This window comes from Phyllobates terribilis, unplaced genomic scaffold (genome assembly GCF_046119375.1).
Source record: "Phyllobates terribilis strain yellow unplaced genomic scaffold, ASM4611937v1 Scaffold_259__1_contigs__length_2703414, whole genome shotgun sequence".
Lineage (NCBI taxonomy): Eukaryota > Metazoa > Chordata > Amphibia > Anura > Dendrobatidae > Phyllobates > Phyllobates terribilis.
The window spans coordinates 666558-738646 of record NW_027363019.1 but is presented as its reverse complement, the minus strand read 5'-3'; the positions used below and the strand labels follow the sequence as shown (position 1 = coordinate 738646).

At 47.8% G+C, this 72089-nt stretch overlaps 2 protein-coding genes across 2 annotated transcripts; both read right to left on the bottom strand.

The window, feature by feature from the left end:
- Positions 1–16078: 16078 nt before the first annotated feature.
- On the bottom strand, positions 16079–64510 carry LOC141219287 (uncharacterized). Its single transcript, XM_073666059.1, has 3 exons — positions 64492–64510; positions 61744–63365; positions 16079–18447 (listed from the first exon to the last, which is right to left on the bottom strand). Exons 1-3 carry the CDS (start codon positions 64508–64510, stop codon positions 17098–17100), a joined length of 2991 nt encoding a protein of 996 aa, XP_073522160.1. The 3' UTR covers positions 16079–17097.
- LOC141219282 (uncharacterized) lies at positions 28388–42243 on the bottom strand. Its single transcript, XM_073666053.1, has 7 exons — positions 42127–42243; positions 34559–34686; positions 34057–34239; positions 33515–33638; positions 28797–28894; positions 28638–28716; positions 28388–28404 (listed from the first exon to the last, which is right to left on the bottom strand). Exons 1-7 carry the CDS (start codon positions 42206–42208, stop codon positions 28388–28390), a joined length of 711 nt encoding a protein of 236 aa, XP_073522154.1. The 5' UTR covers positions 42209–42243.
- Positions 64511–72089: the final 7579 nt, after the last annotated feature.

Below are 72089 nucleotides of genomic sequence, written 5' to 3'. Positions count from 1 at the left end.
GGGGACGGTCACCGTGGTAACTACACCTCCAGCGGGGGACGGTCACCGTGGTAACTACACCTCCAGCGGGGGACGGTCACCGTGGTAACTACACCTCCAGCGGGGGGCGGTCACCGTGGTAACTACACCTCCAGCAGAGGACGGTCACCGCGGTAACTCCACCGCCAGCGGAGGTCGGTCACCGCGGTAACTACACCTCCAGCGGAGGACGGTCACCGTGGTAACTACACCTCCAGCGGGGGACGGTCACCGTGGGAACTCCACCTCCAGCGGGGGACGGTCACCGTGGGAACTCCACCTCCAACGGGGGACGGTCACCGTGGGAACTCCACCTCCAGCGAAGGACGGTCACCGTGGTAACTACACCTCCAGCGAAGGACGGTCACCGTGGTAACTACACCTCCAGCGGAGGACGGTCACCGTGGTAACTACACCTCCAGCGAAGGACGGTCACCGTGGTAACTCCACCTCCAGCGGGGGACGATCACCGTGGCAACTACACCTCCAGCGAAGGACGGTCACCGTGGTAACTACACCTCCAGTGGAGGACGGTCACCGTGGTAACTACACCTCCAGCGGGGGGCGGTCACCGTGGTAACTCCACCTCCAGCGGGGGTCGGTCACCGTGGTAACTCCACCTCCAGCGGGGGACGGTCACCGTGGTAACTCCACCTCCAGCGGGGACGGTCACCGTGGTAACTACACCTCCAGCGGGGGGCGGTCACCGTGGTAACTACACCTCCAGCGGGGGACGGTCACCGTGGTAACTACACCTCCAGCGGGGGACGGTCACCATGGTAACTCCACCTCCAGCGGGGGACGGTCACCGTGGTAACTCCACCTCCAGCGAGGGGCGGTCACCGTGGTAACTCCACCTCCAGCGGGGGACGGTCACCTGGTAACTCCACCTCCAGTGGGGGACGGTCACCTGGTAACTCCACCTCCAGCGGGGGACGGTCACCGTGGTAACTCCACCTCCAGCGGGGGACGGTCACCGTGGTAACTCCACCTCCAGCGGGGGACGGTCACCGTGGTAACTCCACCTCCAGAGAGGGATGGTCATAATGGTAACTCCACCTCCATCGGGGGCGGTCACCGTGGTAACTCCACCTCCAGTGGAGGACGGCCACCGTGGTAACTACACCTCCAGCGGGGGGCGGTCACCATGGTAACTCCACTTCCAGCGGGGTCGGTCACCGTGGTAACTCCACCTCCAGCGGGGGCGGTCACCGTGGTAACTCCACCTCCAGTGGAGGACGGTCACCGTGGTAACTACACCTCCAGCGGGGGACGGTCACCGTGGTAACTCCACCTACAGCGGGGGACGGTCAACGTGGTAACTACACCTCCAGCGGGGGACGGTCAACGTGGTAACTACACCTCCAGCGGGGGACGGTCACCATGGGAACTCCACCTCCAGTGGGGGACGGTCACCGTGGTAACTCCACCTACAGCGGGGGACGGTCAACGTGGTAACTACAACTCCAGCGAAGGACGGTTACCGTGGTAACTACACCTCCAGCGGGGGACGGTCACCGTGGTAACTACACCTCCAGCGGGGGACGGTCACCGTGGTAACTACACCTCCAGCGGGGGACGGTCACCGTGGTAACTACACCTCCAGCGGGGGACGGTCACCGTGGTAACTACACCTCCAGCGGGGGGCGGTCACCGTGGTAACTACACCTCCAGCAGAGGACGGTCACCGCGGTAACTCCACCGCCAGCGGAGGTCGGTCACCGTGGTAACTACACCTCCAGCGGAGGACGGTCACCGTGGTAACTACACCTCCAGCGGAGGACGGTCACCGTGGTAACTACACCTCCAGCGGAGGACGGTCACCGTGGTAACTACACCTCCAGCGGAGGACGGTCACCGTGGTAACTCCACCTCCAGCGGGGGACGATCACCGTGGCAACTACACCTCCAGCGAAGGACGGTCACCGTGGTAACTACACCGCCCCCGGAGGTCGGTCACCATGGGAACTCCACCTCCAGCGGGGGACAGTCACCATGGTAACTCCACCTCCAGCGGGGGACGGTCACCGTGGTAACTACACCTCCAGTGGGGGGCGGTCACCGTGGTAACTCCACCTCCAGCGGGGGACGGTCACCGTGGTAACTACACCTTTAGCGGGGGACGGTCACCGTAGTAACTACACTGCCGGGGAGGGGATGGTCACTGTGGTAACTATACCGCCAGCGGGGGATGGTCACCGTGGTAACTCCACCTCCAGCGGGGGTCGGTCACCGTGGTAACTCCACCTCCAGCGGGGGACGGTCACCGTGGTAACTCCACCTCCAGCGGGGACGGTCACCGTGGTAACTACACCTCCAGCGGGGGGCGGTCACCGTGGTAACTCCACCTCCAGCGGGGGACGGTCACCGTGGTAACTACACCTCCAGCGGGGGACGGTCACCGTGGTAACTACACCTCCAGCGGGGGACGGTCACCGTGGTAACTCCACCTCCAGCGAGGGGCGGTCACCGTGGTAACTCCACCTCCAGCGGGGGACGGTCACCTGGTAACTCCACCTCCAGCGGGGGACGGTCACCGTGGTAACTCCACCTCCAGCGGGGGACGGTCACCGTGGTAACTCCACCTCCAGCGGGGGACGGTCACCGTGGTAACTCCACCTCCAGCGGGGGACGGTCACCGTGGTAACTCCACCTCCAGCGGGGGACGGTCACCGTGGTAACTTCACCTCCAGCGGGGGACGGTCACCGTGGTAACTCCACCTCCAGCGGAGGACGGTCACCGTGGTAACTCCACCTCCAGAGAGGGATGGTCATAATGGTAACTCCACCTCCATCGGGGGCGGTCACCGTGGTAACTCCACCTCCAGTGGAGGACGGTCACCGTGGTAACTACACCTCCAGCGGGGGGCGGTCACCATGGTAACTCCACTTCCAGCGGGGTCGGTCACCGTGGTAACTCCACCTCCAGCGGGGGCGGTCACCGTGGTAACTCCACCTCCAGTGGAGGACGGTCACCGTGGTAACTACACCTCCAGCGGGGGGCGGTCACCGTGGTAACTCCACCTCCAGCGGGGGTCGGTCACCGTGGTAACTCCACCTCCAGCAGGGGACGGTCACCGTGGTAACTCCACCTCCAGCGGGGACGGTCACCGTGGTAACTACACCTCCAGCGGGGGGCGGTCACCGTGGTAACTACACCTCCAGCGGGGGACGGTCACCGTGGTTACTCCACCTCCAGCGGGGGACGGTCACCGTGGGAACTCCACCTCCAGCGGGGGACGGTCATCGTGGTAACTACACCTCCAGCGGGGGACGGTCACCGTGGGAACTCCACCTCCAGCGGGGGACGGTCACCGTGGGAACTCCACCTCCAGCGGGGGATGGTCACCGTGGTAACTCCACCTCCAGCGGGGGCGGTCACCGTGGTAACTCCACCTCCAGCGGAGGACGGTCACCGTGGTAACTCCACCTCCAGCGGGGGACGGTCACCGTGGTAACTCCACCTCCAGCGGGGGACGGTCACCGTGGTAACTCCACCTCCAGCGGGGGACGGTCACCGTGGTAACTACAGCGCCAGCGGGGGCGGTGAGGTGAGGAGGAGCCGCTGCACATCCCCCATACAACACTGAGGAGCCGCAGTCACATGGAGCAGGAGCCTCCACAGGAACAGCTCTGATCTCACCCCACACTCTCCTCTCACAGATTCACCACAAACCCTCCCTGTAATCTCACCGGAATGGCGGGAAGCGGAAACCTGCTGCTGGCTGATACCAGAGAGCAAGAGCTGCGCACAGCCAGGACGGAGCTGCTGCACTGAGAGCGGGAGGACCTGTGGTGACGTCACCGCCATGTGCTCAGGGGCGGAGCTCAGGAGAGAAGTGGTGAAGGACCTATGGTGACGTCACCGCCATGTGATCAGGGGGCGGAGCTCAGGAGAGAGGTGGCATAGGACCTGTGGTGACGTCACGGCCATGTGATCAGGGGGCGGAGCTCAGGAGAGGTAGTGAAGGGCCTGTGGTGACGTCACCGCCATGTGATCAGGGGGCGGAGTTTAGGAGAGGGTGAAGGACGTGTGGTGACGTCACCACCATGTGATCAGGGGGCGGGGCTTCGGGTGGTGATTGGCTCCGCAGTGTTTCCTCACAGACTGTAATGATTCTATAAACTATAAAGTTATTATAATGGTGAAGGAGCTGTGATGAGGCTGCGGTCATGTGACAGTGATGACGTCACCGCAACTCCTCCCCCTCAGGGGTCATTGCCCCGCCCAGATCTGCAGATGATCCCGGCGCAGTCGCTCCTCCGGCTCCTCCTCCCTCTGACGTCACATAGTGGCCGCTTTCTCCAGTGATGAGGATTTCTCTGCTCCCGGAGGTTCTGTAAGTCCAGTAGTCTCATCAGGTCCACATCTATAGTAAGTTCACCTGTTTCCCCAGTCAGGGCTCGCTCTCACTTCAATCTGATAAAACCCCAGACTGCGTCCGGACCCAGTAATCCTCGGATTCTCTGCTCGGCAGCGTTTTGTTTTCCAGCTCCGATCGGATCGCACGCATCCATATAATCTACCATCGCAGAGGCAAGAACCCCCCGTTCCAGTGGGGTAAGGAGCAAGCTGAGTCCTTTAAGGTGATGAAAGAGATCCTGACTGGTGAAGAGATCCTGACTGGGGAAGAGATCCTGACTGGGGAAGAGATCCTGACTGGGGAAGAGATCCTGACCGGTTAAGAGATCCTGACCAGTGAAGAGATCCTGACTGGGGAAGAGATCCTGACTGGGGAAGAGATACTGACTGGTGAAGAGATCCTGACCGGTGAAGAGATCCTGACCGGTGAAGAGATCCTGACTGGGGAAGAGATCCTGACCGATGAAGAGATCCTGACCGGTGAAGAGATCCTGACCGGTGAAGAGATCCTGACCGGTGAAGAGATCCTGACTGGGGAAGAGATCCTGACCGATGAAGAGATCCTGACCGGTGAAGAGATCCTGACCGGTGAAGAGATCCTGACCGGTGAAGAGATCCTGACCGGTTAAGAGATCCTGACCAGTGAAGAGATCCTGACTGGGGAAGAGATCCTGACCGGTGAAGAGATCCTGGCCTACCCTGACTACAGCCAACCGTTCCTTTGTACACTGATGCCAGCAACGAGGGATTAGGAGCTGTGTTGAGTCAGAAGCAGAATGGCCGGGAGAAGGTGATCGCCTATGCCAGCAGGAAGCTCCGCCCGACCGAGAGGAACCCTGAGAACTATAGCTCCTTCAAGTTGGAGTTCCTGGCCCTGGTCTGGGCCATCACTGAACGAATCAAGCACTACCTGGCCTCCAGTAAGTCAGTACACTGACAACAACCCCCTGACACATCTAGAGACAGCCAAGTTGGGAGCCATGGAGCAACGTTGGATGGCCCGGCTGTCAAACTATCAGTTCACCATCAAGTACCGGGCAGGCCACAAGAACGCCAACGCCGATGCCCTATCCAGAATGCCTCACCAGTCGGACACCGAAGAAGAAGTGGATGACCTGGAGGAGATTGAGCTACCTGCTTTCCACAGAAATGGGATGGTCCACGAGCAGCGCACCTCCAGGAGGTATAGTGGTAAGACACTAAACCCTTTACCTCATCACAATTGGAAGGAGACCCAGGACAGCGACCCGGTTGTCAGCCGTATCAAAGAACTGATAACGCAGGAAGGTTCCTCCCTGGAGAAGGACACTTCTACACAAGCCAAGCAACTGTGGAATGAGAGAAGCCGGCTGTTCATCTATAGAGAGAAGCTGTGCCGAAGGTATGTTAACCCTAGGACCAATGAGATAGTATGGCAGATCGTAGTGCCCAGGACAGACATCCAGATGGTATTGGAGGCCTACCACGATCAAGCAGGGCACTTTGGCTGGAAGAAGCTGGAAACCCTCCTGAAGAGTCGGTTTTATTGGGTTGGAATGCGGAGTTCCATAGAGAGGTGGTGCCGGGATTGTGGACCCTGTAGCCTCAGAAGAAAAGACTACAGCAGCCAGAAAGCACCCCTGCAGTCCATCAAGACAACCCAGCCCCTGGAGATCGTCGTTCTGGACCATGTCAAGCTGTCACCTAGCAGGTCAGGCTACTCGTATGCCCTGACCATGGTAGATCACTACTCCCGGTTCCTGGCGGTTGCCCCGTCAAGGATCTGACGGCAGAAACTGCAGCAAGGACATTTCAAGAATACTTCTGCAGGCCCCATGGATACCCGGAAAAGGTGCTGACGGATCAAGGCCCTGCCTTTGAAGCCGAGCTGTTCAAAGAGTTTTGCCATCTGTATGGGTGTAAGAAGATCCGGACTACACCGTACCACTCCCAAACCAATGGGTTATGTGAAAAGATGAATAACATAGTCATCGACCTGTTGAAGACCTTACCTCTAGAAGAAAGAAACCAGTGGCCAGACAAAACTACCTGACCTGGTAGATCTGTACAATCACATACCTATGAGTTCCACCAATTGTACTCCAGCGTACCTCATGAGAGCAAGACCCGGAAAGTTGCCCATGGACCTGGAGCTTGGAGTGGTCGAGCCAGAAGCAGATATGTCCACTGAAGACTGGGATACGACCCGACAGGAGCAGTACAAGAGAGTACAGGCCTGTGTCGAAGACAGTCTAAGTAGAGTGAGAGATAAGCAGGAAGCACCGTACAGCAATAGTGCACCAGCCGAACGCTTGACACCTGGAGAAGTTGTGCTGAAACGCAAGAGAAGAAGCCACAAGCTTGACGACCAGTGGGAAAGGGAACCTTACACTGTGTTGAACTCCAGATTTGACAATAGGCAAACCTGTCTAATTAACAAAGATGGAGGAAGAACAACTGCAACGGTATCAAGAGACCATCTGAAGTTGTGTCCAAGTCCGCTGAAGCCCCAGGAGGAAGTGCCTCTCACCGAATCGGAGGAGCCTAAAGAAGAAGTACTCCATACTGACTTAGGAGATTTCCCCGGCAGATTGGCCTCAACTGGATGGAGCGGTAATAATACCTGTGCTACACTTCTACCAACAGCCATAAGACTCTCCACTGCAAGTAAGACCTGTAAGTGCCCCAGAAGAGCCTGCTCAGGAAGGATCACCAGCAGAAGCAGAGCCAGTAGGCCCAGTAAACAGTGTACTTGCCAGTCCCATAGAGAGGTTAAGACTGTCTTGTAGTCCACCAACACATAGAGCGGAAAATAGTACAAGCATCCACACTACACGCATCCCCGTACTACGTAGGTCATCGCGTAGCACAAAAGGCCAAACCCCTGTCAGGTATAAGGAGTAAATAGAAAAACACCTGCAGTATAAATAGTTACCCGTAAGGGTATATATATATATATATAAAGGACTCGGTGGCTGAGGACTGTGAGCAGCCCAAAAACTGTACATGTACATAGTTGCACTCCCTGGAGTGCCCCTTAGGTGACCACTGAACAAAAACCCGTTTGGCGTGGCAGAAGACGTAGTCTGACCCTGGATCACTTATGCCTTGTAGCCACGCCCAGGGCCTATGTTGAGGGTTTTCAGGCGGTTCCCTCATGCTGCTCACCTTCACCAGTGAGATGGACACCAGTTAATGGATCTCACTGAGACTTTAAGAAGAGTGTGTTGTATATAAGAAAATGTATTAATGTTATTATTGTATTATAATGTTACCTGTAATGTTCAAGAAAAGTGCCTCCCATAAAGGGAAGAAATGTTATTGTTTAACCTGTTTTTGCAAAAATGCTTCAGTCCAGGAGTACTGAGTTTTATTAGGGGGGGATGTGGCGCCCTGCTGCGCATTGGTGCCACAGAACCCAGAAGGGTGCATGGAAGGACTTCTCCACAAGAGGCCCTCACACATTCACACACCTCCACTTTACCACCTTAGACAAGCAGAGGGAGCCCGTTAGGGACATATATATAGAGAGGATGGAGCCAGGCAGCTCAGTTAGTTCAGAGTTGTTTAGAGATCAGTCAGACTGAGAGCGTGCTGACTCTCAGAGAGCAGTGAAAAGGCAGCAAGCTGGCTGCTGTGCTTAGGCGAGCCAAGGTCTACAGCACGTGTGAAGGCCTAGTGAGGCCGAAGGTAAGAGGAGAAGGAAGAAGTAGTGAGGGGGCAGAGGAGCATACCAGGCTCACCCCGAGATATATACCGTACACCTGGTCCGCGCCTACAGGGACTCTTAATACCCAGCAGGAACCACCGGAAGCCCTGGAGGACTACAGATCCCAGGTTCACCAAATGCTGATTGCAGTACCAGGGCTAGGAGTCACGGAGGCCCCAGCGTCCAGGGAGAGTGATCTCCAAAGAGAATGCCCTACCACCAGGTCAGCAAGTGCAAGAAGAGACAGTAACCAAGCTAGGTCTAGTTCCAGGCCGGCCAGAAGCTTAGAGAGTGAAGCCACGGATCAGGAGGCCCTATACCCACTCACTGGAGAGAGTCCAAAAGTGCGCCTTTCGTCCGGAGTACCCTGGATCGTGCCTGCAATATCACCAGTAAAGGTACTGAAGCTTATCCCCGTGTTAGTGTCCGTCTTTGCTCCGGGACCGTCCTGCCGTCTCTCCCCTGCACCACCATCCATTACACCCCACGCTGCCCTGGAGCTAGCTCTACCTGTGGAGAGCCACACCATCCCTTTTGCTCTATCACCAGCTTCAGAAGACTGCTCCGCAGCGGCGGCTCCCCTTAGCCGCATTTCACAGGTGACATCACGGACTTTCCAAATCCCCTATAAATCTATTCCCCTTTTTACTGACCGCCCAGGGTCACGGACCGGGCCAGCTACCGTGATATCCCCCAAGCAACCAGAGGCCCGACTGCCGAGTACCCCACGGCCCAGGGGGCGCGTCACATGCGACAGGATCAGAGCATGGAGCACTGATATTCAGCTCCCACTCACAGCAGAGCAGCAGCCGAGTGTCATTAGCATATCGCATTGGGTGCTCTCGCATCGCATACCGTACGCTAGTGGGACCCTGGCCTAAGAGATATTTTTGTGTCTTGCATAGCAGAGTTGTACAGATACCTGTCTTTACGTAGGCTCAGGTTCTCCCGGGTGCGACTCACCCTCAGCATCCTCCCGCGCCATCTCCTCCTCTCCATGTTGTTGTGTAGAGTTCTCGGCGCCATTTTGTGATGAGGGTCTGGCGAATTTTACATTTTTTTTTTCTCCTTTTTTTAATATTAAAATTTTTTCTTTAAATTTTCTATTGCTCATAATTTGGTCATCCATTCAAATATTAAAGTATTCACCCAATGACAAATGAAAGCAATTCTAAATCCATAACCCTTCTATGACCTGATCACTGTTAAATGGTACGATGATTATTATCTTACTTGTTTTAACTTCTGCTTTCTCACATCTCGCCTGCCCTTTAGCACATTCTGTGCACTCTCTCCATATCCACCCCTCCCTTCACGCCTCTCTCATGTATAACTCTGAGGCTCTACTGATATTTCTCACCCACTCCAAACCATCCACTACCTCCATACAGCACTCAAAATGTTCATACAAATCATTGCACCACCTGCTCTTTCTCTTTATTCTCCTTCTCCTAGTCGCTGGCGACATCTCCCCCAACCCTGGGCCTCCCTCCACTAGCATACCCCACTCTCCTCCAGCTGCATATAGAAACCCTGCTAATCTTATTAACATTCAGTGCATGCCCTCTCCTATTGCTTTCCACTATGCTCTCTGGAACGCACGGTCTGTGTGTAACAAACTATCTTACATTCACGATTTTTTCCTCTCTAATTCCCTTAACTTTTTGGCTATTACAGCATTCAGACACCACTGCAGCTGCTGCTCTCTCGTTTAGTGGGCTCAAATTTTTGCATACCGCCAGACCTGAGAACAGACAAGGTGGAGGTGTTGGTTTTCTCCTTTCACCACAATGTGCTTTCCAGGTCATCCCCCCAGTTCCCTCACTTATCTTTTCTTCCTTTGAAGTCCACACCATCAGACTCTTCAAACCCTTCTCCCTGTGAGTGGCGGTTGTGTATCGCCCTCCAGGCTCCTCCCACCAGTTCCTGGATCACTTTGCCAACTGGCTTCTTCACTTTCTATCCTGTGACATCCCCACGCTCATCACAGGAGACTTTAACATCCCCATCGATGATCCCCTCTTCCAATCTGCCTCTCATCTACTTTCTCTAACCTCCTCATTCAGCCTCTCACAGGTTACTAATTCTCCTACACATGAAGACGGGAATACTCTGGACCTGGTCTTCTCCCGTCTCTGCTCGCTGCATGACTTTACTAACTCCCCTCTCCTGCTCTCAGACCACAACCTTCTTTCCTTCTCTGTCAAGAACTGTCTCCTCACCCGGGACACCCCCAATTACCTCACTTCTAGGAATACACGTACCATTAATACCCAGCAGCTTATGGACAATCTCCACACATCTTTATCCCTCATCTCCTCCCTCTCTTGTCCAGACTTGGCATTGTCACACTACAATAATACACTGAAGAGCGCCCTAGATGAAGCAGCACCGTCTACACGCAGAAAGACCCGACACAGACAACGGCAGCCCTGGCACACAAAGCAAATATGTTTTCTTCAGCGTTGCTCAAGGTGTGCTGAGCATCAGTGGAGAAAATCTGTTTTAGCAGAGGACTTCATCCACTATGAATTCATGCTCAAAACCTATAACTCTGCCCTTCATCTGGCCAAACAATCCTACTTCACCACCCTCATCACTTCACTGTCCAACAATCCAAAATGACTTTTTGAAACCTTAAACTCCCTCCTGAAACCTAATGCACAGGCCCCCACCACCAACCTTAGCGGTGAGGATCTGGCCACTTATTTCCTAGAAAAAATCAACCACATCCATCAGGACATCTCAGCCCAATCTCCTCAGTGCCTGGATACCCTTCCCTGCCGCACTTCAAGCTCACTAGCCATCTTTGAGCCTGTTACAGAAGAAGAAGTTACCCAGCTCCTCACTTCTTCTCGACCTATAACCTGCAACAGTGACCCCATTCCTTCACATCTCCTGCAGTCTCTTTCACTGGTGGTCACCACTCACCTGACTAATATTTAACCTCTCTCTTTCTTCGGGTATCTTTCCTTCCTCATTTAAACATGCCATCATAACCCTTTTACTTAAAAAGCCATCCCTGGACCAGAACAGACCTGTCTCTAACCTTCCTTTCATCTCTAAACTCCTGGAACACCTGGTCCACTCCCGTCGAATCCGCTATCTCTCAGATAATTCTCTTCTTGACCCTCTACAATCTGGTTTTCGCTCCTTACACTCCACTGAAACTGCCCTCACTAAAGTCTCTAATGATCTTCTAACAGCTAAATCCAAAGGTCACTACTCCCTGCTGATTCTCCTGGATCTCTCTGCCGCATTTGACACTGTGGATCACCAGCTCCTCCTCACTATGCTCCGCTCTTTCGGGTTCAAGGAAACCGTTCTCTCCTGGTTCTCCTACCTCTCTGACCGCTCCTTCATTGTATCTTTTGCCGGCTCCTCTTCCTCTCCATTTCCCCTTACTATCGGGGTCCCGCAGGGCTCAGTCCTAGGCCCCCTCCTCTTCTCTCTATACACTGCCCCTATTGGACAATCAGCAGATTTGGGTTTCAGTATCATGTCTATGCTGACGACACCCAACTATACACCTCTTCACCTGACATCACCCCTAACCTAATAGAAAATACCAAGGATTGTCTGTCCACTGTCTCTAACATCATGTCCTCCCTCTATCTTAAACTGAATCTCTCCAAAACTGAACTTCTTGTGTTTCTCCCCTCTACTAACCCAACTCTAACATCGAAATTACCTTGGAGGGTTCAACCATAACTCCCAGCAGCACGGCCGCTGCCTTGGGGTCATATTCGACACTAACCTTTCCTTTACTGCCTATATCCGATCACTCACCCTCTCTTGTCACCTGCATCTTAAAAACTTCTCCAGAATCCGACCTTTTCTCACCTTTGAAACTGCGAAAGCTCTTACTGTCGCTCTTATGCACTCTCGTCTGGACTACTGCAACTCTCTTCTGATCGGTCTCCTTCTTACCAAACTTTCTCCTCTTCAATCCGTCCTGAATGCTGCAGCCAGGGTCGTATTTCTGTCCAGCCTCTTCACCGATGCCTCCATCTTGTGCCAGTCTTTACACTGGTTGCCGGTCTGCCTCAGGATCCATTATAAACTCATCGCACTCACCCACAAAGCTCTCCACAGTTCTGCGCCGCCTTATATCTCCTCTCTCTTCTCTATCGCCCTACACGTGCCCTCCGTTCTACAAATGACCTAAGACTAACATCCCTCATAATCCGAACCTCGCACCTCCTTCTCCAAAACTTCTCTTGTGCGGCACCAGTTCTCTGGAATGCTTTACCCCAGACAATCCGACTGATGCCTAGCCCCCATGTCTTCAAGCGCGCTTTGAAAACCCATCTCTTTAAACAAGCCGACCACCTCAACTACTCAGTAAAATAACTTTCCCCTGTCCCCTCATTCTAAATATTATTCAGAATCTGCTCCCTACTATTCATCTGTCTCCACACCCTCCATGCACACGATAACTGCACTCGATACTTGATTATTGCACTTATACATACGGGCTGATGACCGGATCATGCAGCTTTATATGAAAATCCCTATTATAATTGTCAGACCTGAAATAACAAGCACTTTGCACCTACTGTGTCCCCCCATTCCCTTGCAGAATGTAAGCGTGCGAGAGGCCGGACCCTCGCTCCTAATGTAACTGTTTAAACTGTCTTACCTTGTATTGAATTTATCGTCTGTACATGTCCCCGCTTAATTGTAAAGTGCTGCGGAATATGTTGGCACTATATAAATAAAACAATATGGGGTTTTTTTGCATTTCCTATATACGCCTATATATATTTGTGACAATGTGTATTGGTGTAAAATGAAGTATTTTATTTGATAGTCAATATATTTTTTTATGGACGTTTTTTAATTTTTGTGTATATACACTGCTCAAAAAAATAAAGGGAACACTGAAATAACCCATCCAAGATCTGAATGAATGAAATATTCTCGTTGAATACTTTGTTCTGTAGAAAGTTGAATGTGCTGACAACAAAATCACACAAAAATCATCAATGGAAATCACATTTACTAACCAATGGAGGCCTGGATTTGGAGTCACCTCCAAAATTAAAGTGGAAAACACACGACAGGCTGATCCAACTTTGATGTAATGTCCTTAAAACAAGTCAAAATGAGGTTCAGTATTGTGAGTGGCCTCCACATGCCTGTATGACCTCCCTACAACACCTGGGCATGCTCCTGATGAGGCTGAGTATTGTATGTGGCCTCCACGTGCCTGTATGACCTCCCTACAATGCCTGGGCATGCTCCTGATGAGGTTGGGGATGGTCTCCTGTGGGATCTCCTCCCAGACCTGGACTAAAGCATCCGCCAACTCGTGGACAGTCTGTGGTGCAACGTGACGTTGGTGGATGGAGCGAGACATGATGTCCCAGATGTGCTCAATCGGATTCAGGTCTGGGGAACGGGCGGGCCAGTCCATAGCTTTAATGCTTTCATCTTGCAGGAACTGCTGCCACACTCCAGCCACATGAGGTCTTGCATTGTCCTGCATTAGGAGGAACCCAGGGCCAACCACACCAGCATATGGTCTCTCAAGGGGTTTGAGGATCTCATCTCGGTACCTAATGGCAGTCAGGCTACCTCTGGCGAGCACATGGAGGGCTGTGTGGCCCTCCAAAGGAATGCCACCCCACACCATTACTGACCCAATGCTAAACTGGTCATGCTGAAGGATGTTGCAGGCAGCAGATCGCTCCACAGCGTCTCCAGACTCTGTCACGTCTGTCACATGTGCTCAGTGTGAACCTGCTTTCATCTGTGAAGAGCACAGGGCGCCAGTGTCGACTTTGCCAATCCTGGTGTTCTGTGGCAAATGCCAAGCGTCCTGCACGGTGTTGGGCTGTGAGCACAACCCCCATCTGTGGATGTCGGGCCCTCATACCACCCTCATGGGAGTCGGATTCTAACCGTTTGTGCAGACACATGCACATTTGTGGCCTGCTGGAGGTCATTTTGCAGGCCACCGGCAGTGCTCCTCCTGTTCCTCCTTGCACAAAGGCGGAGGTAGCGGTCCTGCTGCTGGGTTGTTGCCCTCCTACGGCCCACTCCACGTCTCCTGGTGTACTGGCATGTCTCCTGGTCGCGCCTCCAGCCTCTGGACACTACGCTGACAGACACAGCAAACCTTCTTGCCACAGCTCGCATTGATGTGCTATCCTGGATGAGCTGCACTACCTGAGCAACTTCTGTGGGTTGTAGAGTCCATCTCATGCTACCATGAGTGTGAAAGCACAACCAACATTCAAAAGTGACCTGAACAGCCAGAAAGCATTGGTACTGAGATGTGGTCTGTGGTCCCCACCTGCAGAACCACTCCTTTATTGAGGGTATCTTGATAATTGCCAATAATCTCCATCTATTGTCTATTCCATTTGCACAACAGCATGTGAAATTGATTGTCAATCAGTGTTGCTTCCTAAGTGGACAGTTTGATTTCACAGAAGTTTGATTCACTTGGAGTTATATTCTGTTGTGTAAGTGTTCCCTTTATTTTTTTGAGCAGTGTATATTTTATATAATGAGACTAATATGATTATATGAATGTTTGTAGTTTTCTTCATTTTTTATTTCATTGTGATGTCATTTCTTTGTTTTTGCTGGTTATCAAAAATAGGGAGGACTCCACATCTCTTTTTTCATTTATTAGCTAAACACAAGTACAGTAAACACCACACACAGGGCAGTAATTATATATCTCACGGATATCGATCATCTATCTCAATCTTTGCACATCTAACACCTAAATATCTGTCATTTCTATTCTGCGCTCTCTTCCGGCACGTGTCACACAGACGTGTGTGCGGATGTCACACTTTATGTCATCTGTGTGCAGGACGTACTGACGTCCGAGCTGCAGACAAAAAACGGACATGTCCGGTCCGTGTGACCATGTGCGCAGCCTATAGATTATAATGGGTGTACGTGTGTGTCTCCGGTACGTGTGAAGGGGGCCAAAAGGGTGTGAGCACTTTTAGTATGAATTACCAGTAGGGGGCGTGACCACTTAAAGTGCCTAGGGCAGCATGAATGCCAGATACGGCCCTGAGCACAGCCCTAATAAAGTCATTAGAGCTGCAGATAAAGGGGGCTCGATCACAGCTCTGGATAGTGGGTTGTATGAGCCGGAGGTTATGAACATGGGTGACGATACTAATATATGCCGCACTCTAGATGGAGATCCTACTAATTCATACAATACCCCCTTACATTGTCTTTTGGAGGAGGGTTTGGTATCGGCTGTACTTAATGCCAAACAAATACAACGATTAAAGGAAAATCACCCACAATGTCCAATATTTCATACATTACCGAAAACGCACAAAGAAGGAAACATCCATCAGTCTAGAGATACATTCAATACTGGCTGCAGAGAAGATTCCTATAATATAGTGAATATTACCAGAAAACATTTACCTATGTTATACACTGACAAGGATCCAGCAACAAGAAAGACAACTGACACGTGGAGGACAAACACCAAAGGTTTCATTGAATGTGGGAGAAATAAATGTGGTTTGTGCAAGTCTGTGCACAAAGCAAAAATGTCTGCATCTACTAACCATAATAAACCCTATAATATCCGACATCTCATTAGTTGTAGCTCCACACGTCAATGACACCATACAATGTGAAGCTTGTCTGCTGCAATATGTGGGGGGCACGGTCAGACCCTTACGTCACCGCATTGGGGGACACGTTAGGGACGTTCTTGGCCCCACAACACGTAATACATCTGCAGCATCACAACATCTCATACAACACAATAGGGATTAATCACTTTACAGTTGTGGGTATTGAATATGTCACCAGACCAGCTAAGGGGGAGATTGGTATAAAAAGTACACCCCCGAGAAGCCTTGTGGATTCTGGAATTGGACCCCAGATTCCCCAGTGATATGAAGCTTCGTTCAGACCTTGTATCCATTTACTGAATTGTGTTTTTTCCTCTTTTATAGTAATTATACATAATATACACATTATAGATGCAGACACTTCATTCTTCTATTGCACGGATGCTTTTTGTTGTGGACATATGATCATCCATAGGGGTAATGTAGACATACTTGCACATGTCCATTTGGGGCTGGGGGTCTCCGCTGTGCATTACACACTATGATGTGTATAAGAAGCCGGTTACTGGTGATTTATTATGCCATGAATAAGGACTGAACAGAATTGCCGGTTCAAAACGCGTAGATTTTTTGCTACTATTCCAGGATGTCCTGTTTTTTAATGTTTCTATGATTTTAATTTGGATGTTTCAATAAAAAAAATATTCACACTGGAAAACAAGTGCTGGATTATCAGTAACTTTCTTTGTCCCGTCCATTCCTTCCCAACTGTGATTTTTCATCCAAGCATTGAGAGATGAGCTGAAAGCAGACAATTTCTTCTATAGAGGAATGGCAGACATCGGTGTTGTCCACATAGAAAGCCTCTCCTAAATCCCCTGCACAAAAAAGCCGCCCTACAATCTGGGACTTTATACTCTGGAGTGATGAGACCAAGATAAATGTTTTTTTTTGGAACTGATGGCTTCAAAACTGTATGACATTGAAGAGGTGAGGAATACAATGAGAATGCATGGGGTCTACAGTGAGACCTGGTGGTGGCCGTGTCCTTATGTGCGGCTGCATGAGGAGCTACATTTCATTGATGGTATCGTGAATTCACAGATGTTCTGCTCTATAGTGACAGAAAAGATGCTGCCATCACTCTGTTCCCTTGGTAGGCCACTGTTGCATTTCTGAAGAACAGGGTGACAGTGATTCTAGAAAACTTGGTGCTGTCCTTTAAAATTATGGAGGCCATACAAAATAATAGATGTAGTAGCTTTTGAGATTTTGTAATGAGAGTTATATTATTACTTTCATGTTTTTATTACAAAAAAATGTTCTATGAAACTTAGTGTTGGCAAAATTGATCTTGTGTTCAGTGAGCTATTAAATAAAATCTTACTCATCAAAGGGGGTGTACTCATTTATGCTGAACAATGTTTATTAAACTTTATAAAACATAGTGAACATAATTACACTTTCTTTCCCGTATGTCTTCTCTCATGTTTTACAAGGTATGATTTATGTATAAAAGATTTCCCACATTCTGAACATGAATACGGCTTCTCTCCTGTGTGACTTCTCTCATGCTGCACAAGATAATTTTGTTTTGTAAAGCATTTCCCACAGAATGAACATGAATACGGCTTCTCTCCTGTGTGAATTCTTTGATGTATAACGAGCTCTGATTTATTTGCAAAGCATTTTCCACATGCTAAACATGAAAAAAGTTTTTCTCTTGTGTGAATTCTTTGATGTTTAACAAGATGCGATTTATATCTAAAACATTTCCCACATTCTGAACAAGAAAATGGCTTTTCTCCTGTATGAATTCTGTTATGTGCAGCAAGAATTGATTTATGAATAAAAGATTTCCCGCATTCTGAACATGAATACGGCTTTTCTCCTGTATGACTTCTTTCATGTTTTACAAGGTATGATTTATGTATAAAAGATTTCCCACATTCTGAACATGAATACGGCTTCTCTCCTGTGTGACTTCTCTCATGCTGCACAAGATAATTTTGTTTTGTAAAGCATTTCTCACAGAATGAACATGAATACGGCTTCTCTGCTGTGTGAATTCTTTGATGTATAACAAGCTCTGATTTATTTGCAAAGCATTTTCCACATGCTAAACATGAAAAAAGTTTTTCTCTTGTGTGAATTCTTTGATGTTTAACAAGATGCGATTTATATCTAAAACATTTCCCACATTCTGAACAAGAAAACGGCTTTTCTCCTGTATGAATTCTGTTATGTGCAGCAAGAATTGATTTACGAATAAAAGATTTCCCGCATTCTGAACATGAATACGGCTTTTCTCCTGTATGAATTCTGTTATGTGCAGCAAGAATTGATTTATGTATAAAAGATTTACCACATTCTGAACATGAATACGGTTTTTCTCCCATGTGAATTCTGTGATGTTTAACAAGATCTGATTTATAACTAAAACACTTCCCACATTCTGAGCATGAATATGGCGACTTTCCAGTATGAATGCTCTGATGTCTACTAAGATGCCATTTAGCTGTGAAGGTCTTCCCACATAGTGAACATGAAAATGGTTTTTCTCCTGTGTGATTTCTCTGATGTGTAATAAGATTCCCTTTATTTGTGAAGGACTTCCCACATTCTGAACATGAATATGGCTTCTCTCCTGTGTGAATTCTCTGATGTATAATAAGACTTCCTTTACCGGTGAAGGACTTTCCACATTTTGAACATGAATACGGCTTTTCTCCTGTGTGAATTCTCTCATGTCTAACAAATTGTGATTTATATGTAAAGAATTTCCCACATTCTGAACAGGAGTATGGCTTTTTTCCTTTGTTTTTTCTGTGTGTTAAAAAATCTGAGCTTTTTGTAAATTGCTTGTCACACTGAAATCTTGAATCCACTTTGCCACCTGGACTTTTGGTAATAATGTGAGATTGCTCAGGAGATGATTCCTCATGATCAGGAGGATTATAAGAAAGTGAAGCGCTGTGAAGTCCAGGAGGTGCAGGAAGGGTGATGAGGTTTTCTCCATTAGAGTGCTTCCTGATATCTTCCTTTTTACAGTTTAGTGATGAACCGTTATTCTCACAAGGATTTCCTATAAGGATGAAAGATAAATTAGATGTGAGTTTTTCCTTCAACACAAAAGAGATTTCTGAATGTATTTTCTGGATCTCACAATGAAGACCCTCGTCAGTGAAAGTACAGGTAATAAGGAGGACAACTACATGCCATAACATTAACACAATGACGGGTAAAGTGAATGACACTTATAAACTGGTGACATTGGCACAAGTCAGGGGTGGCAGAGATTAGACAGCAAATAGTTCTTTAAGTGGTAATTACTGATGACAGGTTCCCTTAATGTACCTCCAGTGCCATTTCACTCTCTCAAGCTTCGTATCTTGGCCTTAGTATAGAAAAGTGTCCACACAATTAAAGAAGTTGTCCACTACTATTAACCACTTCGCACCAGAGCCTGTTTTTGCCTTCGTGACCGGGCCAATTTTTTCAACTCTGACCACTGTCACTTTATGAAGTAATTACTCTGGAACGCTTCAACGGATCCCCCTGATTCTGAGACTGTTTTTTCGTGACATATTGTACTTCATGATAGTGGTAAAATTTCTTCGATATCACTTGCGTTTATTTGTGAAAAAAATGGAAATTTGGCAAAAATTTTGCAATTTTCAAACTTTGAATTTTCATGCCCTTAAATCAGAGCGATATGTCACACAAAATAGTTAATAAATAACATTTCCCACATGTCTACTTTACATCAGCACACTTTTGGAACCAAATTTTTTTTTGTTAGGGAGCTATAAGGGTTAAAAATTGACCAGTGATTTCTCATTTTTCCAACAAAATTTACAAAAACATTTTATTAGGGACCACATTATATTTGAAGTCACTTTGAGGGGTCTGTATGACAGAAAATGCCCAAAAGTGACACCATTCTAAAAACTGCACCCCTCAAGGTGCTCAAAACCACATTCAAGAACTTTATTAACCCTTCAGGTGCTTCACAGGAATTTTTGGAATGTGGAAGAAAAAAATGAACATTTAACTTTTTTCACAAAAATGTTACTTTAGACCCAATTTTTTTTATTTTCACAGGGGTAACAGGAAAAATGGACCCCAAAATTTTTTGTGCAATTTCTCTTGAGCGCGCTGATACCCCATATGTGAGGGAAAACCACTGTTTGGGCGCTCGGCAGGGTTCAGAAGGGAAGGAGCGTCATTTGACTTTTTGAATGTAAAATTAGTTTGAATAATTAGCGGACGCCATGTTGCGTTTGGAGAGCCCCTAATGTGCCTAAACAGTGAAAACCCTCCACAAGTGACACCATTTTGGAAACTAGACCCCTTAGGGAACTTATCTAGATGTGTGGTGAGCACCTTGCACCCCCAGGTGCTTCACAGAAGTTTATAATATTGAGTTGTAAAAATAAAATTTTCACATTTTTCCCACAAAAACGTTTTTCATCCCTTAATTTTGCATTATCATAAGGGTAACAGGAGAAATTACACTATGAAATTTGTTGTGCAATTTCTCCTGAGTACGCCGATACCTCATATGTGGGGGAAAACCACTGCTTTGGTGTACGGCAGGGTTCGGAAGAGAAAGGAGCGCTATGTTGGCTGGGATAGGTTGCAGACACCATGTCACATTTGAAGAGTCGCTGACATGCCGAAACAGCAGAAACCCCCACAAGTGACCCCATTTTGTAAACTACACCTCTCAAGGAATTCATCTAGGGAAGTAGTGAGTATTTTTTAATTTTTAAATTTATACCATTGGGCAGTGAAAAAAGCATAATTATGTTTTTACCACAAAAAAAATGTTTTACCCTCAGATTTTACATTTTCACACAGGGCAATGGGTAAAAATGGTGCCGAAATGTGTCACACAATTTCTTCTAAAAGTGGCAATACCCCATATGTGGCTGTATCGTACCGCTCAGCCATACGGCGAGATCTCGGGGGGACGGAGCGCTATTTGACAATTGGAGAACAAATTATTGTAAAATAGGCATTTGGATTTGGGAGCACAACATTTTCTGAATTTCTTTTGGGGGGCAAGGGCCATTTCGCTTTTCCAGAGCCTTTCTGCTACCAGTAACTTGGAATATTTTTAACAGATGACGGACCTGAGTGGGGACTAGCTTTTTTTGAGGACTGAGTTGAAGCTTTTATTGGGAACATTTTACGTAACATTTATCCGGCGCTCGAGGCTGAGCACTTACATCGGGGTTTCCATCTAAATTTCCAAGTGACGTAATTCAGATGAAACCCCTGCGGGATCCATTCACTGTAATGAGGCAGCAGAGTTACTCTGGACTCCGTCTGGCCTCTGTTTAGCGGTGTCCTTTTTTTCTGAAGTGCACAAAACTGTGGCCAACCGCACTTTTATGCACGCCTAAAACAAATGACACCGTGGGATCACAGGCCAGACGGCGTCCACAGTGGCCTATATCTGCCTCATTACAGGGAATCTTCCGTCATGGATTCCGTCTGAATCACGTATTTCAGAGATTTACACGGAAACTCTGGTGTGAGCGCTCAGCGCAGAGCGCAGGATAAATGTGAGCAGAGCCTTACTGCGATCTTTGGGAGACATAATAAACAAATCAGTAGCAGGTGAAGAATTGGTTTTATTTTTTACGCCGTTCCTCGTGTGATATAACTGATTAGATTACTTTATTCTTCGGGTCGGTGCGATTACAGAGATACCAGATTTATATCAGGTTTTTATGACTGACAGCTGTCACACACTAAGAGACGCTTTTTTTTTTACAAAATCTAGTTTTTGCATCGCCATATTTTGAGAGCTATAGTTTTTCCATATTTCGGCCGACAGAGTCATGTGACGGCTTGTTTTTTGCAGGACGAGTTGACATTTTTATTGGTACCATTTTTGTGTACATGACATTTTTTGATCGCTTTCTATTCCGTTTTATGGGAGGTAAAATTAACAAAAACCAACAATTCAGGAATTGTTTTTTGAGGTTTTTTTTTATGCCGTTCTGCGTGTGGTAAAAGTGATCAGGCAGCGTTATTCTTTGGGTCAGTACGTTTACAGCGATACTACACTTACTGTATTTTTTTTTTGTTTTGGCGCTTTTACACAATAAAACTATTTTATAGAAAAAATATTTTTTTTGGATCGCTTTATTCTGAGCGCTATAACTTTTTTATTTTTCGGCTGATGGAGCTGTATTGGCGGATTTTTTTTTGCGGAACAAGATGAAGTTTTCAGCGGTACCATTTTTATTTCCATTTTGCTTTTTTATCGCATTTTTTTCCACTTTTTGTTTGGCAATATGATGAAAAAGCATAGTTTTTTGCTCCGTTTTTTATTTATTTTTATTACGGTGTGCACAGAAGGAGTTAATTAGTGTGACAGTTTTATAGATCGGGTTGTTTTGGACGCGGCGATACCAAATATGTGTACTTTTTTGGTTTTGCATAAATATACGGATTTATTGGTGTAATATTTTATTTATTTATTTTTATTTATTTAGTGATTTTTTTTTTTAACAGTTTAAAAACATTTTTTTTTTACATTTTTACTTAGTCCCTGTATGGGACATTAATTTTTATTTTTCTGATCACTGATGTCATGCAATGTAATAGACATGTATTACATTACATGAGATCTTTGCTGACTGTTTCACAGTCAGTGTGTCCTGCCAGGCTTCAGCTGCAGGCTGAGCCTGGCAGGACACCATATATGGCAGATCTGGAGGCGGTCATGTGACCTCCAGCTGCCATAGCAACGCCAGGTCCTGGAAGGTATCAGCGGTCTGTCGGAGAGGTAAGTAAGACGACTCCCTCTCCTCTGTCTATCTTCTATATGCCGCGATCACTATAGATCGTGGCATATAGAAGATAGCAAAGGGTTAATTAACATCATTGGGACCTGATCCAATCAGGTCCCGATGATGTCCCCTGTCACAGCTAATGCTCTGCACCGGAATCGCAGCACTTGCAGGACCCTGGGGGTCCTGAGCGCTGCGAGACCACCCACCGTTTTTAAACGTCGGCGCTGCACAGAGCCCAGCAAGCGCCGACGTTTATCTACAGTGGGCCGTCGCGAAGCAGTTAAAAATGCCCCCAATGTAATTAACCCGTTGAGAGAAGATTTTTTTTAATTATCTTGCTTTGTCTTTATTACCTGTGAGCGGCGCTATCGCTGGCCACTTATAGGCATCACGCGACCCCTGGCTGCAGCCGGCTCTTGCTTCCCCTGATGTCGCGTCAAGTGAGGCGTGACTCGGTGATGCGATCCCCGCGGTGGACGCCGGGCTGTGGGTGGGGTTTCCCCGCGCGTCACACACAGCATCCACCGCGCACTTTCCCAATGAATACAAGGTAATTGTGATTCACAAAATGTTATACAATTGAACGGTGAAGAAAAACAAAATTACATTTTTACCGCTATAATGTTATTTTAGCCCCAGATTTTACATTTTCACAAGGGAAAATGGGTAAAGATGACCACATAACTTTATACAATTTCTGCTGACCGGGGCAATACCCCATATGTGGCTGTACAGTACTGCTTAGCCACATGGCGAGACCCGGGAGGGAAGGAGCGCTATTTGACTCTTGGAGAACAAACTTTAGTAGAACAGTTTGCAGACTCCATATACAGAGCCCCGAAGTGGCAAAAGAGCAGAATCCCCCCTCAAGTGACACCAGTTTGGAAATTACACCCCTATGGAAATGTATCTACAGGTGTAGTGATGAATTTGACTCCATGGGTGCTTTCCAGAAACGAGCAGTAATGGATGTTGTGAAGTGAAAATGCAAATATTTCATTATAGTGGTCAGTACATTGTAGTGTCCGGTACATTGTAGTGCCCTTACGTTGTAGCGCCCAGTACATGATTCCCAGCTAGTGCTTTCTGGAGAAATAAATTGGCTCTCCCTGCTACAGTAATGCCAAACATGTGGATGCTAACTGCCCACGGTGGGGCCCAGGAGGAGGGGGCATTTGGATTTGGGAGCGCAGATGTCACTGGATTTCTTTAAATGGGAGCCAAGTCACTTTTCCAGAACCTTTGTGCTACCAGTAATATGGACACCCCCTATATTACTGTTTACAGATGATGAACCTGAGTGGGGACTTGTTTTTTGTGGGTTGAGTAGAAGCTCTTAATGGTGGCATTTTGGGGTACAGAACATTTTGGAGCATATTTATCCTGTGCTGTATGCTGAACACTTACAGTGGGTACGGGAAGTATTCAGACCCCTTTAAATTTTTCACTCTGTTTCATTGCAGCCATTTGGTAAATTCTGAAAAGTTCATTTATTTTTCTCATTAAAGTACACTCTGCACCCCATCTTGACTGAAAAAAAGCAGAAATGCAGACAATTTTGCAAATTTATTAAAAAAGAAAAACTGAAATATCACATGGTCATAAGTATTCAGACCCTTCGCTCAGGCACTTATATTTTAGTCACATGCTGTCCATTTCCTTGTGATCCTCCTTGAGATGGTTCTACTCCTTCATTGGAGTCCAGCTGTGTTTAATGAAACTCATAGGACTTGATTTGGAAAGACACACACCTGTCTATATAAGACCTTACAGCTCACAGTGCATGTCAGACCAAATGAGAATCATCAGCTCAAAGGAACTGCCCAAGCAGCTCAGAGACAGAATTGTGGTAAGGCACAGATCTGGCCAAGGTTACAAAAGTATTTCTGCATTATTCAAGGTTCCTAAGAGCACAGTGGCCTCCATAATCCTTAAATGGAAGAGGTTTGGGACCACCAGAAGTCTTCCTAGAGCTGGCCGTCCAGCCAAACTGAGCAATCGTGGGAGAAGAGCATTGGTAGGAGAGGTAAAGAAAAACCCCAAGATCACTGTGGCTGAGCTCCAGAGATGCAGTAGGGAGATGGGAGAAAGTTCCACAAAGTCAACGATCACTGCAGCCCTCCACCAGTCGGGCCTTTATGGCAGAGTGGCTAGATGGAAGCCTCTCCTCAGTGCAAGACATATGAAAGCCCGCATAGAGTTTTCTCAAAACACATGAAGGACTCACAGACTATGAGAAATAAGATTCTCTGGTCTGATGAGACGAAGATAGAACTTTTTGGTGATAATTCTAAGCGGTATGTGTGGAGAAAACCTGGCACTGCTCATCACCTGCCCAATACAATCCCAACAGTGAAACATGGTGGAGGCAGCATCATGCTATGGGGGTATTTTTCAGCTGAAGGCACATGATGACTGATTGCAACTGAAGGAAACATGAATGCAGCCAAGTACAAAGATATTCTGGATGAAAACCTCTTCCAGAGTGCTCTGCACCACAGACTTGGAAGAAGGTTCACCTTCCAACAAGACAATAACCCTAAGCACACAGCTAAAATGACAGAGGAGTGGCTTCAGAACAACTCTGTGGCCATTCTTGACTGGCCCAGCCAGAGCCCTGACCTAAACCCAATTGAGCATCTCTGGAGAGACCTGAAAATGGCTGTCCACTAACGTTCACAATCCAACCTGACGGAACTGGAGAGGATTTGCAAGGAAGAATGGAAGAGGATCCCCAAATCCAGGTGTAAAAAACTTGTTGCATCATTCCCAAGAAGACTCATGGCTGTACTAGCTCCAAAGGGGGCTTCTTCTCAATACTAAGCAAAGGGTCTGAATACTTATGACCATGTGATATTTCAGTTCTTCTTTTTTAATAGATTTTCAAAAATGTCTACAGTATTTTTTTTCAGTCAAGATGGGGTGCAGAGTGGACTTTAATGAGAAAAAAAAATAACTTTTTAGAACTTACCGAATAGCTGCAATAAAACAAATAGTGAAAAATGTAAAGGGGTCTGAATACTTTCCGTACCCACTGTACATCGGGGTTTCCATCTAAATCTACAAAATACATGATTCAGATGACACCCCCGAGGGATCCATTCACAATAATGAGGCAGCAGTTACACCGGACTCCGTCTACCCTCTGGTCGACTGCGCTTTTATGCACGCTGAAAAAGATGGACATCACTGGATCATAGGCCAGACGGCGTCCACAGCGCCTCATTATACGGAATCTTCCCCCGGGGTTCTGTCCGAATCGCAAGCTCAGTCATTTATATGGCAGCATGAGACTTGTGTAAGAATAATATGGAAGTAAAAGATGGAAGTAATATTAAAAAACACAATTAGGAAAATTAAAAATGTGCTTATTAAATCATTAAGAAGAGGTGTGAATGCGGCCCAGTTATTCATCGGTGCGCAACCGGACTCTGTACAAGAGCAGCCGCGCCATCACCGGACGCTTCTGCTGTGATGTGGACGGCGGATAAAGCTTCACTGCACCGGAGACTTCATACAATATCACACACCGGTCATCGTCAGGAGCCGCTAATCATAGTCACATGCCAATCATCATCATCATACGCCAGTCATCATCATCACACGCCACTAATCATAGTCACATGCCAATCATCATCGTCATACGCCAGTCATCATCGTCAGGCGCCGCTAATCATAGTCACATGCCAATCATCATCATCATACGCCAGTCATCATCATCACACGTCACTAATCATAGTCACATGCCAATCATCATCATCATACGCCAGTCATCATCATCACACGTCACTAATCATAGTCACATGCCAATCATCATCGTCATACGCCAGTCATCATCATCACACGCCGGTAATCATAGTCACATGCCAATCATCATCATCATACGCCAGTCATCATCATCACACGTCACTAATCATAGTCACATGCCAATCATCATCGTCATACGCCAGTCATCATCATCACACGCCGGTAATCATCATCACACGCCACTAATCATAGTCACATGCCAGTCATCATCGTCATACGCCAGTCATCATCATCACACGCCGGTCATCATCGTCATACGCCGCTAATCATAGTCACATGCCAGTCATCATCGTCATAAGCCAGTCATCATCATCACACGCCACTAATCATAGTCACATGCCAATCATCATCGTCATACGCCGCTAATCATCATCACACGCCGCTAATCATAGTCACATGCCAATCATCATCATCATCATACGCCGGTCATCATCATCATCATCACACACCGGTCATTATTACACACCTGTGGAAACATCTACCGGAATCTCCTCCTTCCCGTCACTCACACACGGCTGATCCCTCCTCGTCATCGCTTCTTCTTCTGTCTCGTCCTTCACTTTATTCTTAGTTGGATCTTCCTCCTGATATATCAGATGTAACAATCAGCACAATACAAGAAACTACCAAAATCTGTGACATCTATGACCTCGATCAGAAATGTCCCCCATATACAGATCCGGTACAGGGCTCAGCACAGTCTACCTGATGACTCTCCGGGATGTTGTGATTCTCCTCTGGACAGTCCTGGGGATACAGAGGACGGGGACATCTCTCTGGTGGATTTCTTTCCATGAGTCCATCTGTAGGAAACACATAGTGACAGAATACATTGACATGTAAAAGTTTGGGCACCAATGGTCAAAATTACTGTTATTGTGAACAGTTAAGTTGAAGATGAAATAATCTCTAAACGGCCTAAAGTTACAGATGACATTTCCTTTGTATTTTAGGCAAAACAATAAATAATAAATTATATATATTTTCATCTTTTACATTTAAAAAAAAATTCAATAAGGGAAAATGGGCAAATGCAAAAGTTTTGGCACCCAGCAAGGTTAGTAGCTAGTAGCGCCCCCTTTTGAAAGTATCACAGCTTGTAAATGCTTTTTGTAGCCGGACAATAGTCTTTAAATTTTTTTTTGAGGGATTTTCATTCATTCTTCTTTGGAGAATTCTTCCAGTTCTGTGAGATTCTTGGGTCGTCTTGCATCCTCTGCTATTTTGAGGTCTAGCCACAGATTTTCAATGATGTTCAAATCAGGGGACTATGAGGGCCATTGTAAAACCTTCAGCTTGCGCCTTTTGACGTGTGTTTAGTACCATTATCATTTGCCATCCTCTTTTCACCTCCAGCTTTTTTGCAGATGATGTTATGTTTGCATCAAGAATTTGCTGAAATTTCATGGAATCCATTCTTCCCTCTACTCGTTCCCTGTGCCATTGGCTGCAACACAACCCCAAAACAGGATTGATCCACCACCATGCTTAATGGTTGGCGAGATGTTCTTTTCCTAAAATTCTGTGCCCTTTTTTCTCCACATAACTTTGATCATTGCTCTATTTTAACCTCATCGGTCCACAAGACTTGTTTCCAAAATGCATCAGACCTTCTTAGATGTACTTTTGCATACTTCTGACGCTGAATTTCATGGTGAGGTCGCAGGAGAGGTTTTCTTCTGATGACTCTTCCATGAAGTCCATATTTTTGCAGGTGTCTCTGAAGAGTACAACAATGTACCACAACTCCAGAGTCTGCTAAATCTTTCTAAAGGTCTTTTGCAGTCAGGCGGGGGTTCTGATTTGCCTCTCTAGCAATCCTACTGAAAATTTGCTTGGTCTTCCAAACCTTATCTTGACCTCCACTGTTTCTGTTAACTGCCATTTCTTTATTACATTTTGAACCGAGCAAACCGAGCAAAAGGCAACTTGAAAACGCTTTGCTCATAGCCTTCTCCTGCTTTGTGGGCCTCCATCATTTTCAGAGTGCTAGACAGCGGATTAGAAGAAGCCATGGCTGCTGTTTATTTGGCACATTGTTAGAGTAGGCTGGGTTTTTATAACACTGGCCTTTCCTAACGATGATAGTGAACGAGCCCTTACGCTAACAGGCTAAGTAAGGTCTGAATCATTGGTCAAAGTTATCTGAGCACACAAATGTCCAAGCGTAATACAAAGGAAATGTGTCATCTTTAACTTTAGGTCTTTTAGAGATCATTTCATCTTCAACTTGCTTAACTGGTCACAATAACAGTAATTTTGACCAGGGGTGCCCAAACTTTTACATGCCACTGTTGATTGTGTCATGTGATCATGAGATGATGGGAGTAGTAGTAGTAGATGGCCACAGAACCGACATGACAGTCTGCCCTCCTCACCCTGCTGATCGGCCCATATTGCGGTCGCCTCTTGTGCTCCATGTATAACCTCAACCTTAATATCAATCAGATCTTCACCCTAAAAAAGAAAAAATGTAAGATGAGCTCAGGTCCAATCACTTCATGGTCAGATATTGTGGGGACTTCAGTGTCGTCTACCTGATGATCCTCCGGGATGTTGCGATTCTCCTCTGGACAGTCCTGGGGATACAGAGGACGGGGACATCTCTCTGGTGGATTTCTCCTCCTGGATCCATCTGTGGAGACACACAGACTGAATACATGACCTGCCGTGTATCTGTCTATATATGAGACTCGTCTCTCAGAACCAGTAATTCTATGTTTATGTATCAGGGAATAAATTACATTGTTGTGGTCCTCACCCCCGATACCAAGGACCCAGCACATTGTGGCCTCAAGTATGAAGTGATAATCAGCGAGGCCAAAGCCTAATGCTCTGCACTCGGAGGATGAAGACCCCAAGGAGAGGGACAGAGAAGACCCTCGTCAGTCAGTGAAGGAGCCGTACTAAGAAACACAACTTCTCCAAGTTTTGTCTCCACCAGGGATGGAACCACAGAGGAGCTGGAGAAAGCTCCACATTTCCATCCATTGGTTTCTTCTCTCCTAATTCACTGTATGGAGATTGGGGGAAGGACGGTGACCATTTACCAGTGATTGTTTTTTGAGAGCTCATGATGTCACCATGAGGACACGGCCTCCCTCCTGGACAGGATCCTCTGGGATCACTAAGAGGAGAGAACCTTCCGTTCTATTAAAAGACGGGTTACCGTGTTTTTCTTCTTCTTTAAATAGAGATAACTCTCAACATCCGCCTCGGTATAAACACTAAAATAAGCAGCAAGTTCTGCGTTTGTCTCTAAAGGAGGAAAAAAGGGCACATGTACGGCTGACGGATGAAGTCACAGCGCCCGGAAGGACGGTGTTGTGGGGAGCACCCGGTACGCAGCGGTTAGCGTCTATCAATGTGTAGAAAGGACAACTAGAGAGCAGGCACCGGGGTCATGGGCGCTTACTGATGCACACGGGGAGCCAAGGAGAGATTGTCTGGTCAGACTCCACAGAAAAGCTCCATAATACATATTCTTCTGAACAAACATCCCTGTAAGGGAGACTTACACTTATTACCACCAGACCAGGATCTCAGATTGAAGTCCCCATCATTTTTGCTTTGTCTTCCAAAATTAGAACAAATATATATATATATATATATATATATATACAGGGTGGTCCAAAAGTAGGTGGACAGAAAGTGTTATAAGGTTATGAAGGGGAGATTTATCAGACATGGTGTAAATTGAAACTGGCTCAGTTGCCCTTAGCAACCAATCAGATTCCACTTTTCATTCCTCACAGACTCTTTGGAAAATGAAAGGTGGAATCTGATTGGTTGCTAAGGGCAACTGAGCCAGTTTCACAGATCTAGTTTTCACAGATAGATCTCCCCCAAATCTGTTTTCTTTTCAGATAATTCAGAAAATTCAGATAACACATAATGGCAAATAATTTAAATACAGATCAAAGAAAATGGATTTTAACAGAGTATTGGAAATCTCAAAATGCTGAAACTGTTAGAGCAAATTGGGTTGAAACATTTGGTACTCAAGACCGAAAGAGACAAACCATTTACCGCATTCAATGCCACTGGCTCAATCCTTAATGCTCCAAAAACTGGTCGACCCAAAACAGTCTGTACAGAAGATAATAAACAACTTGCTGCTGAAACATTTGTTCAGAGTCCAAAAATGTCCACCAGAAGAGCCTCTTTGGAATTGGGAATTTCAGGAGCTTCTATCATGCGAATCCTGAAATCTATTGGGTGGAAAGCTTATCGTCCACGTCTAATTCATGAGTTATTGGAGGATGATCCAGACAGGCGGCTGCAATTTAGTGTTTGATAAATCTCCCCCTTCATAACCTTATTACACTTTCTGTCCACCTACTTTTGGACTTTTTTATGTATGTATGTATGTATATATATATATATATATATATATATATATATATATATATATATATTTATATATATATAGATAGATAGATAGATAGATAGATAGATAGATAGATAGATAGATAGATAGATAGATAGATATGGTTAGGTCCATATATATTTGGACAGAGACAACATTTTTCTAATTTTGGTTCTAGACATTACCACAATGACTTTTAAACAAAAATTCAGATGCAGTTGAAGTTCAGACTTTCAGCTTTCATTTGAGGGTATCCACATTAAAATTGGATGAAGGGTTTAGGAGTTTCAGCTCCTTAACATGTGCCACCCTGTTTTTAAAGGGACCAAAAGTAATTGGACAATTGACTCCAAGGCTATTTCATGGACAGGTGTGGGCAATCCCTTCATTGTGTCATTCTCAATTAAGCAGATAAAAGGCCTGGAGTTGATTTGAGGTGTGGTGTTTGCATTTGGAAGCTTTTGGTGTGAAGTAAACATGCGGTCAAAGGAGATCTCCATGCAGGTTAAACAAGCCATCCTTAAGCTGCAAAAACAGAAAAAACCCATCCGAGAAATTGCTACAATATTAGGAGTGACAAAATCTACAGTTTGGTGCATCCTGAGAAAGAAAGAAAGCACTGGTGAACTCATCAATGCAAAAAGACCTGGGCGCCCACGGAAGACAACAGTGGTAGATGATCGCAGAATAATCTCCATGGTGAAGAGAAACCCCCTCACAACAGCCAACCAAGTGAACAACACTCTCCAGGAGGTAGGCGTATCAATATCCAAATCTACCATAAAGAGAAGACTGCATGAAAGTAAATACAGAGGGTTCACTGCACGGTGCAAGCCACTCATAAGCATCAAGAATAAAAAGGCTAGACTGGACTTTGCTAAAAAACATCTAAAAAAGCCAGCACAGTTCTGGAAGAACATTCTTTGGACAGATGAAACCAAGATCAACCTCTACCAGAATGATGGAAAGAGAAAAGTATGGCGAAGGCGTGGTACATCTCATGATCCAAAGCATACCACATCATCTGTAAAACACGGCGGAGGCAGTGTGATGGCTTGGGCATGCATGGCTGCCAGCGGCACTGGGTCACTAGTGTTTATTGATGATGTGACACAGGACAGAAGCAGCCGAATGAATTCTGATGTATTCAGAGCCATACTGTGTGCTCAGATCCAGCCAAAAGCAGCCAAACTGATTGGACGTCGTTTCATACTACAGATGGACAATGACCCAAAACATAAAGCCAAAGCAACCCAGGAGTTTATTAAAGCAAAGAAGTGGAATATTCTTGAATGGTCAAGTCAGTCACCTGATCTCAACCCAATTGAGCATGCATTTCACTTGTTAAAGACTAAACTTCAGACAGAAAGGCCAACAAACAAACAGCAACTGAAAACCACCGCAGTGAAGGCCTGGCAGAGCATCAAAAAGGAGGAAACACAGAGTCTGGTGATGTCCATGAGTTCAAGACTTCAGGCAGTCATTGCCAACAAAGGGTTTTCAACCAAGTACTAGAAATGAACATTTTATTTACAATTATTTCATCTGTCCAATTACTTTTGGTCCCTTTAAAAACAGGGTGGCACATGTTAAGGAGCTGAAACTCCTAAACCCTTCATCCAATTTTAATGTGGATACCCTCAAATGAAAGCTGAAAGTCTGAACTTCAACTGCATCTGAATTGTTTTGTTTAAAATTCATTGTGGTAATGTCTAGAACCAAAATTAGAAAAATGTTGTCTCTGTCCAAATACATATGGACCTAACTGTGTGTATATATATATACATATATATATATATATATATATACACATATACATATATATACACACAGTACAGACCAAAAGTTTGGACACACCTCATTTAAAGATTTTTCTGTATTTTCTTGACTATGAAAATTGTACATTCACACTGAAGGCCTCAAAACTATGAATTAATACATGTGGAATTATATACTTAACAAAAAAGTGTGAAACAACTGAAAATATGTCTTATATTCTAGGTTCTTTAAAGTAGCCACCTTTTGCTTTGATGACTGCTTTGCACACTCTTGGCATTCTCTTGATGAGCTTCAAGAGGTAGCCACCGGAAATGGTCTTCACTTCACAGGTGTGCCCTGTCAGTTTTAATAAGTGGGATTTCTTGCCTTATAAATGGGGTTGGGACCATCAGTTGTGTTGTGCAGAAGTCAGGTGGACACACAGCTGATAGTCCTACTGAATAGACTGTTAGAATTTGTATTATGGCAAGAAAAAAGCAGCTAAGTAAAGAAAAATGAGTGGCCATCATTACTTTAAGAAATGAAGGTCAGTCTGTCCGAAAAATTGGGAAAACTTTGAAAGTGCTACAAAGAAACTGGCTCACATGAGGACCGCCCCAGGAAAGGAAGACCAAGAGTCACCTCTGCTTCTGAGGATAAGTTTATCCGAGTCACCAGCCTCAGAAATCGCAGGTTATCAGCAGCTCAGATTAGCGACCAGGTCAATGCCACACAGAGTTCAGAGGTATGGACAAGCGACAGCAGATTAGGTGGAAAATCATTAGTAAATTAACCCCGACTCTGCTGAGTAACAATCAGACTCCGGTACCGAAAGAAATCATAGGAGAGAACGAACAGAAGAGTTGGGACATCTGTAGACAAAATGTGACCGATGCTCTAAGGAAGGTGAAAGTTTCTGAAAGAAGCCGCCGAGGACGAAGACTCAAGACTGATGAAGACGACAGCGGAGAAACCACGACTCACAGATCAGAAGAGAATAATCAGGGAATGAAAGCTGTGAGAAAATGTAGAGAAAACCAGAGCAAGTCCGGAGAAAAATCATCTATTATAGGACGAGGCCGAGAGACGTCATCACATCCACCGGAGCCAACAAGAGTCTCCTCTCACCTGGTGATGTCAGAGGCCGGAGCTCCTCCATCATCACCTCCTGGTACCGATCCTGGTGTCCTTCTAGATACTCCCACTCCTCCATGGAGAGATAGACAGCGACGTCCTGACACCTTATAGGAACCTGACAACGACACCGTCATCACTCAGAATCCTCCAGTGCTGTCCTGTATAATGTCCCAGCAGTCACCTCTCCAGTCATCACCCAGAATCCTCCAGTGCTGTATTGCATAATGTACCAGCAGTCACCTCCAGTCATCACCCAGAATCCTCCAGTGCTGTATTGCATAATGTCCCAGCAGTCACCTCTCTAGTCATCACCCAGAATCCTCCAGTGCTGTCCTGTATAATGTCCCAGCAGTCACCTCTCCGGTCATCACCCAGAATCCTCCAGTGCCGTCCTGTATAATGTCCCAGCAGTCACCTCTCCGGTCATCACCCAGAATCCTCCAGTGCTGTCCTGTATAATGTCCCAGCAGTCACCTCTCCGGTCATCACCCAGAATCCTCCAGTGCCGTCCTGTATAATGTCCCAGCAGTCACCTCTCCGCTCAGCAGCTCAATCATCTTGTTGCTGAGCTCTAGGATCTTCTTCTTCTTCCTCTCATGTATCGGAGGGTGCGGGGGAGGCTCTGTGATGGGGTCCGGGCTCCGCCCTCCTGACTCCTGGAGATGGATGATGGGAGTCACACCCTCCCCCGGTGTCTTCCTCACTATTGTGTAATCCTGTGTATGGAGAGAGACACTTAGGGAGAAGAATTCCTTCCCGACTCCAGATCTGACAATCAGTAGAAATCCCGGGATCAATAACCGTCTCCAGTAATCTGGGGCCATAACCTGGAATATTATTACACTCAAGACAGACATCCAGGCCCCTCTACAGCTCTTATAGGGAATCCCCATGACAACTCCTCCTGGCAGAGAGCTGCACACAATCACTGCTCTTACAGTAAAGAATCCTTCTCTTCCTCTTCTGGATTTCCTCTTCCCGATGTCGGACTTGTTACATAACACAATAAAGCTGATAGAAATGTAAAGGAGTTACCTCTCCGCTCAGCAGGGAGATGATCTCCAGGGTGAAGTGTAATAATCTTCTGGTGGTCTCGTCCTCGTCCATCCTCAGAAGGTCATTCAGTAGAAGGAGGGATGAACACTGGATCAGCTGGAGGGCGTCTGTACAATAAAAGGAGAAGATGAAAAGAGAGGACAACATCAGAATCCATTAAAAAACTTTCAGCAAAGGTTTGGGTGTGTCAGTGGTTTGTTTGCTAAGCTGCAGAGCAGGAGGCGCTGTACAATGCAAGCCTGGGTGAAGGTACAACAAAGGCTGGTGAAGGCAACGTAACTGGCGCACCCGAGTGAAAAGGCGGCAGGTTTACACGGACTGTTTGGATCACCCGGCTGCGATCCAGAGGACATTGTGCAAATAAAGATATTTAAAGTTGAACTTTCCTTGGGTCACTGCCCCATTACAATATGGTGGAGAATGCGGGCAGTGTGAACTGAGGCATACCCCAAAAGCTGCATGTCTGTGATCAAGTCTGGAAAGCTACAGCTCAAGCCTGCTGATATGGAGGGGCTACTAAAGCAGTTAGTACTCACCCAGCAGCACCAACATCTCCAGAGGCAACAGCAGGAGCAGCACCAGCAGAGCACTAATGACTTGATTGTGGAACAGATTGCGGCTCTGCGAGAGAAGCCACCAGCACCGACCCCAGAAACTCCTGAGGCCCGGGACAAGGTCCGTTCAGTCTTGAGGAAGCCTAGTCCGGAGGATGATGTAGAAGCCTTCCTCACCATCTACATGCACACCACGGAGTGGGAGAACCTGCCAACTTGCCAGTGGGCTGACGTGGTGGCTCAGTTTCTGATGGGCGACGTGCAGAAGGCCTACTTTGGCCTCAGTTGAGATGATGACCAGGACTATGGGAAGCTGAAAGGTGAGATCCTTGCCCTACTGGGAGCTAATACATATTTGAGAACCCAAAGGGTGTTTTCATGGACCTTTGTGGAGGCCGGGACTGCCAGGTCTCAGGCATATGACTTGCTGCAGCTAGTTAAAAGGTGGCTCCAGCCTGAGACTTTGACTCTGGCCCAGATGGTGGAGAGGGTGGTGGTCGATCGGCTAGAGAGAACTCTGCCAGCAGCTATACAGAGTTGGGTGCGGCAAGGGGACCCAGGCACTTTAGACCAGGTGGTTAGCCTGATCGGGCGGTACACGGCCACTCAGGACTTCATACGGGACTCTGCCCCACTGCGACTATCACGCCGGACCCTGCAAGCCCAGGAGCCGGTGAAAGGGTCACGTCCCTCTGCTGGGGTCAGTACCGAGCCCATAATGAGGGGGTACCCTGGAGTGAGGGAGGCAGACCAGTGTCCCCTAAAAAGGTCTCAAAGACTAATGGTGCCTCCACTATCAGGTGCTGGCAGCGCCAAGGGCCAGGACATGTGGCTGACAACTGCCCTCTGACTGTTGAACCCATGGACTGTGGGTTCACACGCAGAGTCTCGATGTATGCCCAGACAGTCTGCACCGTGACTGCAGACGCTGCGGGCAGCGAACCCCAATTGTGCCAGGTACTCGTCAACCAGAAGGAGGCTCTCTTGGACTCAGGGAGCCTAGTGACTCTGGTCCATGGGTCACTGGTTGCCAAGGAGAACCCCAGTGGATGGAAAGTCGGGGTTGTTTGCATACATGGGGACCTCCGAGAGTACCCGACAGCAGAGGTTACTTTTTCCATCCCGTGTGGGTAGATGAAACATGTGGTGGGAGTGGTGAAGACCCTACCTGATGGGACTGTTTTGGGAAGATACTTGCCCCTATACTGGTCCCTGTGGGAGAACAAAATTAACCCTCCCAGGGTAAATGTCCCGGCATGGAACCCAAAGATTCCGAGTCATGGATACCTGCCGTAGGGGTCGCCGACCTAGTGTAACCCAGATAGGTTAACCTAGAGGTATTGGCAGGAGAGGTTGAGGAGACCCCATCGATCCCAGAGCTGGAAGTGTCCCCTGGTACTTTTGGGACAACTCAGCTGCAGGATCCAACTCTAGCCTGCGCATGAGAAAGGGTGGTAGAAATAAATGGGGTGCCTCAGCAACCGGGTGCAGAGGCGGTTTTCCCATACATGGCTGTCAACCAGGATCTATTATATAGAGTTGATAAAATCCGGGATGAAGTGGTGGAACAGCTGGCAGTCGTACCGCCGGGCGCTGCTAGAGATGGCTCACGCTCTCACACACACACACACACACACACACACACACACACACACACACACACACACGCTGGGTGGACACCTAGGGATGAAAAAAAAACCACAAGAACGTATTTTGCAGTGATGCTTTTGGCCCGGGATTTATGCCGAGGTACAGAGGTATTGTGAGTCGTGTCCCAAGTGTCAACTTACCACACCCACTGCAAATTTCCAGACTCCATTGGTACCTCTACCCATTATAGGAGGTACCTTTTCAGCGGATTGCGATGAATATGGTGGGGCCTATAGTAAAATCTGCCCGTGGCCACCAACATATTTTGGTGGTAGTAGATTATGCCACCCGTTACCCGGAGGCAATACGTATCCCCTGCGAGCTGTTTGCCATGTTCTGCCGCCTTGGGCTACCCAAGGAGATCAAGTGGCAAGGGCCAAATGAAGTCCGGGAAAAGGTGGGGGAGGTGAATTACTGAGTGTACCAGCTCGGAAAGAGAAAACCGGAACAACTGTATCATGTGAACCTGCTAAAAGCCTGGAAAGTCCGGGAATGTTTGATTATGGATGAGACGCCTGTCGTACCGTCTGGGAACCCTCTGACACCAGCCAGGGATGAGGTCGGGTGTGAGGTTAAAATAAGTGATGCTCTCACTAAACAGCAGCGATGGGAGGCTCGGAATTTGATGCAGCAGAATACAGACGTATTCTCACTACTTTCTGGCCATGCATCTGTGATCCGACATGACACTGTCACCGAGCCTCGGGTAAGGGTACGAGTGAAACCGTACTGTGTACCACCCTCCAGGCTCCTCCAGCCAGTTCCTGGATCACTTTGCCACCTGGCTTCCTCACTTTCTATCCTGTGACATCCCCACCCTCATCATGGGAGACTTTAATATCCCCATCAATGATCCCCTCTCCCAATCTGCCTCTCATCTACTTTCTCTAACCCCCTCATTCGGCCTCTCAGAGGTCACTAATTCTCCTACACATGAAGATGGGAATACTCTGGACCTGGTTTTCTCCCGTCTATGCTCGCTGCATGACTTTACTAACTCCCCTCTCCCTCTCTCGGACCACAACCTTGTTTTCTTCTCTGTCAAGAACTGTCTCCTCCCCCGGGACACCCCGCTGACCACACTTATAGGAATACATGTACCATTAATACCCAGCAGCTTATGGACAATCTCCACACGTCTTCAGCCCCCATCTCCTCCCTCTCCTGTCCAGACTTCGCATTGTCACACTACAATAATACACTGAAGAGCGCCCTAGATGAAGTAGCACCTTCTACATGCAGAAAGACCCGACACAGACAACGGCAGCCCTGGCACTCAATGGAAATACGTTTTTTTCAGCGTTGCTCAAGATGTGCTGAGCGTCAGTGGAGGAAATCTCTTTTAGCAGAGGACTTCATCCACTATGAATTCATGCTCAAAACATATAACTCTGCCCTTCATCTGGCCAAACAATCCTACTTCACCACCCTCATCACTTCACTGTCCAACAATCCAAAATGACTGTTTGAAACCTTAAACTCCCTCCTGAAACCTAAAGCACAGGCCCCCATCACCAACCTCAGCGGTGATGATCTGGCCACTTATTTCCTAGAAAAAATCAACCACATCCATCAGGACATCTCAGCCCAATCTCCTCAGTGCCTGGATCCCCTTCCCTGCCGCATTTCAAGCTCACTAGCCATCTTTGAGCCTGTTACAGAAGAAGTTACCCAGCTTCTCATTTCTTCTCGACCTACAACCTGCAACAGTGACCCCATTCCTTCACATCTGCAGTCTCTCTCACCGGTGGTCACCACTCACCTGACTAAAATATTTAACCTCTCTCTTTCTTCGGGTATCTTTCCGTCATTTAAACATGCCATCATAACCCCTTTACTTAAAAAGCCATCCCTGGTCCAGAACTGCACTGCTAACTACAGACCTGTCTCTAACCTTCCTTACATCTCTAAACTCCTGGAACGCTTGGTCCACTCCCGTCTAATCCGCTATCTCTCAACCCTCTACAATCTGGTTTCCACTCCTTACACTCCACTGAAACTGCCCTCACTAAAGTCTCTAATGATCTACGAACAGCTAAATCCAAAGGTCACTGCTCCCTGCTGATTCTCCTGGATCTCTCTGCTGCATTTGACACTGTGGATCACCAGCAAATCCTTACTATGCTCCGCTCTATAGGCCTCAAGGAAACCGTTCTCTCCTGGTTCTCCTACATCTCTGACTGCTCCTTCACTGTATCTTTTGCCGGCTCCTCTTCCTCTCCTCGTTCCCTTACTATCGGGGACCCGCAGGGTTCAGTTCTAGGCCCCCTCCTCTTCTCTCTGTACACTGCCCCTATTGGACAAACAATCAGCAGATTTGGGTTTCAGTATCATCTCTATGTTGACGACAAATAATACACCTCTTCACCTGACATCACCCCTACCCTAATAGAAAATACCAAGGATTGTCTGTCTGCTGTCTCTAACATCATGTCCTCCCTCTATCTTAAACTGAATCTCTCCAAAACTGAACTTCTTGTGTTTCTCCCCTCTACTAACCTAACTCTACCTAACATCGAAATTACCTTGGAGGGTTCAACCATAACTCTCAAGCAGCACGGCCGCTGCGTTGGGGTCATATTCGACACTAACCTTTCTTTTACTCCCTATATCCGATCACTCACCCGCTCTTGTCACCTGCATCTTAAAAACCATCTCCAGAATCCGACCTTTTCTCACCTTTGAAACTGCTAAAACTCTTACTGTCGCTCTTATTCACTCTCGTCTGGACTACTGCAACTCTCTTCTGATCAGTTTCCCTCTTACCAAACTTTCTCCTCTCCAATCCATCCTGAATACGGCAGCCAGGGATGTATTTCTGTCCAGCCGCTTCACCGATGCCTCCATCTTGTGCCAGTCATTACACTGGTTACCCATTCGCTACAGGGTCCAATATAAACTCATTGCTCTCACCCACAAAGCTCTCCACAGTTCTGCACCGCCTTATATCTCCTCTCTCATCTCTGCCCATCGCCCTACACGTGCCCTCCGTTCTACAAATGACCTAAGCCTAACATCCCTCATAATCCGAACCTCGCACCTCCGTCTCCAAGACTTCTCTCATGCTGCGCCAGTTCTCTGGAATGCTTTACCCCAGGCGATACGACTGATGCCTAGCCCCCATGTCTTCAAGCGCGTTTTAAAAACCCATCTCTTTAAACAAGCCGACCACCTCAACTACTCAGTAAACCAACTTTCCCCTGTCCCCTCCTAAATATTATGCAGAATCTGCTCCCTACTCTTCATCTGTCTCCACACCCTCCATGCACACGATAACTGCACTCGATACTTGATTATTGCACTTATACATACGGGCTGATGACCGGATCATGCAGCTTTATATGAAAATCCCTATTTATTATAATTGTCAGACCTGAAATAACAAGCACTTTGCACCTACTGTGTCCCCCCATTCCCTTGTAGAATGTAAGCGTGCGAGCGGCCGGACCCTCGCTCCTAATGTAACTGTTTACACTGTCTTACCTTGTATTGAATTTATTGTCTGTACATGTCCGCGCTTAATTGTAAAGTGCTGCGGAATATGTTGGCGCTATATAAATAAAAATTATTATTAGGAATTGGGTACAGTGTAGGGGTGAATGCAATAGTTTAGGATAGAAACAGTTACTGTGTTCAGCAATAGCTGCAGAGCAGGAGGAGCCGGGGTAGTTACCAGGAGGTTTAGTGACTGCAGCAGGGGAGTAACGGGGAAGTCTGCCCAGCAACCGAAGGAGGATTGGTGATTGGCCCAGTCAAAAGGGGAGGAGATTAGGCCAGGGCGGAGTAACGTTTTTTCCTGTCAGTTAGTTCTGAGGGAGGGATGTGACAGAGCAGTAGCTGGAGGTCCAGGGGGCACAGAAACCCGGTCCGACCAGCAGCAGAGGGACGTTAGTCAGGAACTCTAAAACGACTTTCCCTTAATGTTCGGGGCCTACGGTCCACAGGAGTCAGCAGAGTAACTTGTCTCAAAATCTTCCCAGAAGGGGAAGTCGGACGGGGAATAGTACAGAGGAAATGGAACGGGACTCTAAAAACTGCGAGGGTCTCAGAGGCCAAAGAGGTCGACTCTGGAAGGGACATCTCAGGAGAAACAGACGGTGAATATTAACATATGCTGTGCAATGAACTGTGAACCTGGAAAAGGATGCGCCCAATACTGCGTGTTCCCTCATGGTGAAGTTGGACTGTTAAGTAAAGTTCTTTTTTATAAAACGGAGTGGAAGTCCCGTATTGTGTGTGCGGCGGTTACTGAAGAGGAAAAACCGAAGACGGCAGAGATCTGCGACCAAAACGTGAGTGTTCTGCACCACACGCACAGCACAGGAGAATGGGGACATTTGTCTTTGTCAGGGAGCCAGGGTGTAGGAACACAACAGTCCCTCGCCACTACTACCACCCTCACAAAAAATGCATAGGCCTGATGTAATCCCAAGGAATCAAGAAGGTGTAGCTACAGTCACCACTGGCAGCACTGTGAGCGACAGCTGTAACTGCGCCCCGACACTGAGTGACGGTCGCTCTGTACTGATGCACTGCTGAGCCGGCTGTCAGTCTCAGTCCCGGGCGCAGTTACAGACGCCGCTCAGTGCTGCGTACGGTGACAGTAGCTGCGTTGGCGCCTGCATGACTGAAAGCCGGCGGCTTCCGGGTGCCGCACACTCAGTACAGCGGCCGGGCACCTCCCTAATGCTATTAACCAGCAGATTAACCCCATATGTGCATGTTACTGGCGATATCCAACAAGACAGGTTCCCTGTAAGGAACAATACACAATAAATGTAAATCACTACAAATCTGAGACCTCAGAGACGTGTAACATCTTATTCTGGTCGTGTCTGATACGAAACTCCTTCTATTCCCCCCCAATATGTAGACTGAGCAGGGCCCTCCCTTATATTGTACCATACTGATACCGGGGGAGGGACGTTACCAGAGTAACCGCCCAGTGTGGGACGTCGGATAAGGGGACAGAGGACCCCATCAGTCACCAGAACAAGTCCTGAGACCCCAAAAAGCTCAGGAGGAACGACCCTTCATAACCCTCATTACTGATCGGCCATTATGTCATGAAGCGATGAATCTTCCTAATATTTCTTCTGCTGTCGCCTTATGAGGCTTCATTGTCCTCCAAACACAATCGGAAATCTGCTGATTTATCCACAGAATCTAAAATCAACCGCTGTTGACAATCACTCTCCTGTGTGAGCGATGGGGGAGGGGAGTGGAGAAGAAGAGACAGGGAGGGAGCGAGAACAGCAGCACAAGAGTCACATGTACAAGGCAAAAAAAGAGGAGAAAAGCCGAAAATGGGAGATTCATCATTACACGTCATCTACAGCGAACCTGGTGTAAGAGGCCGGAGCTCCTCCATCATCACCTCCTGGTACCGATCCTGGTGTCCTTCTAGATACTCCCACTCCTCCATGGAGAGATAGACAGCGACGTCCTGACACCTTATAGGAACCTGACAACAACGACACCGTCATCACCCAGAATCCTCCAGTGCTGTCCTGTATAATGTCCCAGCAGTCACCTCTCCGTCCTCACTCAGAATCCTCCAGTGCTGTCCTGTATAATGTCCCAGCAGTCACCTCTAGGCTCATCACCCAGAATCCTCCAGTGCTGTCCTGTATAATGTCCCAGCAGTCACCTCTCTGGTCATCACCCAGAATCCTCCAGTGCTGTCCTGTATAATGTCCCAGCAGTCACCTCTCTGGTCATCGCCCAGAATCCTCCAGTGCTGTCCTGTATAATGTCCCAGCAGTCACCTCTCTGGTCATCACCCAGAATCCTCCAGTGCTGTCCTGTATAATGTCCCAGCAGTCACCTCTCCGGTCATCACCCAGAATCCTCCAGTGCTGTCCTGTATAATGTCCCAGCAGTCACCTCTCCGCTCATCACCCAGAATCCTCCAGTGCTGTCCTGTATAATGTCCCAGCAGTCACCTCTCCGGTCATCACCCAGAAACCTCCAGTGCCGTCCTGTATAATGTCCCAGCAGTCACCTCTCCGCTCATCACCCAGAATCCTCCAGTGCCATCCTGTATAATGTCCCAGCAGTCACCTCTCCGGTCATCACCCAGAAACCTCCAGTGCCGTCCTGTATAATGTCCCAGCAGTCACCTCTCCGCTCATCACCCAGAATCCTCCAGTGCCATCCTGTATAATGTCCCAGCAGTCACCTCTCCGGTCATCACCCAGAATGCTCCAGTGCCATCCTGTATAATGTCCCAGCAGTCACCTCTCTGGTCATCACCCAGAATCCTCCAGTGCTGTCCTGTATAATGTCCTAGCAGTCACCTCTCGGGTCATCACCCAGAATCCTCCAGTGCTGTCCTGTATAATGTCCCAGCAGTCAACTCTCCGGTCATCACCCAGAATCCTCCAGTGCTGTCCTGTATAATGTCCCAGCAGTCACCTCTCCGGTCATCACCCAGAATCCTCCAGTGCTGTCCTGTATAATGTCCCAGCAGTCACCTCTCCGCTCAGCAGCTCAATCATCTTGTTGCTGAGCTCTAGGATCTTCTTCTTCTTCCTCTCATGTATGGGGGGGTGCGGGGGAGGCTCTGTGATGGGGTCCGGGCTCCGCCCTCCTGACTCCTGGAGATGGATGATGGGAGTCACACCCTCCCCCGGTGTCTTCCTCACTATTGTGTAATCCTGTGTATGGAGAGAGACACTTAGGGAGAAGAATTCCTTCCCGACTCCAGATCTGACAATCAGTAGAAATCCCGGGATCAATAACCGTCTCCAGTAATCTGGGGCCATAACCTGGAATATTATTACACTCAGGACAGACATCCAGGCCCCTCTACAGCTCTTATAGGGAATCCCCATGACAACTCCTCCTGGCAGAGAGCTGCACACAATCACTGCTCTTACAGTAAAGAATCCTTCTCTTCCTCCTCTGGATTTCCTCTTCCCGATGTCGGACTTGTTACATAACACAATGAAGCTGATAGAAATGTAGAGGAGTTACCTCTCCGCTCAGCAGGGAGATGATCTCCAGGGTGAAGTGTAATAATCTTCTGGTGGTCTCGTCCTCGTCCATCCTCGGGGGTCATTCAGGAGGAGGGATGATCACTGGATCAGCTGGAGGGATCTCGTCCTGCCGGCGTCTTCATGATAAAGGAGAAGATGGAGATCACAGGGGACGATATAACGACAATCACTGAATTCTGCCCCAAATATCCGACATTTATCAGGAAGAATCTGGAGGAAAAGCCACAAACTCCACCGCGGCCTCCTCCGCTGATCTGACCGCTCATTATCAGCCTCGTAGGAGGACGGTCACCGTGGTAACTACACCTCTAGTGGAGGACGGTCGCCGTGGTAACTACAGCGCCAGCAGAGGATGGTTACCGTGGCAACTACAGCGCTAGCGGAGGACGGTCACCGTGGTAACTACAGTGCCAGCGGAGGACGGTCACCGTGGTAACTACACCGCCAGCGGGGGACGGTCACCATGGTAACTACACCGCCAGCGGAGGACGATCATCGTGGTAACTACACCGCCAGCGGGGGACGGTCACCGTGGTAACTACACCGCCAGCGGAGGACGATCATCGTGGTAACTCTACCTCCAGCGGAGGACGGTCACTGTGGTAACTACACCTCCAGCGGAGGACGGTCACCGTGGTAACTCCACCTCCAGCAGAGGACGGTCACTGTGGTAACTACACCTCCAGCGGGGGACGGTCACCGTGGTAACTCCACCTCCAGCGGGGGACGGTCACCGTGGTAACTACAGCGCTAGCGGAAGACGGTCACCGTGGTAACTACAGTGCCAGTGGAGGACGGTCACCGTGGTAACTCCACCTCCAGCGGGGGCGGTCACCGTGGTAACTCCACCTCCAGCGGGGGACGGTCACCGTGGGAACTCCACCTCCAGCGGAGGACGGTCACCGTGGTAACTCCACCTCCAGCGGGGGTCGGTCACCGTGGTAACTCCACCTCCAGCGGGGGCGGTCACCGTGGTAACTCCACCTCCAGCGGGGGCGGTCACCGTGGTAACTCCACCTCCAGCGGGGGCGGTCACCGTGGTAACTCCACCTCCAGCGGGGGCGGTCACCGTGGTAACTCCACCTCCAGCGGGGGACGGTCACCGTGGTAACTCCACCTCCAGCGGGGGCGGTCACCGTGGTAACTCCACCTCCAGCGGAGGACGGTCACCGTGGTAACTCCACCTCCAGCGGAGGACGGTCACCGTGGTAACTCCACCTCCAGCGGGGGACGGTCACCGTGGGAACTCCACCTCCAGCGGGGGCGGTCACCGTGGTAACTCCACCTCCAGCACGGGCGGTCACCGTGGTAACTCCACCTCCAGCGGGGGACGGTCACCGTGGTAACTCCACCTCCAGCGGGGGCGGTGAGGTGAGGAGGAGCCGCTGCACATCCCCCATACAACACTGAGGAGCCGCAGTCACATGGAGCAGGAGCCTCCACAGGAACAGCTCTGATCTCACCCCACACTCTCCTCTCACAGATTCACCACAAACCCTCCCTGTAATCTCACCGGAATGGCGGGAAGCGGAAACCTGCTGCTGGCTGATACCAGAGAGCAAGAGCTGCGCACAACCAGGACGAAGCTGCTGCACTGAGAGCGGGAGGACCTGTGGTGACGTCACCGCCATGTGGTCAGGGGGCGGGGCTCAGGAGAGACGTGAAGGTCCTGTGGTGACGTCACCGCCATGTGGTCAGGGGGCGGGGCTCAGGAGAGACGTGAAGGCCCTGTGGTGACGTCACCGCCATGTGGTCAGGGGGCGGGGCTCAGGAGAGACGTGAAGGTCCTGTGGTGACGTCACCGCCATGTGATGAGGGGGCGGAGCTCTGGAGAGAATCTGTGAAGGACCTGTGGTGACGTCACCGCCATGTGATCAGGGGGCGGAGCTCAGGAGAGAAGTGGTGAAGGACCTGTGGTGACGTCACCGCCATGTGATCAGGGGGCGGAGCTCAGGAGAGAAGTGGTGAAGGACCTGTGGTGACGTCGTCGCCATGTGATCAGGGGGCGGAGCTCAGGAGAGAAGTGGTGAAGGACCTGTGGTGACGTCGTCGCCATGTGATCAGGGGGCGGAGCTCAGGAGAGAGGTGGTGAAGGACCTGTGGTGACGTCACCGCCATGTGATCAGGGGGCGGGGCTCAGGAGAGACGTGAAGGCCCTGTGGTGACGTTACCGCCATGTGGTCAGGGGCGGGGCTCAGGAGAGACGTGAAGGTCCTGTGGTGACGTCACCGCCATGTGATCAGGGGGCGGAGCTCTGGAGAGAATCTGTGAAGGACCTGTGGTGACGTCACCGCCATGTGATCAGGGGGCGGAGCTCTGGAGAGAAGCTGTGAAGGACCTGTGTTGACGTCACCGCCATGTGATCAGGGGGCGGGGCTTCGGGTGGTGATTGGCTCCGCAGTGTTTCCTCACAGACTGTAATGATTCTATAAACTATAAAGTTATTATATGGCTATGTGCCCACGTTGCATTTATGAAGCAGAAAATTTCTGCTGCATAAATGCAAGTTCTCTCCCGGAAAAACGCATGCGGAATTCCGCACGCGTTTATCACGCGTTTTCCACATGCGGAATTGCCTTGCGTTTTTTATGCATTGGACAAAGGCAATTCCGCTTGCGGAAACGCAAAATTAATTGACATGCTGCGGATTTTTGAACGCGGCATAAACGCTGCGGAAAAATCCGCAGCATGTGCATAGAACTTGCGGAATCCCATTGGGGACCATGGGGTGCGGATATACATGCGTTTTTCAAGCGTTTACGCTGCGGAAATTCCGCAGCATATACGCTTGAAAAATGCTACGTGGGCACACAGCCTAATGGTGAAGGAGCTGTGATGAGGCTGCGGTCATGTGACAGTGATGACGTCGCCGCAGCTCCTCCCCCTCAGGGGTCATTGCCCCGCCCAGATCTGCAGATGATCCCGGCGCAGTCGCTCCTCCGGCTCCTCCTCCCTCTGACGTCACATAGTGGCCGCTTTCTCCAGTGATGAGGATTTCTCCGCTCCCGGAGGTTCTGTAAGTCCAGTAGTCTCATCAGGTCCACATCTATAGTAAGTTCATCTGTTTCCCCAGTCAGGGCTCGCTCTCACTTCACTCTGATAAAACCCCAGACTGCGTCCGGACCCAGTAATCCTCGGATTCTCTGCTCAGCGGCGTTTTGTTTTCCAGCTCCGATCGGATCGCACGCACCCATATAATCTACCATCGCAGAGGCAGGAACCCCCCGTTCCAGTGGGGTAAGGAGCAAGCTGAGTCCTTTAAGGTGATGAAGGAGATCCTGACTGGGGAAGAGATCCTGACTGGGGAAGAGATCCTGACTGGTGAAGAGATCCTGACCGGTGAAGAGATCCTGACTGGTGAAGAGATCCTGACTGGTGAAGAGATCCTGACTGGTGAAGAGATCCTGACTGGTGAAGAGATCCTGACTGGTGAAGAGATCCTGACTGGTGAAGAGATCCTGACTGGGGAAGAGATCCTGACTGGGGAAGAGATCCTGACTGGGAAAGAGATCCTGACTGGTGAAGAGATCCTGACCGGTGAAGAGATCCTGACCGGGGAAGAGATCCTGACCGGTGAAGAGATCCTGACCGGTGAAGAGATCCTGACCGGTGAAGAGATCCTGACTGGTGAAGAGATCCTGACTGGTGAAGAGATCCTGGCCTACCCTGACTACAGCCAACCGTTCCTGCTGTACACTGATGCCAGCAACGAGGGATTAGGAGCTGTGTTAAGTCAGAAGCAGAATGGCCGGGAGAAGGTGATCGTCTATGCCAGCAGGAAGCTCCGCCCGACCGAGAGGAACCCAGAGAACTATAGCTCCTTCAGGTTGGAGCTCCTGGCCTTGGTCTGGGCCATCACTGAACGATTCAAGCACTACCTGGCCTCCAGTAAGTTCACGGCTTACACTGACAACAACCCCCTGACACATCTAGAGACAGCCAAGTTGGGAGCCATGGAGCAACGTTGGATGGCCCGGCTGTCAAACTATCAGTTCACCATCAAGTACCGGGCAGGCCACAAGAACGCCAACGCTGATGCCCTATCCAGAATGCCTCACCAGTTGGACACTGAAGAAGAAGTGGATGACCTGGAGGAGATTGAGCTACCTGCTTTCCACATCGTGGTAAGACACTAAACCCTTTACCTCATCACAGTTGGAAGGAGACCCAGGACAGCGACCCGGTTGTCAGCCGTATAAAAGAACTGATAACCCAGGAAGGTTCCTCCCTGGAGAAGGACGTTTCTCCACAAGCCAAGCAACTGTGGAATGAGAGAAGCCGGCTGTTCATCTTTAGAGAGAAGCTGTGCCGAAGGTATGTAAAGCCTAGGACCCATGAGATGGTATGGCAGATCGTAGTGCCCAGGACAGACATCCAGATGGTATTTTAGGCCTACCACGATCAAGCAGGGCACTTTGGTTGGAAGAAGCTGGAAACCCTCCTGAAGAGTCGGCTTTACTGGGTTGGAATGCGGAGCTCCATAGAGAGGTGGTGCCGGGATTGTGGACCCTGTAGCCTCAGAAGAAAAGACTACAGCAGCCAGAAAGCACCCCTGCCGTCCATCAAGACAACCCAGACCCTGGAGATCGTTGCTCTGGACCATGTCAATCTGTCACCTAGCAGGTCAGGCTACTCGTATGCACTGACCATGGTGGATCATTACTCCCGGTTCCTGGTGGTTGCCCCCGTCAAGGATCTGATGGCAGAAACTGCAGCAAGGACGTTTCAAGAATACTTCTGCAGGCCCCATGGATACCCGGAAAAGGTGCTGACGGATCAAGGCCCTGCCTTTGAAGCCGAGCTGTTCAAAGAGTTTTGCCATCTGTATGGGTGTAAGAAGATCCGGACTACACCGTACCACTCTCAAACCAATGGGTTATGTGAAAAGATGAATAACATAGTCATCGACCTGTTGAAGACCTTACCTCTAGAAGAAAGAAACCATTGGCCAGACAAACTGCGAGACTTGGTAGATCTGTACAATCACATACCTGTGAGTTCCACCAATTGTACTCCAGCGTACCTCATGAGAGCAAGACCCGGAAAGTTGCCCATGGACCTGGAGCTTGGAGTGGTAGAGCCAGAAGCAGATATGTCCACTGAAGACTGGGATACGACCCGACAGGAGCAGTACAAGAGAGTACAGGCCTGTGTCAAAGACAGTCTAAATAGGGTGAGAGATAAGCAGGAAGTACAGTACAACAATAGTGCACCAGCCGAACCCTTGACACCTGGAGAAGTTATGCTGAAACGCAAGAGAAGAAGCCACAAGCTTGACGACAAGTGGGAAAGGGAACCTTACACTGTGTTGAACTCCAGATTTGACAATAGGCAAACCTGTCTAATTAGCAAAGATGGAGGAAGAACAACTGCAACGGTATCAAGAGACCATCTGAAGTTGTGTCCAAGTCCGCTGAAGCCCCAGGAGGATGTGCCTCTGACCGTATCGGAGGAGCCTAAAGAAGGAGTACTCCATACTGACTTAGGAGATTTCCCGGCAGATTGGCCCCAACTGTATGGAGCGGTAATAATAACTGTGCTACACTTCTACCAACAGCCATAAGACTCTCCACTGCAAGTAAGACCTGTAAGTGCCCCAGAAGAGCCTGCTCAGGAAGAATCCCCGGAAGAAGGATCACAGGCAGAAGCAGAGCCAGTAGGCCCAGTAACCAGTGTACTTGCCAGTCCCCTAGAGAGGTTAAGACAGTCTTGTAGTCCACCAACACATAGAGCGGAAAATAGTACAAGCATCCACACTACATGCATCCCCGTACTACGTAGGTCATCGAGTAACACAAAAGGCCAACCCCCTGTCAGGTATAAGGAGTAAATAGAAAAACACCTGCAGTATAAATAGTTACCCGTAAGGGTATATATATCTATCTATCTATCTATCTATCTATCTATCTATCTATCTATCTATATATATATATATATATATGTATATATATATATATATATATATATATATATATATATATATATATATATACAGGACTCGGCTGATGACTGTGAGCTGCCCAAAAACTGTACATGTACATAGTTGCACTCCCTGGAGTGCCCCTTAAGTGACCACTGAACAAAAACCCGTTTGGCGTGGCAGAAGACATAGTCTGACCCTGGATCACTTATGCCCTGTAGCCACGCCCTGTAGCCACGCCCAGGGCCTACGTTGAAGGTTTTCAGGCGGGTCCCTCATGCTGCTCATCTTCACCAGTGAGATGGACACCAGTTAATGGATCTCACTGAGGCTTTAAGAAGAGTGTGCTGTATATAAGAAAATATATTAATGTTATTATTGTATTATAATGTTACCTGTAATGTTCAAGAAAAGTGCCTCCCATAAAGGGAAGAAATGTTATTGTTTAACCTGTTTTTGCAAAAATGCTTCAGTCCAGGAGTACTCAGTTTTACTAGGGGGGGATGTGGCGCCCTGCTGCGCATTGGTGCCACAGAACCCAGAAGGGTGCATGGAAGGACTTCTCCACAAGAGGCCCTCACACATTCACACACCTCCACGCTACCACCTTAGACAAGCAGAGGGAGCCCGTTAGGAGCCAGGCAGCTCAGTTAGTTCAGAGTTGTTTAGAGATCAGTCAGACTGAGAGAGTCTGAGAGCGTGCTGACGCTCAGAGAGCAGCGAAGAGGCAGCAAACTGGCTGCTGTGCTTAGGCGAGCCAAGGCCTAGAGCACGTGTGAAGGCCTAGTGAGGGCCCTGAGTGTGGCCGAAGGTGAGAGGAGAAGGAAGAAGTAGTGAGGGGGCAGAGGAGCATACCAGGCTCACCCCGAGATATATACCGTACACCTGGTCTGCGCCTACAGGGACCCTTAATACCCAGTAGGAACCCCTGGAGGACTACAGGTCCCAGGTTCACCAAATGCTGATTGCAGTACCAGGGCTAGGAGTCACGGAGGCCCCAGCGTCCAGGGAGAGTGATCTCCAAAGAGAAGGCCCTACCACCAGGTCAGCAGGTGCAAGGAGAGAAAGTAACCAAGCTAGGCCTAGTTCCAGGCAGGCCAGAAGCTTAGAGAGTGAAGCCACGGATCAGGAGGCCCTATACCCGCTCACTGGGGAGAGTCCAAAAGTGCGCCCTTCGTCCGGAGTACCCTGGATCGTGCCTGCAACATCACCAGTAAAGGTACTGAAGCTTACCCCCGTGTTAGTGTCCGTCTTTCCTCCGGGACCGTCCTGCCGTCTCTCCCCTGCACCACCATCCATTACACCCCACGCTGCCCTGGAGCTAGCTCTACCTGTGGAGAGCCACACCATCCCTGCTGCTCTATCACCAGCTCCAGAAGACTGCTCCGCAGCGGCGGCTCCCCTTAGCCGCATTTCACAGGTGGCGTCATGAACTTTCCAAATCCCCTATAAATCTATCCCCCTTTTTACTGACCGCCCTGGGTCACGGACCGGGCCAGCTACCGTGATATCCCCCAAGCAACCTGAGGCCCGGCTGCCGAGTACCCCACGGCCCAGGGGACGCATCACATGTGAGAGTATCAGAGCATGGAGCACTGACATTCTGCTCCCTCTCACAGCAGAGCAGCCGCCGAGTGTCATTAGCATATCGCATCGGGTGCTCTCGCATCGCATACCGTACGCTAGTGGGACCCCGGCCTAAGAGATATTTTTGTGTCTTGTATAGCAGAGCGGAGTTGTACAGATACCTGTCTTTACGTAGGCTCAGGTTCTTCCGGGTGCGACTCACCCTCAGCATCCTCCCGCGCCATCTCCTCCTCTCCATGTTGTTGTGTAGAGTTCTTGGCGCCATTTTGTGATGAGGGTCTGGCGAATTTTTAATTTTTTTTTTTTTCTTTTTTTAATTTTAAAATTTTTTATTTACATTTTCTATTGCTCATAATTTGGTCATCCAATGACAAATGAAAGCAATTCTAAATCCATAACCCTTCTATGACCTGATTACTGTTAAATGGTACGATGATTATTATCTTACTTGTTTTAACTTCTGCTTTCTCACATCTCGCCTGCCCTTTAACACATTCTGTGCACTCTCTCCATATCCACCCCTCCCTTCACGCCTCTCTCATGTATAACTCTGAGGCTCTACTGATATTTCTCACCCACTCCAAACCATCCACTACCTCCATACAGCACTCAAAATGTTCATACAAATCATTGCACCACCTGCTCTTTCTCTTTTTTCTCCTTCTCCTAGTCCCTGGCGACATCTCCCCCAACCCTGGGCCTCCCTCCAATAGCATACCCCACTCTCCTCCAGCTGCATATAGAAACCCTGCTAGTCTTATTAACATTCAGTGCATGCCCTCTCCTATTGCCTTCCACTATGCTCTCTGGAACGCACGGTCTGTGTGTAACAAACTATCTTACATTCACGATTTTTTCCTCTCTAATTCCCTTAACTTTCTGGCTATTACAGCATTCAGACACCACCGCAGCTGCTGCTCTCTCGTTTAGTGGGCTGAAATTTTTGCATACCGCCAGACCTGAGAACAGACAAGGTGGAGGTGTTGTGCTTTCCAGGTCATCCCCCCAGTTCCCTCACTTATGTGTACTTCCTTTGAAGTCCACACTGTCAGACTCTTCAAACCCTTCTCCCTGTGAGTGGCGGTTGTGTATTGCCCTCCAGGCTCCTCCAGTCAGTTCCTGGATCACTTTGCCACCTGGCTTCCTCACTTTCATCCCCACCCTAATCATGGGAGACTTTAACATCCCCATCAATGATCTCCTCTCCCAATCTGCCTCTCATCTACTTTCTCTAACCCCCTCATTCGGCCTCTCACAGGTTACTAATTCTCCTACGCATGAAGACGGGAATACTCTGGACCTGGTTTTCTCCCGTCTATGCTCGCTGCATGACTTTACTAACTCCCCTCTCACGCTCTCGGACCACAACCTTCTTTCCTTCTCTGTCAAGAACTGTCTCCTCACCCGGGACACCCCCACTTACCTCACTTATAGGAATACAGGTACCATTAATACCCAGCAGTTTATGGACAATCTCCACACATCTTTAGCCCTCATCTCCTCCCTCTCCTTCCTCATTTAAACATGCCATCATAACCCTTTTACTTAAAAAGCCATCCCTCGACCAGAACAGACCTGTCTCTAACCTTCCTTTCATCTCTAAATTCCTGGAACGCCTGGTCTACTCCTGTCTAATCCGCTATCTCTCAGATAATTCTCTTCTTGACCCTCTACAACAGGGGTCTCAAACACGCGGCCCGCGGGCCGCATGCGGCCCCTGAGGCTGCTTTATGCGGCTCGCAGGCACAGACCCCTTGATGATCCTGACCAGGTCCAGGAGGAGCCGCCGACAGCAGCGCTGAATTGACACACAGAGACTGTTTCCCAGCACAGCATTTCCAATGACAGCCGCTGGCCAATCAGAGGCCAGCAGCTGATATCTGCGTGTCGGCGCAGTGAGTATGACGTCATTGCCGTACGCTGATGTCAGCTGCTGGCCTCTGATTGGCCGGCGGCTGGCATTGGAAATGCTGTGCTGGGAGACAGTCTGTGTGCGGCAATGCAGCGCTGCTGTCGGCGGCTCCTCCTGGACCAGGTCGGGATCGTCAAGGGGTCTGACTCTGTGGTGCCTGCGGGCCACATCTGCAGGAAGGCCGCCGAGGGAACGGAGGACAGGTGAGAATCATCTTTTTTTTTTTTTTATGTGTGTGAAGAACAGGGGGCACATAGCCACAAGAGGGGACCTGGATGGGGCACATAGCCACAAGAGGGGACCTGGAGGGGCACATAGCCAAAAGATGGGGACCTGGATGGGGCACATAGCCAAAAGATGGGGACCTGGATGGGGCACAAAGCCACAAGATGGGGACCTGGATGGGGAACATAGCCACAGGATGGGGACCTGGATGGGGCACATAGCCACAAGATGGGGACCTGGATCGGGAACATAGCCACAGGATGGGGACCTGGATGAGGCATATTAGTACAAGATGGGGGCAAGGATGGGGAACATTGCCACAAGATGGGGACCTGGATCGGGAACATTGCCACAGGATGGGGACCTGGATCGGGAACATTGCCACAGGACGGGGACCTGGATGGGGCACATTAGTACAAGATGGGGACATTACTACAAGATGTTTGCCATTATTACTATATGATGCTAATTGTAAGACAATTTTACTGTATGTGGCCAATTGGGGGAAACAAAATTGTAAAAATCAAAAAAATAAAAATAAAGCATGAAAAAATCTTGGGCACTAAAAATGCTGTTTTATATGTAAACTAAAGTAAACACAAAAAAGTGCACGTTTATTATCGCCACATCCATAAGGACCCAAGCTATAAAAAAATAAACACGGCAAAAATGTTCAAAAGGTGTATACAAAAAAAAATGGTATCACTAAAAATGTCACATTGAACAAAAAATGCGGCCCCCCAAATTCAAATTTTTTCCATTTGCGGCCCATATACCCAGCCGAGTTTGAGACCCCTGCTCTACAATCTGGTTTCCGCTCCTTACACTCCACTGAAACTGCCCTCACTAAAGTCTCTAATGATCTACTAACAGCTAAATCCAAAGGTCACTGCTCCCTGCTGATTCTCCTGGATCTCTCTGCTGCATTTGACGCTGTGGATCACCAGCTCCTCCTCACTATGCTCCGCTCTATCAGGTTCAAGGAAACCGTTCTCTCCTGGTTCTCCTACCTCTCTGACCGCTCCTTCACTGTATCTTTTGCCGGCTCCTCTTCCTCTCCTCGTTCCCTTACTATCAGGGTCTCGCAGGGCTCAGTCCTAGGCCCCCTCCTCTTCTCTCTATACACTGCCCCTATTGGACAAACAATCAGCAGATTTGGGTTTCAGTATCATCTCTATGCTGACAACACCCAACTATACACCTCTTCACCTGACATCACCCCTAACCTAATAGAAAATACCAAGGATTGTCTGTCCACTGTCTCTAAAGCCCCCGTCTCACATAGCGATATCGCTAGCGAGATCGCAGCTGAGTCACGGTTTTGGTGACTCACCAGCGACCTCACCAGCGATGTCGCTATGTGTGACACTTTGCAACGATCAGGCCCCTGCTGTGAGGTCGCTGATCGCTGCAAAGTGTCCTGGACCATTTTTTGGTCGTTGGCCTCCCGCTGGCCAGCACATATCGCTGTGTGTGACCAGCGGGACCAACGATCTGGCTGGTAACCATGGTAAACATCGGGTTACTAGGGGCACACGCGCACTTAGTAACCCACTGTTTACCATGGATACCACTCTGCTACGGTGCGCGGAGGCTACCGTTCACCTTAGCAGAGTCGTATCCATGATAAACATCGGGTTACTAAGTGCGCGTATGCCCCTAGTAACCCGATGTTTATCATGGATACGACTCTGCTAAGGTGAACGGTAACCTCCCGCGCACCGAAGCAGAGTTGTATCCATGGTAAACAGCGGGTTACTAGGGGCACACGCGCACTTAGTAACCCGATATTTACCATAGTTACCAGCCTGCTCCTGCTTAAGCAGCAGGCTGGTAACGGGAGCAGGACATCGTGGAACGATTCTTTCCACGATATCGCTGCTCCCCTGATAGCTGGTGAGCCTGCCTGTTTGACAGCTCACCAGCGATGTATTAGCGATGCAGCAACGATCCCTGACAGGTCGTATCCTTGTCGGGATCGCTGCTGCATCGCTTAGTGTGACGGGGCCTTAGCATCATGTCCTCCCTCTATCTTAAACTGAATCTCTCCAAAACTGAACTTCTTGTGTTTCTCCCCTCTACTAACCCAACTCTACCTAACATCGAAATTACTTTGGATGGTTCAACCATAACTCCCAGCAGCACGGCCGCTGCCTTGGAGTCATATTCGACACTAACCTTTCCTTTACTCCCTATATCCGATCACTCACCCGCTCTTGTCACCTGCATCTTAAAAACATCTCCAGAATCCGACCTTTTCTCACCTTTGAAACTGCTAAAACTCTGACTGTCGCTCTTATTCACTCTCGTCTGGACTACTGCAACTCTCTTCTGATCGGTCTCCCTCTTACCAAACTTTCTCCTCTCCAATCCGTCCTGAATGCGGCAGCCAGGGTCGTATTTCTGTCCAGCCGCTTCATCGATGCCTCCATCTTGTGCCAGTCTTTACACTGGTTGCCGGTCTGCCTCAGGGTCCAATATAAACTCATCGCACTCACCCACAAAGCTCTCCACAGTTCTGCGCCGCCTTATATCTCCTCTCTCTTCTCTATCGCCCTACACGTCCCCTCCGTTCTACAAATGACCTAAGACTAACATCCCTCATAATCCGAACCTCGCACCTCCGTCTCCAAGACTTCTCTCGTGCTGCACCAGTTCTCTGGAATGCTTTACCCCAGACGATCTGACTGATGCCTAGCCCCCATGTCTTCAAGCGCGCTTTAAAAACCCATCTCTTTAAACAAGCCGACCACCTCAACTACTCAGTAAATTAACTTTCCCCTGTTCCCTCCTTCTAAATATTATTCAGAATCTGTTCCCTACTATTAATCTGTCTCCACACCCTCCATGCACAAGATAACTGCACTCGATACTTGATTATTGCACTTATACATACGGGCTGATGACCGGATCATGCAGCTTTATGTGAAAATCCCTATTTATTATAATTGTTAGACCTGAAATAACAAGCACTTTACACCTACTGTGTCCCCCCATTCCCTTGTAGAATGTAAGCGTGCGAGCGGCCGGACCCTCGCTCCTAATGTAACTGTTTAAACTGTCTTAAATTGTATTGAATTTATTGTCTGTACATGTCCCCGCTTAATTGTAAAGTGCTGCGGAATATGTTGGCGCTATATAAATAAAACAATATGGGGGTTTTTTGCATTTCCTATATACGCCTATATATATATTTGTGGCAATGTGTATTGGTGTAAAATTAAATATTTTATTTGATAGTTAATATACTTTGTTATGGACGTTTTTTCATTTTTGTGTATATACACTGCTCAAAAAATAAAGGGAACACTGAAATAACCCATCCTAGATCTGAATGAATGAAATATTCTCATTGAATACTTTGTTCTGTTCAAAGTTGAATGTGCTGACAACAAAATCACACAAAAATCATCAATGGAAATCACATTTATTAACCAATGGAGGCCTGGATTTGGAGTCACCCCCAAAATTAAAGTGGAAAAACACACTACAGGCTGATCCAACTTTAATGTAATGTCCTTAAAACAAGTCACAATGAGGTTCAGTATTGTGTGTGGCCTCCACGTGCCTGTATGACCTCCCTACAACGCCTGGGCATGCTCCTGATGAGGCTGAGTATTGTGTGTGGCCTCCACGTGCCTGTATGACCTCCCTACTACGCCTGGGCATGCTCCTGATGAGGCTGAGTATTGTGTGTGGCCTCCACGTGCCTGTATTACCTCTCTACAACGCCTGGGCATGCTCCTGATGAGGCTGAGTATTGTGTGTGGCCTCCACGTGCCTGTATGACCTCCCTACAACGCCTGGGCATGCTCCTGATGAGGCTGAGTATTGTGTGTGGCCTCCACGTGCCTGTATGACCTCTCTACAATGCCTGGGCATGCTCCTGATGAGGTTGCGGATGGTCTCCTGTGGGATCTCCTCCCAGACCTGGACTAAACCATCCGCCAACTCCTGGACAGTCTGTGGTGCAGCGTGACGTTGGTGGATGGAGCGAGACATGATGTGCCAGATGTGCTCAATCGGATTCAGGTCTGGGGAACGGGCGGGCCAGTCCATAGCTTCAATGCCTTCATCTTGCAGGAACTGCTGACACACTCCAGCCACATGAGGTCTTGCATTGTCCTGCATTAGGAGGAACCCAGGGCCAACCGCACCAGCATATGGTCTCACAAGGGGTCTGAGGATCTCATCTCGGTACCTAATGGCAGTCAGGCTACCTCTGGCGAGCACATGCAGGGCTGTGCGGCCCTCCAAAGAAATGCCACCCCACACCATTACTGACCCACTGCCAAATCGGTCATGCTGAAGGATGTTGCAGGCAGCAGATCACTCTCCACAGCGTCTCCAGACTCTGTCACGTCTGTCACATGTGCGCAGTGTGAACCTGCTTTCATCTGTGAAGAGCACAGGGCGCCAGTGTCGACTTTGCCAATCCTGGTGTTCTGTGGCAAATGCCAAGCGTCCTGCACGGTGCTGGGCTGTGAGCACAACTCCCATCTGTGGACGTCGGGCCCTCATACCACCCTCATGGAGTCAGATTTTAACCGTTTGTGCAGACACATGTACATTTGTGGCCTGCTGAAGGTCATTTTTCAGGCCACTGGCAGTGCTCCTCCTGTTCCTCCTTGCACAAAGGCGGAGGTAGCGGTCCTGCTGCTGGGTTGTTGCCCTCCTACAGCCCCCTCCACGTCTCCTGGTGTACTGGCCTGTCTCCTGGTCGCGCCTCCAGCCTCTGGACACTACGCTGACAGACAAAGCAAACCTTCTTGCCACAGCTCGCATTGATGTGCCATCCTGGATGAGCTGCACTACCTGAGCAACTTCTGTGGGTTGTAGAGTCCGTCTCATGCTACCGTGAGTGTGAAAGCCCAACCAACATTCAAAAGTGACCAAAACAGCCAGAAAGCATTGGTACTAAGATGTGGTCTGTGGTCCCCACCTGCAGAACCACTCCTTTATTGAGGGGGTCTTGATAATTGCCAATAATTTCCATCTATTGTCTATTCCATTTGCACAACAGCATGTGAAATTGATTGTCAATCAGTGTTGCTTCCTAAGTGGACAGTTTGATTTCACAGAAGTTTGATTCACTTGGAGTTATATTCTGTTAAGTGTTCTCTTTATTTTTTTGAGCAGTGTATATTTTATATAATGAGACTAATATGATTATATGAATGTTTGTGGTTTTCTTCATTTTCTATTTCATTGTGATGTCATTTCCTTGTTTTCTTTCTATATAAATGTTGTATTTCTATGTGATTGCCCACAATTGACAAAAGCTCTGGAGGAGCTGAAACGTTTTGCAGATCTGTGGATGTGGAATAAATGATTGACTACAGGTGAGTGCCGGGATCTCTTTCCTTTCCCCCTCCATTACTAACCTGAGGCCTTGAAGACAGCTGTGTTTTTTAACAAATCACAGCTGTCATCAACCCTAACCACCATTACCCCGATCGCCACCGCACCAGGGCAATCGTGAAGAGCCGTGCAAAGCACCTGAATTGGTGCGCCATTTCTGAGGCGGCTGAGGGCTGGTATTTTTAGGCTGGGAAGGGCCCAGTAACCGAGGACCTTCCCACCCTGATAATATCCGCTCACAGCTGTCTGCTTTACCTTTGCTGGTTATCAAAAATAGGGAGGATTCCACATCGCTTTTTAATTTATTAGCTAAACACAAGTACAGTAAACTCCACACACAGGGCAGTAATTATATATCTCACGGATATCTATCATCTATCTCGCTCTTTGCACATCTAACACCTAAATATCTGTCATTTCTATTCTGCGCTCTCTTCCGGCACGTGTCACACAGACGTGTGTGCGGATGTCACACTTTATGTCATCTGTGTGCAGGACGTACTGACGTCTGAGCTGCCGGCAAAAAACGGACATGTCCGGTCCGTGTGACCATGTGCGCAGCCTATAGATTATAATGGGTGTACGTGTGTGTCTCCGGTACGTGTGAAGGGGGCCTAAAGGGTATGAGCACTTCTAGTATGAATTACCAGTAGGGGGCGTGACCACTTAAAGTGCCTAGGGCAGCATGAATGCCAGATACGGCCCTGAGCACAGCCCTAATAAAGTCATTAGAGCTGCAGATAAAGGGGGCTCGATCACAGCTCTGGATAGTGGGTTGTATGAGCCGGAGGTTATGAACATGGATGACGATACTAATATATGCCGCACTCTAGATGGAGATCCTACTAATTCATACAATACCCCCTTACATTGTCTTTTGGAGGAGGGTTTGGTATCGGCTGTACTTAATGCCAAACAAATAGAACGATTAAAGGAAAATCACCCACAATGTCCAATATTTCATACATTACCGAAAACTCACAAAGAAGGAAACATCCATCAGTCTAGAGATACATTCAATACTGGCTGCAGAGAAGATTCCTATAATATAGTGAATATTACCAGAAAACATTTACCTATGTTATACACTGACAAGGATCCAGCAACAAGAAAGACAACTGACACGTGGAGGACAAACACCAAAGGTTTCATTGAATGTGGGAGAAATAAATGTGGTTTGTGCAAGTCTGTGCACAAAGCAAAAATGTCTGCATCTACTAACCATAATAAACCCTATAATATCCGACATCTCATTAGTTGTAGCTCCACACGTCATTGACACCATACAATGTGAAGCTTGTCTGCTGCAATATGTGGGGGGCACGGTCAGACCCTTACGTCACCGCATTGGGGGACACGTTAGGGACGTTCTTGGCCCCACAACACGTAATACATCTGCAGCATCACAACATCTCATACAACACAATAGGGATTAATCACTTTACAGTTGTGGGTATTGAATATGTCACCAGACCAGCTAAGGGGGGAGATTGGTATAAAAAGTACACCCCCGAGAAGCCTTGTGGATTCTGGAATTGGACCCCAGATTCTCCAGTGATATGAATCTTCCTTCAGACCTTGTATCCATTTACTGAATTGTGTTTTTCCCTCTTTTATAGTAATTATACATAATATACACATTATAGATGCAGACACTTCATTCTTCTATTGCACGGATGCTTTTTGTTGTGGACATATGATCATCCATAGGGGTAATGTAGACATACTTGCACATGTCCATTTGGGGCTGGGGGTCTCCGCTGTGCATTAGACACTATGATGTGTATAAGAAGCCGGTTACTGTTGATTTATTATGTCATGAAGAAGAACTGAACACAAATACCAGGTAGAAACGCAGAGATGTTTTGCTCCTATCTGTTTTTTAATGTTTCTATGATTTTAATTTGGATTTTTCAATAAAAGTTTTTGACGTTATTCACACTGGAAAACAAGTGCTGGATTATCAGTAACTTTCTTTGTCCCGTCCATTCCTTCCCAACTGTGATTTTTCATCCAAGCATTGAGAGATGAGCTGAAAGCAGACAATGTTTTCTATAGAGGAATGGCAGACATGGGTGTTGTCCACATAGAAAGCCTCTCCTAAATCCCATACACAAAAAAGCCGCCCTACAATCTGCCAGGACACATGCGGAAACATATGAAGACTCCTGGGACTTTATACTCTGGAGTGATGAGACCAAGATAAAGGTTTTTTTTGGAACTGATGGCTTCAAAACTGTATAACATTGAAGAGGTGAGGAATACAATGAGAATGCATGGTGTCTACAGTGAGACCTGGTGGTGGCCGTGTCCTTATGTGCGGCTGCATGAGGAGCTACAGGTCATTGATGGTATCTTGAATTCACAGATGTTCTGCTCTGTAGTGACAGAAAAGATGCTGCCATCACTCTGTTCCCTTGGTAGGCCACTGTTACATTTCTGAAGAACAGGGTGACAGTGATTCAGTGGCCAAGTGTCTCCTGATCTGAACCCAACCAAACACCTATGGGGGATTCTGAAGAGACAAGTTGTCATCGCTCCATCCAGCATCCAGGCTCTAAGAGCTCGTTATCGAAAGAGAGATAAAAGATAGATATAATATTGTCACTAACTTGTTCATTCCAGGCCTAGAAAACTTGGTGCCGTCCTTTAAAATTATCGAGGCCATACAAAATAATAGATGTAGTAGCTTTTGATGTGGGGTGTACTCATTTTTGCATCAACTAATTTGAGTAAAACTGAAGATTTTGTAATGAGAGTTATATTATTAACCTTACTTTCATGTTTTGATTACAAAAAAAATGTTCTATGAAACTTAGTGTTGGCAAAATTGTAGAAATTGATCTTGTGTTCAGTGAGCTATTAAACAAAATCTTACTCATCAAAGGGGGTGTACTCATTTATACTGAACAATGCTTATTAAACTTTATAAAACACAGTGAACATAATTATACTTTCTTTTCCGTATGACTTCTCTCATGTTTTACAAGGTGTGATTTATGTATAAAAGATTTCCCACATTCTGAACAAGAAAATGGCTTCTCTCCTGTATGAATTCTGTTATGTGCAGCAAGAATTGATTTACGCATAAAAGATTTCCCGCATTCTGAACATGAATACGGCTTCTCTCCTGTGTGAATTCTGTGATGTTTAACAAGATCTGATTTATAACTAAAACACTTCCCACATTCTGAGCATGAATATGGCGACTTTCCAGTATGAATGCTCTGATGTCTACTAAGATGCCCTTTATTTGTGAAGGACTTCTCACATAGTGAACATGAAAATGTTTTTTCTCCTGTGTGATTTCTCTGATGTCTAATAAGATTCCCTTTATTTCTAAAGCATTTCCCACATTCTGAACACGAATATGGCTCCTCTCCTGTGTGAATTCGCTGATGTGGAATAAGACTCCTTTTATCTGTAAAGGACTTCCCACATTCTGAACATGAATATGGCTTCTCTCCTGTGTGAATTCTCTGATGTTTAATAAGACTCCAGTTATTCGTGAACGACTTTCCACATTCTGAACATGAATACGGCTTCTCCCCGGTGTGAATTCTTTGATGTATAACAAGGTGTGATTTACTTTTAAAACATTTCGCACATTCTGAACAAGAAAATGGCTTTCCTCCTGTATGAATTCTCTTATGAGCAGAAAGATTTGATTTAAGCATAAAAGATTTCCCGCATTCTGAACATGAATACGGCTGCTCTCCTGTGTGAATTTTCTCGTGTCTCACAAGTTTTGATTTCTCTGTAAAGCATTTCCCACATTCTGGACATGAATACGGCTTTTCTCCTGTATGAATTCTCTTATGAGCAGAAAGATTTGATTTACGCATAAAAGATTTCCCACATTCTGAACATGAATATGGCTTCTCTCCTGTGTGAATTTTCTGATGTGTAATAAGAGTCCTTTTATCTGTAAAGCATTTCCCACATTCTGAACATGAATATGGCTTCTCTCCTGTGTGAATTCTCTCATGTCTAATAAGACTTCCTTTACCTGTGAAGGACTTTCCACATTTTGAACATGAATACGGCTTTTCTCCTGTGTGAATTCTCTGATGTATAACAAGCTGTGATTTTTCTGGAAAGCACCTTCTACATTGTAAACATGAAAAAGGTTTTTCCCCGGTGTGAATTCTTTGATGTTTAACAAGGTCTGATTTACTTCCAAAACATTTCCCACATTCCGAACATGAAAATGGCTTCTCTCCTGTGTGAATTCTCTCATGTATAATAAATTGTGATTTATAGGTAAAGAATTTCCCACATTCTGAACAGGAGTATGGCTTTTTACCTTTGTGTTTTCTGTGAGTGAAAAAATCTGAGCTTTTTGTAAATTGCTTGTCACACTGAAATCTTGAATCCACTTTGCCCCCTGGACTTTTGGTAATAATGTGAGATTGCTCAGGAGATGATTCCACATGATTAGGAGGATTATAAGAAAGTGAAGTGCTGTGAAGTCCAGGAGGTGCAGGAAGGGTGATGAGGTTTCCTCTATTAGAGTGCTTCCTGATATCTTCTCTTTTACAATTTAGTGATGAACCGTTATTCTCACAAGGATTTCCTGTAAGGAGGAAAGATAGATTACATGTGATTTTTTCAACAACACAAAAAGGATTTTTAAATGTATTTTCTGGATCTCACAATGAAGACCCTCGTCAGTGAAAGTACCGGTAATAAGGAGGACAACTACATGCCATAACATTAACACAATGACGGGTAAAGTGAATGACACTTATAAACTGGTGACATTGGCACAAGTCAGGGGTGGCAGAGATTAGACGGGAAATAGTTCTTTAAGTGGTAATTACTGATGACAGGTTCCCTTAATGTACCTCTAGTGCCATTTCACTCTCTCAAGCTTCGTATCTTGCCCTCAGTATAGAAAAGTGTCCACGTAATTAAAGAAGATGTCCACTACTATTAAAAATGCCGCCAATGTAATTAACCCGTTGAGAGAAGGTTTTTTCTAATTACCTAGCTTTGTCTTTATTGGCTGTGAGCGGCGCTATCGCTGGCCACTCACCGGCATCACGCGACCCCCGGCTGCAGCCGGCTCTTGCTTCCCCTGATGTCACGTCAAGTGAGGCGTGACTTGGTGATGCGATCCCCGCGGTGGACGCCGGGCTGTGGGTGGGGTTACCCCGCGCGTCACACCCAGCATCCACCGCGCACTTTCCCAATGAATACAAGGTAATTGTGATTCACAAAATGTTATACAATTGAACGGTGAAGAAAAAAAAATTACATTTTTACCACTATAGTATTATTTTAGCCCCAGATTTTACATTTTCACAAGGGAAAATGGGTAAAAATGACCACATAACTTTATACAATTTCTCCTGAACGGGGCAATACCCCATATGTGGCTGTACTGTACTGCTTAGCCACATGGCGAGACTCGGGAGGGAAGGAGCGCTATTTGACTCTTGGAGAACAAACTTTAGTAGAACAGTTTGCAGACTCCATATACAGAGCCCCAAAGTGGCAGAAGAGCAGAATCCCCCCTCAAGTGACACCAGTTTGGAAATTACACCCCTATGGAAATGTATCTACAGGTGTAGTGATGAATTTGACTCCATGGGTGCTTTCCAGAAACGAGCAGTAATGGATGTTGTGAAGTGAAAATGCAAATATTCCCTTATAGTGGCCAGTACATTGTAGTGTCCGGTACATTGCAGTGCCCTTACGTTGTAGCGCCCAGTACATGATTCCCAGCTAGTGCTTTCTGGAGAAATAAATTGCATCTCCCCGCTACAGTAAGTTGCCAAACATGTGGATGCTAACTGCACACGGTGGGGCCCAGGAGGAGGGGGCATTTGGATTTGGGAGCGCAGATGTCACTGGATTTCTTTAAGTGGGAGCCAAGTCACTTTTCCAGAGCCTTTGTGCTTCCAGTAATATGGACACCCCCTATATTACTGTTTACAGATGATGAACCTGAGTGGGGACTTGTTTTTTGTGGGTTGAGTAGAAGCTCTTGGTGGCATTTTGGGGTACAGAACATTTTGGAGCATATTTATCCTGTGCTGTACACTGAACACTTACAGTGGGTACGGGAAGTATTCAGACCCCTTTACATTTTTCACTCTTTGTTTCATTGCAGCCATTTGGTAAATTCGAAAAAGATCATTTATTTTTCTCACTAAAGTACACTCTGCACCCCATCTTGACTGAAAAAAAGCATAAATGCAGACAATTTTGCAAATTTATTAAAAAAGAAAAACTGAAATATCACATGGTCATAAGTATTCAGACCCTTTGCTCAGACACTCATATTTAAGTCACATGCTGTCCATTTCCTTGTGATCCTCCTTGAGATGGTTCTACTCCTTCATTGGAGTCCAGCTGTGTTTAATTAAACTTATAGGACTTGATTTGGAAAGACACACACCTGTCTATATAAGACCTCACGGCTCACAGTGCATATCAGACCAAATGAGAATCATCAGCTCAAAGGAACAGCCCAAGGAGCTCAGAGACAGAATTGTGGCAAGGCACAGATCTGGCCAAGGTTACAAAAGAATTTCTGCATTACTCAAGGTTCCTAAGAACACAGTGGCCTTCATAATCCTTAAATGGAAGAAGTTTGTGACCACCAGAAGTCTTCCTAGACCTGGCCGTCCAGCAAACTGAGCAATCGTGGGAGAAGAGCCTTGGTAGGAGAAGTAAAGAAAAACACCAAGATCACTGTGGCTGAGCTCCAGCGATGCAGTAGGGAGAAGGGAGAAAGCTCACAAAAGTCAATGATCACTGCAGCCCTCCACCAGTCGGGCCTTTATGGCAGAGTGGCCAGATGGAAGGATCTACTCAGTGCAAGACATATGAAAGCCCGCATAGAGTTTGCTCAAAAACACATGAAGGACTCACAGATTATGAGAAATAAGATTCTCTGGTCTGATGAGACGAAGATAGAACTTTTTGGTGATAATTCTAACCGGTATGTGTGGAGAAAACCAGGCACTGCTCATGACCTGCCCAATACAATCCCTACAGTGAAACATGGTGGTGGCAGCATCATGCTATGGGGGTATTTTTCAGCTGCACAGACAGGATGACTGGTTGCCAATGAAGAAACATGAATGCAGCCAAGTACAGAGATATCCTGGATGAAAACCTCTTCCAGAGTGCTCTGGACCTCAGACTTGGCCCAAGGTTCACCTTCCAACAAGACAGTGACCCTAAGCACACAGCTAAAATGACAAAAGGAGTGGCTTCAGAACAACTCTGTGACCATTCTTGACTGGCCCAGCCAGAGTCCTGACCTAAACCCAATTGAGCATCTCTGGAGAAACCTGAAAATGTCTGTCCACCAACGTTCACCAACCAACCTGATGGAACTGGAGAGGATCTGCAAGGAAGAATGGCAGAGGATCCCCAAATCCAGGGGTGAAAACCTTGTTGCATCATTCCCTAGAAGACTCATGGCTGTACTAGCTCAAAAGGGGGCTTCTACTCAATACTGAGCAAAGGGTCTGAATACGTATGACCATGTGATATTTCAGGCTTTTTTTTTTTTAATAAATTTACAAAAATCTCTACATTTCTGTTTTTTTTTCAGTGAAGATGGGGTGCAGCGTGTACTTTAATGAGGAAAAAAATGAACTTTTTCAATTTACAAAATGGCTGCAATGAAACAAAGAGTGAAAAATTTCAAGGAGTAAGAATACTTTCCGCACCCACTGTACATCGGGGTTTCCATCTAAATCTACAAAATACATGATTCAGATGACACCCCTGAGGGATCCATTCAGAATAATGAGGCAGCAGAGTTACACCGGACTCCGTCTAGCCTCTGGTCGCCTGTGCTTTTATGCACGCTGAAAAAGATGGACATCACTGGATCATAGGCCAGACGGCGTCCACAGCGCCTCATTATACGGAATCTTCCCCCGGGGTTCTGTCCGAATCGCAAGCTCAGTCATTTATATGGCAGCATGAGACTTGTGTAAGAATAATATGAAAATAAAAGAGGGAAGTAATATTAAAAACACAATTAGGAAAATTAAAAATGTGCTTATTAAATCATTAAGAAGAGGTGTGAATGCGGCCCAGTTATTCATCGGTGCGCAACCGGACTCTGTACAAGAGCAGCCGCGCCATCACCGGACGCTTCTGCTGTGATGTGGACGGCGGATAAAGCTTCACTGCACCGGAGACTTCATACAATATCACACACCGGTCATCGTCAGGCGCCGCTAATCATACTCACATGCCAATCATCATCGTCATACGCCAGTCATCATCATCACACACCGCTAATCATAGTCACATGCCAATCATCATCGTCATACGCCAGTCATCATCATCACACGCCACTAATCATAGTCACATGCCAATCATCATCATCACACGCCGCTAATCATAGTCACATGCCAATCATCATCGTCATACGCCAGTCATCATCATCACACGTCACTAATCATAGTCACATGCCAATCATCATCGTCATACGCCAGTCATCACCATCACACGCCGCTAATCATAGTCACATGCCAATCATCATCGTCATACGCCAGTCATCATCATCACACGCCGGTCATCATAGTCACATGCCAATCATCATCGTCATACGCCGCTAATCATAGTCACATGCCAATCATCATCGTCATACGCCAGTCATCATCATCAGGAGCCGCTAATCATAGTCACATGCCAATCATCATCGTCACACGCCAGTCATCATCATCACACGCCGCTAATCATAGTCACATGCCAATCATCATCGTCATACGCCAGTCATCATCATCACACGCCGGTCAACATAGTCACATGCCAATCATCATCGTCATACGCCAGTCATCATCATCACACGCCGCTAATCATAGTCACATGCCAATCATCATCGTCATACGCCAGTCATCATCATCACACGCCGGTCATCATAGTCACATGCCAATCATCATCGTCATATGCAAGTCATCATCATCACACACCGCTAATCATAGTCACATGCCAATCATCATCGTCATACGCCAGTAATCATCATCACACGCCGCTAATCATAGTCACATGCCAGTCATCATCGTCATAAGCCAGTCATCATCATCATCATCACACGCCGGTCATTATTACACACCTTTGGAAACATCTACAGGAATCTCCTCCTTCCCGTCACTCACACACGGCTGATCCCTCCTCGTCATCGCTTCTTCTTCTGTCTCGTCCTTCACTTTATTCTTAGTCGGATCTTCCTCCTGATATATCAGATGTAACAATCAGCACAATACAAGAAACCACCAAAATCTGTGACATCTATGATATCGATCAGCAATGTCCCCCCATATACAGATCGGGTACAGGGCTCAGCACCGTCTACCTGATGACTCTCCGGGATGTTGTGATTCTCCTCTGGACAGTCCTGGGAATACAGAGGACGGGGACATCTCTCTGGTGGATTTCTTTCCATGAGTCCATCTGTAGGAAACACACAGTGACAGAATACAGTGATATGTAAAAGTTTGGGCACCAATGGTCAAAATTACTGTTATTGCGAACAGTTAAGTTGAAGATGAAATAATCTCTAAACGGCCTAAAGTTAAAGATGACATTTCCTTTGTAGTTTAGGCAAAACAATGAATAATAAATTATATATATTTTCATCTTTTACATTTAAAAAAAATTCAATAAGGGAAAATGCAAAAGTTTTGGCACCCGGCAAGGTTTGTACCTAGTAGCGCCCCCTTTTGAAAGTATCACAGCTTGTAAATGCTTTTTGTAGCCAGACAATAGTCTTTCAATTCTTGTTTGAGGGATTTTCATTCATTCTTCTTTGGAGAATTCTTCCAGTTCTGTGAGATTCTTGGGTCGTCTAGCATCGTCTGCTATTTTGAGGTCTAGCCACAGATTTTCAATGATGTTCAGATCAGGGGACTGTGAGGGCCATTGTAAAACCTTCAGCTTTCGCCTTTTGACGTGTGTTTAGTATCATTATCATTTGCCATCCTCTTTTTACCTTCAGCATTTTTGCAGATGGTGTTATGTTTGTATCAAGAATTTGCTGAAATTTCAAGGAATCCATTCTTCCCTCTACCCGTTCCCTGTGCCATTGGCTGCAACACAACCCCAAAGCATGATTGATCCACCACCATGCTTAATGGTTGGCGAGATGTTCTTTTCCTAAAATTCTGTGCCCTTTTTTCTCCACACAACTATGATCATTGCTCTATTTTAACCTCATCGGTCTACAAGACTTGTTTACAAAATGCATCAGACCTTCTTAGATGTACTTTTGCATACTTCTGACGCTGAATTTTATGGTGAGGTCGCAGGAGAGGTTTTCTTCTGATGACTCTTCCATGAAGGCCATATTTGTGCAGGTGTCTCTGAAGAGTACAACAATGTTCCACAACTCCAGAGTCTGCTAAATCTTTCTGAAGGTCTTTTGCAGTCAGGCGGGGGTTCTGATTTGCCTCTCTAGCAATCCTACTGAAAATCTGCTTGGTCTTCCAGACCTTATCTTGACCTCCACTGTTTCTGTTAACTGCCATTTCTTTATTACATTTTGAACCAAGGAAAGGGCAACTTGAAAGCGCTTTGCTCATAGCCTTCTCCTGCTTTGTGGCCTCCACCATTTTCAGAGAGCTAGACAGCTGCTTAGAAGAAGCCATGGCTGCGGTTATTTTAGCACAATGTTAGAGTAAGCTGTGTTTTTATAAAGCTGGAAATTTGAATCACCTGGCCTTTCTTAACGATGATAGTGAACGAGCCATAACCCTAACAGGCTAAGTAAGATCTGAATCATTGGACAAAGTTATCTGAGCACACAAATGTCCCAGGGTAACTCAAAGGAAATGTGTCATCTTTAACTTTAGGTCTTTTAGAGATCATTTCATCTTCAACTTGTTTAACTGGTCACAATAACAGGAATTTGGCCAGGGGTGCCCAAACTTTTACATGCCACTGTAGATTGTGTCATGCAATGATGGAAGTAGTAGTAGATGACCATAGAACCGACACGACAGTCTTCCCTCCTCACCCTGCTGATCGGCCCATATTGCGGTCGCCTCTTCTGCTCCATGTATAACCTCAACCTTAATATCAATCAGATCTTCACCCTAAAAAAGAACAATGTGAGATGAGCTCAAATCCCATCACTTCATGGTCAGATGTTGTGGGGTCTTCAGTGTCATCTACCTGATGATCCTCTGGGATGTTGTGATTCTCCTCTGGACAGTAATGGGAATACAGAGGACGGGGACATCTCTCTGGTGGATTTCTCCTCCTGGATCCATCTGTGGAGACACAGAGACTGAATATATGACCTGCCGTGTATCTGTCTATGTGGCACCCCAGGGGTCTGGTTACCACAGTAATAGAGATATTATGTCTGAGAGCAAGTGGGAGGTTTCTCTGGTCAGGAGCCCTAAGCATGCAACACGGCCCACCCAGACCTGGGAGGGGAGGAATTTGCCCTTATAAACTGGGTCTGGGGCGGGATTAGTGAGTGAAGTCCCAGACAGAGACGCAGCCAGGTCTGGAGGACAGCAGACACAGGGAAAGTTACAACAGGAGCTCTGTAGGAGCAGGAGCGAGTGCCAGAGGCTGGAAGCTAGAAAGCTCGCCTTGGCTGAAGACACTAACCAAGACACGGAGTCCGAAGCTGTGGGGACATCCAGGTCCAGCAGCAGAATCCAACCGGCAGGGGATTCCATGTCCTCTGGCCTTAGAAACCCGAAGGCATGGTCACAAGCAAGGGACCAGCACCGCCATCGTGAAGCGGAGGCTAACGGAAGGCCCCAAGTCACCGGCCATACGGGTGAGCACCACACGGTATACTCAGGGACGTGGGCTACTTCTACCCGCATAGAGCAAGGTAGTCAGGAAAGAGTGCAGATAGTCGGGGAGGCCTACAACTCCACCTGGCCAGGGGAGATCCTGCTTGCTCACAGACTGACCAGGCCCCTACTGCTAACCAGTACTCCCGGGAGGGTCTGCCTTATACCATCAGTAAAGACCCTGAACTGCACCACACGTCTCTGTGTTTCATCGCCGCACCAGCACCATTACTACTGTGACGCTCACACCATCACTCCCATCATCCACACTAGCTGCCCTGAGGCAATACTTCTCCCGTGGGGAGTTATCCCATACTCAGCTGCGCAAACAACATCAGCCTCAGCGGTCGGCAGCGCAGCGGCGGTCCCCACTGACCGCAATCCACGGGTGGCGTAGTCGGACATTTGTTATTACCTAAGACTGCCACTGGTTTGACCGCCCTGGGGACGGACCGGGTCACCACCACACTGAGACTACAACCCCCAGCGATCCGGCTCCGGGTATCCCCTGCACAGCACAGGCCCAGGGGGCGCGTCAACTTTGGCGTAGTCGGCAGGATTTCGTGCCCGCAACCACCGGGTACTGCGTGCCTGAAAAAGACTTTTGAACTTACCTGTGGCGAAGTTTCCCGCCGTCCGGAGTCGTTTCCCGCCATCGGACGCCATCTTGGACCGTTTCCCGCCGTCTTCTGCCTTCTTCCCGCCATCCGCAGCTGCTTCCCGCCTTCGGACGCCATCTTCGGGACGCCGCGCGGGAAGAAGAGGGGCGTGGACGCCGAAAGCGCGCGAGATCCGAAGCTCCGCCCCACGCTCCGACGCTGCGTAAGGTCCTGGAAGGGAGGAAGAGCGACGCTGACGTCATCGGAGCGCGACGCCAGGTCCTCTACCCCGACGATTGATTGCGGAGCCGCTGCCTACGGAAGAAGAGCATCGCAAGGTAGGCCACGGTCCACTAGGGGGGAAGGAGGATGTCGGACACCGAGGGGAGCTCCACCGCCACACCGGCCACCTGCGCAACCGCTGCAGCGGTCATGCCATTCACCATGCCTTATATCCTGGGGGCAACCTGGCTACCCCAGTACTCAGGGGAGTCACATACCCTGAGTGACTTTAGGGAAAGACTTGATAGCCTCTTCCAGGTATACCCCCTCACAGAAGAGCAAAAAGTGAGCATTCTGGTGGCCCAGTTAATCGGGGCAGCCCAAAGGGAGATAAAGTCCTGGTCACCTGGGAAGAAGAGGACTGTCAGAGAGATACTAGCCCGGCTGAAAGACACATTTGATACCCGCACCTCAGCCGAAATAAAGCTCAGATTTTACGGGTGCAAACAACGGGCACATGAAAGTATAAGAGACTATGCTCTAAACCTACAAGAGGCCCTGAGAGCCATTAAGCAGGCAGACCCTGACAGCGTGGGAAATGAAGACAAGTTGCTGACCGAACAATTTATTGAGGGTCTACTGTGCAATGCCCACCGAACCTAGTTGCGGGCAATGGCTTTACAGGACCCT

Excerpts from the sequence above, each read along its gene's own strand:
- LOC141219282 (XM_073666053.1), bottom strand. The coding sequence starts at position 42,208 with ATGGAGGAGTGGGAGTATCTAGAAGGACACCAGGATCGGTACCAGGAG. Across the intron at positions 34,687-42,126 it reads GCTCCGGCCTCTTACACCAG|ACGCCCTCCAGCTGATCCAG; the intron begins GTTCGCTGTAGA and ends TTTATTGTACAG. Across the intron at positions 28,895-33,514 it reads CCGGCCTCTGACATCACCAG|ATGGATCCAGGAGGAGAAAT; the intron begins GTGAGAGGAGAC and ends GTGTCTCCACAG.
- LOC141219287 (XM_073666059.1), bottom strand. Across the intron at positions 18,448-61,743 it reads GAAGTCATACGGAAAAGAAA|CCATACTCCTGTTCAGAATG; the intron begins GTATAATTATGT and ends AAAGGAAAAAAG.